We start from the raw sequence: 71,103 nt of genomic DNA, 5'->3' as shown, positions 1-71,103 counted from the left end.
TCAAGAGTAACAATGATCTTGCCTCCTAACACCCTAGATTATTTTGGTCTGTGGTTGAACTTTATAGACACGGAATGTAGGCTGTATTTGTTTGTGTCTGGCTTACTTTTGTGAGATTCATACATATTTTTTATAGCTAGAGTTCATTCATTCTCATTGCTGTATAGCACTCCATTGTATGAATATATCACAATTTTAAACAGCGATTTTTTAAAAGCAGCTCACTGGGGGGTTAGCAGGCAGGGACTGGGTTTGACTCACAGATAGGTTTTGTTTCACACACGTAGTATTTGTTTTGTTTTGTTTTCACTGAATTGGTTGCTGTTAAAGAGCAACGTCTGGCTTCTCTTGGAAGATCTGCCAATGCTGGACCCCTGGTCTCAAGGGCCTGGAGCTGAGTGCTGGCCGCCCCTTCTCAGCAATGCGTTCCATTCCGATTTTGCCATTGTTGCCACCACTCCCTGTTGCGCAGGCCCACCTCACTCACCAATATTGCCCACTTGGCCCTGTTAACATTTTTCTTTTTACTAGTTACACATGGCCTTTATTTATTTTTTAAATTTATTTTGTTGAAGTATAGTTGATTTACAATGTTGTGTTAATTTCTACTATACAGCAAAGTGATTTTTATATATATATATATATACATATATATTCTTTTCCATTATGGTTTATCACAAGATACTGAATATAGTTCCCTGTGCTATACAGTAGGACCTAGCTGTTTGGCCCTATAAACGTTTGCATCTTCCACTCCAGCTTTAATTCAGCAGAGATGGCCCCAAAGTGCTTTATTCTGTGGTCTACACCACAACAGATAGATCTGGAAACTCAAGTTAGAATATAAGTTGTATCCACTGGTTTAATTTTCGAATACATATTTGAATGCTCAAAAAATTTATTATTGGGACTTCCCTGGCAGTCCAGTGGTTAAGACTCTGTGTTTCCATTGCAGGGGGCGTGGGTTCAATCCCTGGTCCGGGAGCTAAGATCCTGCCTGCCACACGGCATGGCCCCCCACAAAAAAAGTTATTATCATTATTACTATATATTCAACATAACGTTAGCTATTTATTGTTTTTTAAATTTTGTGGGCAGGCTGATCATCTGACCTGCTAGGGTGACCAATCATCTCAGTTTGCCCAAAACTGAGAGGGTTTTTAGGACATGGGACTTTCACTGCTAAAACTGGAAAAGTCCTGGGCAAAATGGGATGAGCTGGTCACCCTCGGTTTGCCTGAGAGAGATCCCTCACTGTCAGTAACTTAACACACTGGGCTTCTTACTTTTATTAAATTATAGATTTGATTTTGAAAGCAGTATTTGAATCACACGTTGTGGAACCCCTAAAAGTATCCTTTATGGTATAGTTTCTGCAAAGCACTAATCTTGCCTACATTTTGCCCATTTTGTAGATGGGGAAACTGAGGCCCAGGGGTGCAAAGCAGCCCCTGTTCCTGGCAGAGCTGTTCCCCAGCCCCCACTTTTATGCTTCTCCTCCATCACTTCCTCCAGGTAGTAGATGGATACTCTTTCTTTTGTGCTAACCAGGTACTAGGTAACACACTGTGCTTTCCACTAATTTTATTCTCACAGTAATCTTAGAGTGGGTGGGACTTCCCTGGTGGCACAGTGGTTAAGAATCCCCCTCCCAATGCAGGGGACACAGGTTCGAGCCCTGGTCCGGGAAGATCCCACATGCCACGGAGCAAGTAAGCCCGTGCGTCACAATTCCTGAGCCTGCGCTCTAGAGCCCACAAGCCACAACTACTGAGCCCACGTGCTGCAACTACTGAAGCCTGCGTGCCTAGAGCCCGTGCAACAAGAGAAGCCACTGCAGTGAGGAGCCCGCGCACCGTATGAAGGCCCAACACAGCCAAAAATAAATAAACAAATTTATTAAAAAAATAATAATCTTAGGAGATGGGTTCTACTATGATACCCATTTGAAAGATGAGACACCTTCTTCTTGCCTTCTTTCCTTCTTGCCTTCTATCCTGCCCAGCCACTCTTATCCCAAGACTATCACTCATTCATTATTCATTCATTCTGTATATATTTGCCTAACGGTGGTTTCCTTGGAATTTATGTCACAGGGAAAATCACCCAGGTTCTCTGGGTCATGTTTAGCCACTGAGTCTAGTCCCGTATCGTCTGCAGCCTGTTTTAAAACATTGTTGAAGGATTTCGTGGCTCAGTCAGCAAACGTCTGCTGACCTCCTCCTCCTGGGGCTATGTGGTGAATGACACAGAGACCCTGCCCTCAGAGACTCAAGTCTGGTGGGGCACCCAACTCACCAGGGTCTCTCCCTACTGTACTGTGGTCTGGGTCTTTCCATCATTTTGCCATTAAGAGGAAACCAACAACAAGCACGTAAAGGAGTAGATCATACCACAGTACAGAGAAGGCAGCAGGTGTCCAGAACCCCCAGCCATGAACAGCCAGTGTCGAGGCAGGGAGCAGCTGGCATCTCAAATGTTTAAATAAGGGTTTCTCTAGGACTTCCCTGGCGGTCCAGCATTAGGACTCCGTGCTTCCACTGCTGGGGGCATGGGTTCCATCCCTGGTCCTAAGATCCTGCAAGCTGTGTGGCGCGGCCAGAAAAAGAAGAAAAAAAAATCAGGGTTTCTCCATTTCAGCACCATTAACGTTTGGGGCTGAATAATTCTCTGTTGGAGAGGGGAGGTGCCTCGTGCATTGTAGGATGTTAAGCAGCCTTCCTGGCCTCCTCCCACTAGGTGCCAGTAGCTCTCCCGTACCAGTCATGACAACGAAAAAGGTCTTCAGACGTTGCCAAATGTCCCGAGAAGCAAGATCTCCAGGTTGAGAACCATCGGCTTCACTGAAGCACATTTAATGGATGGAGTATTTACAGAGCTGTGGGCAGGCTAAGGGAATCTTCAAGGAATAGTGAGGTACCCAGGGACTAGAAATGTGGGGAGCCGTTATCACCCCCAGACCTAAAGGGGTGAGACAGGGAACGGTGTTACTGCTCCTGGAAATAGCTGGAACCGTGGAAGTGAGACCATGGAGAAATGCAGCCCCTGCTAAGAATAAAGCAAAACAGGCAGGAGGCGGATGACATAAACACCCCCACTTCTCCCTCATCCTGCCTTTGAATCTCCGGTTGATGCCTCTCTTTGGCGGAATCCAATGAGAAGTCAGGAGGCCTGGGTGCCTCCTGGGACACAGAGCAGGGCGGATGATGGTGTGTGGAGGTGGTGGATGAATGGAGAGTAACCATCACAGGGAGGCAGCAACAGGCCTCAGACACTGGACATTTGAATTCAGTCTTGTAACTTGCGTAGGAGTTTTCCAGGTAGAGCAAACTGGGAAAGGGTGTTTCATCCAGAGGGAACAGCGTGTACATAGGAATGGAGTTACAAAAGAGCCTGGCTCACTTAATTGTTTATTTAATCATGATTGTTTGTTTGATTGATTGACTCTGTTCTAAAACATTCGAAAGGTACAAAAGGGCATAAAATTAAAAGTAGGTCTTCCTCCCACCCCTGACCCCAGCTGCCCAACTCACCTCCCAGAGGCCACCTTTCTCTCCAGTCTCCTCTCACTTCTAGAAATAGCCAGTGCAAATGCTAGCAGGTAACGTATACGACGTGTGTCACTTAAACTCCTAATGTGACTTAATTTCACTGAAGTTGTGGAGCCCCTACTGTGTGCAGAGAAACAGGTGGAGAGCTCTGGCCTTGAACTCTAAGCCCAACCCTTCACTAAACACCGGGTAGTTTTAGGCACATCTCTGTCAGCTTCCCGTTTCCTCCTCCAAGAAAGGAGTGAGTCTCTAAGTGGCCTGCCCATTCTGCGGGGTTTGCCCACAGTTGTGTTGTTCAACTGATGTTTTGTGGATTAAATGGAATTAAAGCTGAACCACTGGCAAGAAGCAAATTGTAAAAAAGGAGGACACGTAAGCCTTGGGTCCCTCTCGGGCCCACGTATTGTCATTTGGGGGAGGTGAGTGAGGTTTCTGTCTCCAAAGACGTGCTCTGGTCTGAGCCAACAGAATCATTGTCTAAGAAGAGAGTGCCTATACTGTAACCTTGAGAGTGGACTGGCTTGGAAGCTGGCCGGCTCCAACCAACTGGGTGATACTTGGCGTGGCTCAGACCTGCCCAAGAAATACCAGGCCCTGCCTGGCTCCCCCCAACTGGTGTCTGCAGCCCTTGGGGGAGCTTAAGACCAGAAGGAAGAGCTGAGAGGGCCATCAAGCTACAGATAAAGGGAGCCCGATGGCCAGCTGGTAAACCTGCTGGTACCTGGAAGCAGACAAGCAAATCTGGCACCAGATGCCCATCTAGAAGCCCAGAAACCAGAGCAACCCAGGTCGCCAGGAGCAGATGAGAACAGGGCTATTCCTTACCTCTGCTCTTCCATTCTGATCTCTCTCGTCATCTTAAGACTCGGTTCTTTCCTGACAATGTCTGAATGTCCAGCACTTAGGGCAAAGATGCCTACCATGGATGGACCACCCACCTTGCTTTAGGTGCTGACCACACGGCAGCTCTCACCTCCTGGCTACTCTGCAAGGAAGGTATTGATGATTCCCACTTTGCAAACAAGGAAAACTGAGGCTCAGAAAGGAGAGATGCAGGGCCGTGTGAGGCTGGGGACTGTAAACATATACTGATATGAACAGGCATTTTGTGTTGAAGAATTATGGAGTTTTGAGCACAGAATCAGAGAATCTCAGAATCATGAAGTCCAGGAGTCCTGGATTCACAGGTTACCAGTATAATCCACACGCCCCACCTGTTCACCACTGCGCAGATGAAATGCTTCTCTTGGGCCCATCTCCCATGCATCCAGGCCTCTTCTTCTCTCAGCTGGGGTCTTGTTCGGCCTCTTCCTTGGTCTCTCCTCTTTCCAAACCTGCAACAGCAGCCAGAGGCATTTTTCTCTAAGCAGACTGTGTCACTCTTCCTCTTAAAATGCTTCATTGGCTCCCCTTTGCCCTCGGGATAAAATTCAAACTCCTTCACATGGTTTACTAGGTCCTCTGTCATCTGGCCATAGACTCTTGCCACTTTACCTCTCTCTGGCACGCCCCCAGCCCCTAACTCTACACCAACTCAGACGAACCTCGGTTTAATTTACTGGATATGCTGCATAGTCTCTCTCTCCCTAACCCCTGGACTTTTGCACTTGTTGTTTCCCTCATTTGGAACACAGTGTACACCAGTGCCCCCTTCCTCTGGTTGGAATGCTCTCTCTCTCTCTTCCTGGCTCCTCTGGGAAGCCATTTCTGCTCATACCCGTCCCCAGGAGGCTGGGTTGGTGCCTCCTTCCCCACCCCGACCTCCCACCCACAGTGCCTGTGCCTACCTGCATGACACTCACTGTGGGTCATATGTGCCCATGTGCTTGCCTGTGTCCCCCTCAGCTCATGAGCCACGGGAGGGCAGAAACAGGGCTCGTCTTTTCTCTACTGAGCCCCTAGCTCCTGACATTGTGCCTGGCAGAGAAGAGTTTCTGAACAAAAATATGTATTGATAAATGAATCACAATACGTCAGAATCACAGAATCACAAAATCATAGAATCATGGACTTGGTGAAACAGAAACCTAAAATCTCAGAGTCATATAATCATCAACTTAGAGAGTATTAGAAACACAGAAACTGAGAATTCTGGAAGCTTAGGCTCTCAAGATTGGAAGAATTCTTGCATAGGTACCTTGTCCAAGGACTGTTAGTGGATTAAGAAAGTCTCAATTGTGCCCTTCCATATTATTCAGTTTATATTTTTATGTATATTTATGTAGTATTACATTTATACCTTTCAAATATTTATTTCTATAATGTGTCCTTCTATAATATTTATTGAGCACCTAACGTATTTATTAACCAATATTTATTGAGCACGTACTATGTGCCAGACATTGTGCTGGGCAACTGTATTTTATCTATGGCTTCATAACAAATTATCCTAATTTGAAACAGCAAACATTTCTTGTGTCACAGTTTTTGTGTGATAGGACTTCAGGAGCGGCTTAGGGTCTCCCATGAGGTTGCAGTTAAAGTGTCAGCCAGGACTTGCCTGTGGCTGAAAGGTCCACTTCCAAGATGGCTCATTCACATGGCTAGCGGTTGACAGGAGGCCTCAGCTCCTCTCCATGTGGACCCCACCACAAGGCTCCTTGAGTGTCCTTACAACATGGCTGCTGGCTTCCTCAGAGCAAATGCTCCAACACAGCAAAATGAAAACCACAATGTCTTTTATAACCTAGCCTTGAAAGTCACACTTTTAAATTTCCACAATATCCTAGTGATCACACAGGACAGTCTTATCCGGTTTGGGAGAGGATGACACGATGGTGTGAATACCAGGAAGTGGGGCTCACTGGGGGCCTTCTTGGAGCCTGGCTACTACAACAGTGTGGGACAAGACTGATAGCAGGCTAGAGTTGACAGTCTAGGGGGGATGGGTAGGGGAAGACAATAAATCGATATTTAAAAAAATAGTTTCAGATAGTTGTAAGCACAATGATGAAAATCAAACAAGACAATAATTTAGAGCAAGGGTCAGCAAACTATGGTCATTGGCCAAATCTGGCCTCCTGCCTGCTTTTTTTTTTTTTCCTTCTGCCTGTTTTTATAAATAAAGTTTTATTGGAACTCAGCCATGCCATTCACTTATATATTGTTTATGGCTGCCTTTGTGCTATAACGGCAGATTTAAGTAGTTGCAGCAGAAACTATATAGCCTGCAAAGCCTCATCTATTTAGCTAAGTTGGTCAGGGAAGGCCACTCTAAGAGGCAACATTTGAGCAGAGACCTGAATGGTTAAAAGGAAGTGGCCATGGGAAGAGCCAGGAAAAGAATGTTCCAGAAAAAGGGAACATCAGGGTGAAGGCTGTGAGGCTGTGAAATGAGAACAGCTTTGGTGTGTTGAGGAACAGAGGGGAGGCCAAGGGGGCTGGAATGGAGTGAACAACAGGCAGAGTGGTAGGAGAGGACCTTGGAGAAGTGGTCAGGAGTCACTTTATATAGGCTCTTGGGGCCCTGGTGAGGGGATTGAATTTTGTTCTAGAAATGATGGGAAGCCATTAGAGGGTTTTAAGAGAGAGGTAGGATCCGACGTGGATGGGAAAGATGACAAGTGTAGTTTGGCCCCATCCTCTGAATAAGACAGCGCCTCTGCTTCCCCTGTAAGCGCAGCTGTCCCAGAACTTCTTGGTCTTAGATGACGCAGGTAAAGACTTTGGCATTACTGCCTGACTACATGTTCAGGACTCAGCAATCTCTCTGGCCAGAAAGTCCTTTCTTTTGACCCACTTGGAGTCCCTGCACTCTCATCCCAGCCTGTCTCTTCTGGATCTAGGAAATCTGTGAAGTTGGAAAGGGCATTGGATTTTGAGCCCTGGATTCCAGAGTCTTCCCTGACACTGACTCACCTGTGACCGTGAGAGAACCAGGCAACCTCTCTGGGCCTCAGTTTCCTCATCTGTAAAATAAGGTGAGAGTCCGGTCTGCTCAGGGCAAGACAGATGATTAAGGGTGGGGCTGTGTTGGACACATGCACCACAGTCTTAGGAAGAGCCCAAAGGACGTGTGATGGTCCAGACTGGGGTGGGCTTGGCCAGGCTGGGGTTGCTGACTTGGTGAGGGGTAATAGGGGCCGTAGGTCCATTGGGCAAAAGGCTTCCTGCAAGCCCTCTCCTGCTTAAATTTTGAACAGCAGGGAAGCTTGCTGCCTCCCAGAGACCCTTGGGATGGCAGACTTTGCCTGGGGGCAAGATCTCTGAGGGAGATGGGAAATCAGTGTCTGTGTACTAGTCAGCTTTGGGTGTTAGAAAGACAACAGGATCTGTTATCAGAGAGAACCCCGGCCCTACTGTTTATTAGCCCTGTGCCCTCTTGTGTCCTTAGTTTTCTCATCTATGAAATGGGTAGAATCCAACCTAAGATGTTTCAATTGTAAGAGGCACTAACATTTTGTGTTCCATTAAGAAAGAAAACACACTGACAATTAAGTTATGACATAATGCTTTCTTGTCACTTAGAATTTTTATTTTATTTTTATTAAAGAGCTCTGAGACGTATTTAGACCTTGTCTTTAAAATCATACAATCCCCTTGCACATAGATATAAAGGAAAATATAAGTGAAATAAATTAGTTAAGGAACTCCTCAAACTTCTGGCCAGTCAGCATCCGGATCATTTAGATAACTTTCCACGCAGAACCTTCCTCGTCCATATTTTTTCACGCAGTCTTGTCCTCCATTACTGTTAAAATATTTGGTCACCCACCGTTTCTTGAAAGAATGTTCCACTACAGTCTCCAGGACTTTCTTCCAAGCTGCTTACTCTGATTCTGCAGGTTTGACCCTGACGCTTTCTTGCTCTTATCAGGTGTCAACGGAAGGTTTTCAGGAAGCAACCAGGACTCGCGTCCCTCCCTCAGATCAATCATTTGTGAGGAAATACACAGGGGGTGCAGTTGACCAGTTAGGCCCCCGGAAATAATGACCAGAACCAACGAGGTCTGACCACCACCCGATTTAACCAACAGTGATTGTCGGCTGCGATTGATTTAAAGACACATACTAACGTCAGAAATGTAATGGGAAGAAAAGGTGAGTTGAAGAATTTTTTTTAAATATCACAGCCACTGCTGCCTCTTAGGGTTTATGCAGGGGTGAAGTGTGGGAAGTGTGCGATGGGCTCTGCAGGGGCCGCCCCTGGGCGGTGTTCAACTGTCCCCTGACTCTCCTGGCCCCAGGCATCGCCCTCCCTCTCAGGGCTGCTCAGGTTTATGGCGACAATCGCTGCCACTGCCAGACATGATCTCAAAGCCATAAAGGTTTTTACAGTTTCACTCTCCCCCTGAGATAAGCCCGGGGAGCCCTTCTCAAGGCCGGGGAGCAATTTCAGAGCCGAAGGGGGAGGGGCCGGCATTGAGCAAGTCAGGAAACAGAACAGGTTTTATGGCCCCGACTTCTCAAAGAAGACCATGTTCTCATATCCTCAGTTTGAACCTGCTGGCGACACCTCAGCACCTGGAGCACAGTGACATTCATTCATTCGTTCATTCATTTTTTCATTCATTCATTCAACAAACAAATAGAGTGCAGGGCACACCACCGTGATGGTCTGTGTGGACCAAGGGCAAGTCACTTCCTCTCGTCTGTGAAACAAGGACAGTTCATTTAACGTGCCACCCGGCTCACTGAGCCAGATACACGAGACAAGGAGTGTGGCAGTGCCCTTAGCACATAGTAGGCCCACAACCAACGTCGCCTGAATCCCTTTCCCTCACCTTTAACATCCATCTCTCCTGTTCTTAGTCCCTTTTCCTCTATCTGACCAGGATCGTGGAGGAACCCCGAGGGAAGTCTTCCCCTACAGCTCTCCGCTGCTTACACTCCCTTTTTGGAATGAGCTCAAGCAACTATTTGGCTTTTTTTCTTTCATTTAGAAAAAAGTTAAGGTATAATTTCCATATTCTAAAGCTCACCCTTTTTAATGTTACGGCTCTGCAAGTTTTAGCAAATGTATATGGTGATGTAACCCCTACCACAGTCAAGACACAGAACATTGCCATCACCCCAAGACCCCTCTATGCCCCTTTGTATTCAAACCCTCTACCCCATCCTTAGCCCCTGGCAACCACAGCATGTGTCCCTAGAGTGTTGCCTTTTCCAGAATATCCTATAGAGGAAGTCATATCGCATGTAGCTTTGGGGCTCTGACTTCTTTTCTTTTCTTTTTTTAAATATTTATTTATTTGGCTGTGCCAGGTCTTACTTGTGGCAAGAGGGATCTTCGTTGCCACATGCCGGATCTTTTAGTTGCGGCATGCGAACACTTAGTTGTGGCATGTGGGATCTAGTTCCCTGACCAGGGATTGAACCTGGACCCCCTGCATTGGGAGCGAGGAGTCTTAGCCGCTGGACCACCAGGGAAGTCCCGGGGGTCTGACTTCTTGCACTCAGAATGATGCATTTGAGACCCATCTTGCTTGATCAATAGTCCACTGCTTTCTCTTGCTGAGCAGTATTTTCATTTGGCTTTTAAATCAGATCTGTACTCGTGGCTTGGAGTTTTCCTCTGCAGCTCAACTTTTCCCTGAGCTCTAGGCTTGTATATCCAGTAATTCCTTGGATGTTTAATTGGCATCTCAAATTGGCATCCCCAACAGAACTCTGCTTTCCTAACCCAAATCTAGAGCTGCTCTAGCCTTCCTCATTTCAATAATCAGTGCCACCAGCCCCATGGTTACTTCTCCTCTTTCCTTCACACATCCAATCCATTAGCAAGGTCTTGGCAGTGTGGCTTCCAAAACATCCCAACCTGATCACCATTCCCCACCACCACCTGTGTTAGTTTTCAATGCTGTGTAACAAATTACCCCAAACTCAGTGGCTTAAAAAGATGCCCATTTGTTATCTCACAGTGTCTGGTCAGATGTCCAGGCATGGCGTAATGGGGTTCTCTGCCCAGGGTCTTACAGCTGAAGTCAAGGGCTGTATTCCTACCAGACGGCTCTGGGGAAAGAGCCACCTCCAGGCTCATTCAGGTTGTTGCCCGAATTCAGTTCCTCATTGTTGCAGGATTGAGGTCACCATTTCCCAGCTGGCTGTCCACTGGGGAGGGTCACTCTCAACTTCTAGAGACCACCCACATTCCTTGCCATGTGGCCACCTCCATCTTCAAAGCCAGCCACAGACAGCCTCCCTCACGTCGAATTCCTCTCCTGCTTCTAATTTTATATGCCAGAAAGAGCCCAGCCCCCCACCCCAAGGACTCAACTGATTAGGGAAGGCCCGTCAATGATAATCTCTAGATCACAAAATCACTGGTTTGGGACCTTCATTACATCTGCAGAATCCCTTCGCAGCAGCATCTGGATTTGTGTCTGATTGAATAATATAGAGAAGATGTGTCTAGACCAGGGGGCAGGAGTCTTGGGGTCACCCTAAAATTCTGCCTACCACACCACTCTAGTCCAAGCTGCCATTGTCTCTCCCCTGAACTACTGCACATACCGCCTCTGGGCTTTTCTGCTTTCACTCTGTTCCATGGAGTCCCTTCTCTTCACAGCAGAGTGACCTTTTTAGAACATGAATCAGATCACATCAGTTCCCTGTTGAAAAACCTCCAAGAGTTTCCCATTGCACCAAAAATGAAATCTACGACCTTTCTCATCGCCTAGAAGGCCCCGCCCCCCCGGTCCTGGCCCTGCCCACCTGCCAGACTCCATCTCCTCCCACATTGCTCCAGCCACACCGACCACTGTGTTCAGCCCCCAAGAGGCTCAGCTGGCTCCCACCACAGGGCTTTTACACTTGTGGTTCCTGCCTTTCCCCCAGAGCTCTGCGAGCCTGGCCCCTTCTCAACCTCCGGAGCTCAGCCCAGACTCACATCCTCAGGGAGGCCCTCCCTGACCCCACGATCTGATGTTATTCCATCCTCAACACTTTCAAATTAACCTATTTGCTTGTTTTTATTTCATATTCACAGTCACCATACCTTGCTTAACTGGCTTTCTTTCTTTTTTTAAAAAAAAATTATTTATTTTTGGCTGTGTTGGGTCTTCTTTGCTGCGCGTGGGATTTCTCTAGTTGTGGCGAGCGGGGGCTACTGTTCATTGCGGTACACGGGCTTCTCATTGTGGTGGCTTCTCTTGTTGCAGAGCACAGGCTCTAGGCGCGCGGGCCTCAGTAGTTGTGGCTCGCAGGCTTTAGAGCGCAGGCTCAGTAGTTGTGGCACATGGGCTTAGTTGTTCTGCGGCGTGTGGGATCTTCCCGGACCAGGGCTCGAACCCGTGTCCCCTGCATTGGCAGGCGGACTCTTAACCACTGCGCCACCAGGGAAGTCCCCTTGTTTTACTTTCAAAGAACTTGACCGTTTACAGTCTGACAGCACTTGACTATTTCACATTACCTTTTTAAATTTATTCCCTCAAACATTGTCTGAGTGCTTCCTCTAGGAGGTAAACCTCAGAAAGTCAGGGACTCTGTCTTGCTCACCTGTGTACCCTGGTGCCTAGACAAGGGCACAGCACATAATGGACGCCCAATAGACATTTGTTGAGTGAGTGAATGAATGAACATATGTCTCTTGAACTGGTCCTTCCTCTACATCTGTACTGCCTCCATTGGGCACAGGCCTCACCATCTCTCACCTGGCCCAGCATGTGAGCATCTTCAATGGTCTCCCTGTTTACAGTTGCACCCTGTCCAATCCATCCTCCACAAAGCTGCCAGAATGAGCCTTTAAAAACACAGATCTGGCCACAGCCTTCCCCTGATCTCCGATCTCCAGTGATTTCCTATTTCCCCCAAAGAAATTCCGGTTGCCCAGTGTTTGAGGCCCTCCCCCCTGGCCCAGACCAGCCGCCATGGTGTGCTTCCAGGTGTGGGTTGAGGACCTCAGTGGCATGCTGAGTGATTTTAGGGATACACAGAGATGGTATTCAGTGACATTGTCGCCAAAGCCTGTCTCTTTACAAGTCTTCCTTCCTTCTGAAAACTTTACGGAGAAAGTCTCCATTGGAAACATATGCCTTTCACATCTAAGTACTTGTCAATTTCCCGTTTGAAGAAGAAAGTGTAGAGCTTTCCCTGGGCAATCCTATCTGGCTCCACCTTAAAAATACTGTTTTCTTTTCACTCTAATTTTGCAATCACCTTCTATTTATGTGGCAAGTGATACCGGTTTTCCACTTACGTCAGTGATCAGTGGAAGGAGAATGCTTATGAATTGATTTAAAGAAAAATAGTAAGTAAGGGAAAGCACAGTGGTACTCGGGTGTGGAGAGGATCAGGTGGCATGTACAGTGACCGCTGGCTGGGAACGCTCGTCTCTATCCTCCCTCCCATCCATGGGCTGTGCTTCCTGCTGCCTGCCGTGACTGCTGCTCCATCTCTCTCAACCTTGAACTCACTTCTGTCTGTTCTATGTCCCATTGCCTCTGAATCCTCCAGCAAGTGAGACTTTCCCAGACTGCAGTCATCCCCCCATCAAACTACCATCTCCCAGCTGTCACTCTTACTCCTTTGGCTCTTAATATTCAACTGCCTGTAATTTTCCCCTCTACGAGTGAAAATTGTGAACTCTAAGAGGGAGGCACCTTGTGGTACCACTTCTCCATAACCCCCAGGATGCTCTGGCTCAGGGCTCCGCCCATCAATATTTGTCAAATTGAACTTTCCACTACTTCTGTGCTCACCACACAGTGACTGAGTCATCAGCATCCTCCCTGGTCCCATTATGGTGGCCCCTGGGGTCCGACAATGGGCGTTTGAACCTCAGCTCTTGGGTCAGCTCTGAACCTTGGACGAGTTCCTTCCTCGTTTGTAAAATACAACACGAATATCTGACTCAGGGCGTTGTCGTGGGGATTAAATTATGTCCAGCAATGTCTGGCAGAGAGGAAGAGGTCAGTAAATGTGGGCCTTGGAGACAGGATGTGGCTGTATGTCCTCCATCACCAAAGAGCTGCATGGGATCCTGCGACTCGTGTCTCTTAAATCATGCCTTGGAATTTACAGATGACACATGATTCGAGAAATGTAGATCAAAAGTGATCTGGGGGGACTTCCCTGGTGGCGCAGTGGTTGAGAGTCCGACTGCCAATGCAGGGGACACGGGTTCGTGCCCCAGCCCGGGAAGATCCCTCATGCCGCGGAGTAGCTGGGCCCATGAGCCATGGCCGCTGAGCCTGTGCTCCGCAACGGGAGAGGCCACGACAGTGAGAGGCCCGCGTACCGCAAAAAAAAGAAGTGATCTGGGTTCCACAAAAGGGGAAGTAGGGTGACCCCACCAATTTGTGATGATAGCGCATTCACGCTGCATGAAAATTCCTTTGGAGCTCACACAGCCTGTCACCCAGAGCCCCTCCCACTTCTCCTTCCCGTTTATTGAGCAAGGGGGGCTCCATTTGGGATAAAGGGATAAAAGCCTCTAGTGTCATGGCTGGGGAAGCAACCTTTGTAGGGGGGAGGCGAATTCCCAATTCTCGGGGGGGCCGCATGGGTTGGTAGAGGAAGCACGGGATTTGTGTCCTGGCTCAGCCGCTCACTGGCTTTGTGCCCTGGACAAGTTTCCTCACCTCTCTGAACCTCAGTTTCATGGTCTCTAAAATAGGGATAATGGGATGTGCTGTGTGTCATCTGAGCTGATGTTGTTCCGCAGCTAAATTGGAAAGCAGACTTGCAGCTCTGGCCGCCCACGCGGAGATCTGAGATTAACTGGGGCAAAGGGCTGGTGAGGTGGAGAGCCAAGGCCAGAGGAATTTATGGCAGCCCAAGGTTTATGGTTTTGATATGGATTTATTAAGCACACTCTAGGACTGCAATAGCCTCCTCTGGCCCCCACCCCGTGACCATACTGGCAGCGGCATGGACGAGGCTTCTGTTGCAATATTATAGAGATTATTTCCTGGTGCTCGGGAGTGGAGGGAAGGCACAGGGGATGGTGGGAGTGGCCCCCGGGATCAGGCAGGCAGCGAATGGGTGCCTCTGAGGCTGGAAATCTCAGTGGTTAGCTTCTCACTAGTCAGGGGGTGGTGAAGGGTCCACACTCACAAAGTCCCCTGGGGTGGGCACTCTCTGTGCACCTCATATACACGGCAGCTCTCGTAGCTGCTATGATCTCATTCAAGTCCATCCTGACAACACCCCTGGAGGGAGGGATCGGGGGCTTCCCTGGTGGCGCAGTGGTTAAGAAGCCACCTGCCAATGCAGGGGACACGGGTTCGAGCCCTGGTCCGGGGAGATCCCACATGCCACAGACCAACTAGGCCCGTGAGCCACAACTACTGAGCCCATGTGCCACAAGTACTGAAGCCTGCACGCCTAGAGCCCGTGCTCTGCAACAAGAGAAGCCACCGCAATGAGAAGCCCGCGCACCGCAACAAAGAGTAGCCCCTGCTCGCCGCAACTAGAGAAAGCCCGCGTGCAGCAACAAAGACCCAACACAGCCAGTAAATAAATTAATTTAAAAAAAAAGAACTACCCGACTATTCTCATTCTTATTTCTAACACCTGAAAGGAAGAAAAGACACCCATCCAAGGACTTAGAAAACATATGCGCCATTTATTTTTTTTTATAAACTTTTGTTAAAACACACAAGAGTAAGAAATCTTTTTTGCTTCTTTGCCCCATTGGGTGGCAGTGACAGGGGCTCAGGGGACAGCACAGGACCCAATGGCATCCACACCCACTGGAAGATGCTGACCAGTCTGGCGGGACACAGCCCACTTCCAGAAATGCTCGATGTCAATTTCAAAATGCGTCACAATCAAGGCAAATCACAGAGCGACTTGGCAAAAGTAATTGGCTTGGTCATCACAAGAAATCGAGGAGCGTCCATTTCCGACGGTCTGCTCCCCTTTGTCCACCCTCAGGAGAGCCATGTGGGTTCTCGAAGCTGCTGAGAGCTGCCTAGAGAAGGGATTGGCTCAGTGGAGGAATTACAGGGTCTGTGCCTGCCTTCCCAACCCTCTTTTAGTCCATTAGATCTTAAGTTTTAGGACCACGACTCAGGTAGTGAAGAAAAAAAAAGAGATCTTCCAACGTGGTGTCGTGTCCTCAGTCTAGAGTCAGAAAACTAAATTCTCTTTGTTTTGTGTTTCCTGCCTTGCAATAACATTATTAAAGTAGAATGGATTTCTCCTCCAGGGAGGTTGGTTTGGGACCGAGAAGTAGCCCCCGGCCCAGAAGATTGTTACTGTGAAAAGCCAATGCTACCCAACCCCACCCATGGGAAATTCTTATCTCAGCTTTGCTCCCATGACGGATAGAGGCCTGGGCAACATTGGGGTCGGCGGGGGTGGAGGGACAAAGAGGGGGAATGACAATTACCAAAAATGATTCCAGTTTCCCTACCTTGCCCCAGACTAGTCTGAGCACCCTGGCTGGGGTTTCTGGGGAAGCACCCCAGGAATAAGGGGTGGCTGAGGAAGCATGGAGCACCCCAAGCAGGAGACAACCTCTCGTGGGACTGGGGACTCGGCTTGGTGGAGCGGGAAAGCCAACCCTGATAGCACTGGAGACGCAGCAATTGCCCTTGGACACCTGCCCCAATACCCGTCATGCCTCTTTCACAAAAAGGAACAATGACTAATGGTGAAATCTGGGGGCACTGGGATGCTGCCTGCATCCACTCAGAAGGGTCAGCCCTGGGTAGAGGGTAGGTCGTCAGTCTGACTGTTCACTCTCCTCCCTAAGCACAGCTCCAATCCCAGGACACATCTCTTTAATGCCTACTGGCCAGCGGCACTTTTCAGAATTTTCCCAAAGCCTCTAAAATTCTGCATGGATGAGGTGCTGGCTCTTCCATCCCGGGGTTTAATGGTTCCAGAAGGTGCCCTGAGTGATGCTCCACAGAGCAGGTACCCTGAGTGATGCTCCACAGAGCAGGTCTCCAATCCAATCCTTCTTACCTCTCCTTTGCTCCCACCCAAACTATCCCACCTCTAGAATGCCGGCTCACATTGGTCTATCTCCCAATGCACTGCTGAATGCCCCTTCCCCAGACTTGGGGAGTGAAGACAAAAGGGATCCAGGAGCCATGAATTTTCCTTGTTTATCAGCACACAGGATTCTGGACCCGAAGTGGACTTTAGGGCAGCCTCAGGCCAATCTTAGTCCTGGGGGTGGGCAGGGCTCCTGGGAAGAATGACGCTTCGGCTTCTGAGGCTGCTGAAGGGGGCAGGAAGTCCCTCCACTCAATCCCAGTGAGGACAGAAGGGCCTTTTCACAGAAGATTTTCAGCCACCAAGGTTAAGAGCTCCTGATCCGGGCAGACCTGGGATCAAGTCTTCGCTTGGTCACATACTAGCTGTCTGAGTTTCAGAAACATGGCTTAACCTCTTAGATCTCAATTTCATCTTCACTAACGATCTCTGGGTAGGAGAGAGGATGACAGGAGATGGTGCAGGTCAAGTGCCTTAAGACAGTGCCGGGAGGAAGCACTTGAGACAGACCCTGTGGAATAATTCCTCCTTGCTGCCACTCTGACCTGAGGTTCACTCATCTGTCTTCTCCATCCCCAGCTTCATCCCTCTCACCTGGATGACATTATCAGGCCCCATGTGATGTCTCCGCTCCCTCCCAAACTTCCCACCTCTGTAGGACTGCGGTCTTCAGCGCCTGAAAGCTCAGCTCACTGCAAATCACTCCCCGGCTACTCACAGCCTGTGGACCCAAGTCGTCAAGTCTCGGTCTGGCATTCACGGTCCCCAGGCTGTCCAGCGTGCCCCCTCTGCTCCAGACCGCCCCGTCTTTCACCATCTCCCTCCACACCCTCCTTCTTACCTCCCTGCCTTGCCCAGACTGTTTGCTCTTCTTTGGAACGTCCTGTCTCATCTGCTCCACCAGCTGGAATCCAGCCCTTCCTTAAAGGCCTGGCGCACAGTCTACCCCCTGCTACCTTCTCTGACCACTCCAGCCCTCCCCCCAGCTCCTGGCTGCAGTGTCCACCCTGGACTGTTCTCTCATTTTTGGCCGCCTGTAGGGATCATCACTCTGACTCAAGGGCTCCACTCAAATCCCTGAAGAAGGAAAGAGCCAGGGGTTAGAGGAGAAATGGAGTCTCCCTTCTCGACAACCTCCTACACTGCGCCTAGCTCCAGTCAGTGCTTTTAAAATGCTCCCGGGATGACTGGGGGAGCTGTTTGCAAGTCTTCCTCAGCCTCTGGAGAGGTGGCTTTGGAGATATTAGGATGGCTGAGGAAGGTGACAGTGGCGGTTAGGACAGCAGAAGAGGGATGGGTAAGGTGCCACCGTCTGACCCAGCCTAGAAGGGCTCTGTGTCTGACAATGTGGCAGTACTATGGACGAAGTACCAATCTGAGTGGGGAGGGAGCCATGTGTAAGCAAGGTCTTGTGTCGTCTCCAGGCAGCAATCCTCTAGGGGTGAAGAAGTTGGGGTGAAGGATGAAGGGAAGGCAGTGGTGTCGGCAGGAGAAAAGTTGTCCGAGGCAGCGGAGGATGTTTCAACGGGGGTCTCCCCAAGTCACAGCCCCGTCACCAGAGCGGGTAGTGAAGGGTGGCAGTGGGACGTGGCCCGTAGCCCAAGTTCTAGGGCCCTCGCCCTTTCCATTACTGCTCTGGGACTGGCCCTGTTGTCACAGCTTTCTTCGCTGTGACCAAGTGACCATCAGGGGCTCTCTGAGGGGGCCGGGGGGCTGGCAGACCCCCTCCCCCTAGTGACTTGCTAGATGACTTCCTGCTTGGTGATGGTCGGCTGTGGGATTGCAGAGGGGGGCTTGACGATTGTGGCGATGGCTCCCGGCAGGAGCTTGTAGGGCTCAGACCCCGAGCCACCTGGCGGCGAGGGCTGTGGAGTCTCAGGGGTGGCTGGAGGGATAGAGAGACAGACAGGGGCTGCTCAGAATGCCAGCCCTTTGGGGAGTAAACGAAGAGTCCTGGGAAAGTTTGTCCCCCTCTCTGAGACTTAGTTTCCTCTACTACAAAATGAGAGAATTAGACTAGATTCTCTCTAAGGTCTCCTACGGCCCAAACCTTCTGAGTCCCAGATCACCAAGTCTAAGTTCCATGAGGTCTGGAAGCCTGTGGCTGGGTCAGGTTCTGTGGTCAGAACCTTTTGCCCAAGTCCCCATAGCCCCCATCTCTTCCACCATTTGACATGGAGACTTCAGCTGCTGCTCTCAAACCAGAGCCCAAGTTGACTCTCCCTATGGACAATGGGACATGTGACAGGAATATCCTTTCTTGGAGAAAAGGAACAGCAGTAGATGCGACCCAAGGGTCTGGTTAACTGGTTCAAAAAATACCATTTCTTTGATGTTGAGGCAGCTGAGTAACAGATACGAACGGCCCCAGCGCCATTACCAGTTCAGAAAATAATTTTGACTATGACCCACTTGGCCAACTTTATTCAATGGCCGGCTTCCCCAAAGAACAATCTCAGTGAAATGCAACCTCATCTTAGTGGGCCACCTCATCCCAACGATAATCTTACTCTTTGAAGAACTCTGCCCGAGGACAAACTCACTCTTGGGAGATATCACCTCAGAGGACAATCTAGCCCAGTGGAGGTTCTCATCCAATGAATGGTCTCACCCAACTGTCTAATGGACAGCCTTACCCAATTGGGCAGTCTTACTTCAATGAACAATTTTACCTAGTGGACAACATCACCTAATGGAATTCTCACCCAATGGGCAGCCTCACCCAGTGGATTGCCTTATCCCAAGGGCCGCTTCATTCAGTGGAGACCGTCCATCACCTCAGTGAATAAACAGCCTTCACAATGGATGTCTCACCTCTCATTCCCTACCCTGGAGCACAGAGAACTGTTTTATCCCATTTCCCATCTTCTAGACCCGACCTTCTCCAGATTCCCTCTTAGGCCCCAACCTCACCCCTTCCTGGGTAAAGCCCAATTGCCCACCTGCCTGCCCCCTGGGTCGGGGCCACTCACACATCTGTCCGTTGCTGAGGTGAGCAGGCATCGTGTTGGCAACAATGACGTTGGTGCCCATGTGTTCCTGCATCAGGTGAGGGTGCAGGGGGTGATGGGCATGAGGTGCATCACTGGAGGACCCTGCAGGTAGAAGGGGTACTCAGTGAGGATGAAAGAGTCTGGGATAAAGTCCATGGGCCTTGAGGCACCATCTTCCTCAAGTGTGGCCGATCAACCTGCCCATCCAATACTGACAGTGCCTACTGGGTTCCTATTTCCAGGTTAGTAAACTGGGGCTTCCATTCCTATCCACAGGCTTCATGAAGGTAAGGAGAGGACACAAAAACCAAGAGAATAAAGTGATTTGAAAGAAACAAGGAGCATCTAAAGAAGCTGTGAGATCATTTAAATATTGCAGCAAGCACTGTATTGATTACATGTTAATATAATGGATTCAATCAATGGCTCTCAAAGCTCCTTGGTGTGCAAGTCCTTCAACCATTTGGTCCCAACTCACCATTAAGCCTCATCCCCTATATCTGAAGCCCAAATGACCTACTTATAGCATCGATGTGTCCCCTGTACTGTCCTAGCTCTGTGCTTTTGCTCCTGTGTCACTTCCACTAAAGATGCCTTCTACCTCCCCTTCCCCCCGCTCCCCCAATATCCCTAAGTCCAAATTCCAGCTCACAAATTTCCTCCTTTGGGAAGCCTCTCCTGATTCTCCCCAGTCCAGTAGGAAGTAAACCTCTCCTTCCTTGGAATTCCCATCGTCATTTATCTGTAACCCATCTTTTGGGACCAATCACTTCTGTCTGTGAGCATTACAATTACAGGTGTATTTTTCTTCTCTCTTTGAGGTCCTAGCAAAGTGTCTGGAACACAGTAACTGCTTCAAAAAATGTGTCAGAGAATGACAGTACCATATATATAAGGTCTGGTAATAGGCTATGTTCACTAATATGACAATGATGGAATTTTAGGGCTTGCAAGGGGACTCTAAAGTGTACCTGTTGCAGTGATAGCTATCAATTATTGAGCACCTGTTATGTGCCAGGTACTGCTTTATAGCACTTTTCATGTTTGACATAATTTAATCCCCACAGCAATCCTGTACAGTGGGTATCATTATTAACCCATTCTACAGATGAGATTATAGGACCCGAAGAGATTAATTATCTTACTCATGTTTATCTGGCAACAGAACACAAGCTCCTTCCTGACCCTGATCTCAGTGACACCTGATTCATTATGACCCCATATTCACAGGGTCAAAGTGAGAATGAAATGAGTTACCATATGACAGTGGTTCTCAGCTGGGGGTGATTTTGGTCCCGCAAGGGACCTTTGAAAATATGTGAATATTTGTCACCACTGAAGGAGTGATACTGGCATATCTTGGGTAGAGGACAAGCATGTGGTTAAACAAGGTACAGAAGAGCCCCCTCAGCAAAGAACTGTCCAGTCCCAAGTATCCGCTGAGGTTGAGAAACCTTGTCCTTGGCCATCACCAGTAACTGTGTCGCCTCCAAAATCTTCAGTTCAATCATCTTCACTTAGACCCTGCCTCTTACCTTTCCAGCTCACTTCCTCTAGTACCACCACTGCAAAACTTCTTCAGCCCTATTGACGCTGTCATTTCACTGACCCCCACTTTTCACTCTTGTCACCCATCCACATTCCTCTTAGTTCAGCCAAGATTCCGTGGTACATTGTTATGATCACCGCCTTGCAATCATCCTCAGCTCTCTCCCAGGTCCCCTTCTTAGCAAAACATTGTCAAAGGGCGGTATACTCTTGCTATCTCCACTTCTCCACGTTCCAACTCACTCACTCTGTAATACCCGCTCCCCTGCCTCAAATCTGGTTTCCTTTCCCATGGTCTTCTGACACTGCTCTCAACACAATCGCCAAGAGCCTCCTTCTCCCTCCTGTGGAATTTAACACAATTAACTGTCTGTCCCCACTCAAACACACTCTCCTCTTGGATTCTGGGACTCTCCCTGGCTTTTCTCCTATCCCCCTGGCTAGTCTTCCTCTGTCTCCTTCTTTGGCACCTAGTTTCTGGGACACCACGAAGCTGCCCCTCATCCTCACCTTTGGGCTTGTTTGAGCAACAGAGTCAAACATGCATCTGCCTCCTGGATAACTCAACCCGGATATCTAACAGTCATCTCAAGCTTAACTAAAGTCTAACATGGATTCCTCACCACCACCATCATCCCCAGCCTCCAACTGTTTTTTCTCAGTCTTCCCCATCTCAGTAAATTACTCCACCACCATTCCCGTTCCTCAAAGCAAACATGTAGGTTTCATCCCTGACGCTTCGCCTTCCCCTCACCGCCCCATCTGATCAATCAGCAGATCCCGTGGGTTCTTCCTCCAAATAGATGTTCAAGTTCATCTATGCTGATCAATTTCCAGTCATGCCTTAGTCCTAGCCTCCTTGTCCTTCCCCTGATTGGAGACAGTGACATGTCTCAGGGGTCTCCTGTCTCCACTTTGCTCCCCTGAAATTCACTTTCTACCCAACAATCAGGGTAGTTTGTTTAAAACATTAGTCTGATTTTTCAGTCTTTTTATAAGAGTAGTGATGAGAATACCATGCAAATTTCTGACCATAGCCTTTAAGACAATGTTTATGAGTTGGTTTCTGCTCAATCTCTACCTTTATCTCATGTAACTCCTCCCGTCTCACAACCTTATCTTTCTTGAAGACACAAGCCTCCCCTGCTTCAGGACCTTTTGCACTACATCTCTTGGAATGTTTCTCTCTTGGCTTTTAAATGTTCTCTTTCCTTCCATCAGGTCCGTGGCATAAAAGTCACCACTTCAGTGAAGTCTCCCTTGGCCAACCTATCTAAAGAGGCTCCTTTTCAGTTATACTCTATCATATTACCTGGTTATTTCAAAATCTGTAGTTGCCCTCTTTATTATATACTTGATAATCATCTGTTTCCACGAGCCTTTATACACAGTGGCAGGCGCACGCACACTCATACACACACACTCATACACAACCTCCAGGAGGACAGAATCTTGTTCTCTGTTGAAACTCCAGCACTTAGAACAGTGACTGGAACATGCTAGCTTCTCAGCACCCGAATTAACAGACCATTATCCCCATTTTCCTGATGAGGAAACTGAGGCTCAGGTAGGTAAAAGGATTTGCCGAAAGCTACAGAGTGAGGAAGTGATGGAGCTGAGAGGTGAACTCAGGTCTGCCTAGGGCTTGTGTCTTGAGGAGAGGCCGCCCACCCCAGCCCCGCCCACCTCTCATCCCTTCCTGGGCCGGACACGGACCTCCCAGCAGCATCTCCTGCAGCAGGTTGTCGATCTTGGCCATGCCAAAGAGCTTGATGAACTGGATCTGCTCGATCATCTGCCAGGTGATGCTCTGTAGGGTGGGCAGCAGCAGCAGCAGCTCGCCGAAGCGGCCGCGTGAGTCGTACTGGCGGTCGTTGATGTAGTCCTCCAGGCTCACCTGCACCTGGGAACGCAGCCTCTTGATCTTGCCCGGGTCGCTCAGCCCCTTGGCATCTGCAACGGGAGAGCTTGTGCAAGGGAGGCAGTGGGGGCCACCTGGAGCATCTGGGGAGGTGGGACCCAGATGTCCCCTTACTCCTGAGGCCCTGATAGGGGGACCTCGTGGCCCAGGTTCACATAGGGAGTCCCCAGCAGCGCTGGGGCAAGGATTCACGGTCCTCAAGAATCAGAGTGCGCTAATGCAAGCTGTAGCTTCCCGGACTCAGGCAGAAAAAGGTTTCTGTCACATTTCCTAAGATGCAGAACTGGGAGAAAGAAGTGGAAGATGGGGGGCAGGACTTCAGGAACACACCCAAGAGGGTACCTTGCAACCGTCTCATCTTAAAGATGGGGAAATCGAGGCACGGAACAAGGAAAGGACTTGGCCCAAGCCACACAGCCATTTGTTGGCAGACCCTTGATGTGAATTAGGGCTCCTGACTCCCAGGTAACGTCCCGCCATCCAGACCTCAGCACACACTGCTTCTGCTGCCTTACAGTAGCCTCCCCTCTTCTCTGCTCCCTTGCCTGTGTCATCTTGGGGTCTCAGCGTAATTTACACTTCCTTCAGGAAGCTGTCTCCATTCCACCCTCCAAAGTCTGCACTCTCAGTGTCCATGGTGTCCCCAAATTTCTGTGGCTCTTCCATCACTACTGAGCACACAGGATGTAATTGTCTCTTCCACTAGCACAGGCTCCAGACACGCAGGCTCAGCGGCCATGGCTCACGGGCCCAGCCGCTCCGCGGCATGTGGGATCCTCCCGGACCGGGGCACGAACCCGCGTCCCCTGCATCGGCAGGCGGACTCTCAACCACTGCGCCACCAGGGAAGCCCTCTTTTGTCTTTTTAAACCCACTACTTAGCACCATGTGTTGTCAATATTTGTTGAATAGATAATTAGATGAGAGGATGGGTACATGGATGGAAGGATGAATGAATGAATGAAAAAAAAATCAATGGATACATTCTAGATCCTTAACTAAGAAGGTGATTCAAGTGGTCATCCAATAGTTAATCTCAGCCGTCATGGAGGTAATACATTTATTTCCTCTTTTATTTCCTCTTTTATGGATAAAGTAAGCAGCAGAAAGAGAACTTCACCCACATTTCCAGTCCAGGGCTTTCTCTTCTGGGCCACGTTTGTGCATTCTTTCATTCAGTCAATAAATATTTATTGAGCACCACCCACGTGCCCGGCCCTGTCCTAGTTCACCTGCCCGTCCAAGCCAGGTTGCTGACCCTGACTCAGCATCAGTAATCCTGCACATTTTACTGAGCAGTTACTATCCATCTAGCTCCGTGCCAAGCACCACAGGGGATGCAGCCTGGGCCAGGTTCTCGAAGAAACTAGAACTAGAAATCTTACCCCCTCAAGAAACGGGGACTAGTGTGTGGTAGGTAGGAACATGGGCTTAAGAGCTGGATAGTCTGAAGTTCAAATCCAAGCTCTGCCATTTCCTGGTTGCGTGACCTTGGGCAAGTTAATCGATCTCCCTGTGCCTCAATTTTCTTATCTGCAAAATAGTGATCATGACAATTCCTACCTCACAAGTAAGAAAGCGCTTAGAATGGAGCCTCAGTGAGCACTCCATAAACAGTGCTCATTTCCTCTGTGTCACTATTTTTACTAGAGGCGATCTCCATGCAAGGAGGGCCTGGCGCTAAGAACAGCGTCTGGCACACAGTAGGTCCTCTCTCACATGGAAGGAGGGAAGGAAGCCAGCAGGCTTTTGCAGCCCGGGCAACCATCGTGACATTGTGAAATGAAATCACACTTTGCACAAAGACACAACTACAACAACGTTGTGTAAAAGTGCAGGTGGGGGCTTCCCTGGTGGCGCAGTGGTTGAGAGTCCGCCTGCCGATTCAGGGGACACAGGTTCGTGCCCCAGTCCGGGAAGATCCCCACATGCCGCGGAGCGGCTAGGCCCGTGAGCCATGGCCGCTGAGCCTGCGCATCCGGAGCCTGTGCTCCGCAGCGGGAGAGGCCACAACAGTGAGAGGCCCACGTACGGCAAAAAAAAAAAAAAAAGTACAGGTGGAAAGTCAGTAGGTGGAATGGGGAGAGTGGGGTGCATAATCTTTATCCTGCTAATGAAAGGTCAGGAGATACTGCCTACAGGTAATGGGACGAGAAATAATAGCATAAGCGCAGGACATTATAAAGGCGAACAGTAGAGACGCTGAAATAGCAAGAAAAATAGATTAGGAGGAGGGGGGAGAAAAGATGGGAGTGGTGATAGAGAAAAGTGCAATCCTCAGCTATCACAAGAGGGAAAATATGTTCTAAAATGGATAAACCAAGGAATAGAAGGGTTAGCATTTTATTTAGAGCTGGAGAGGTAACTGCCAGAAGAAACAGTAAAAAGAATTGGAAACGGTTCCCCCATGGGGAGTAGGCTTTGGACAGGAAAAGTGTGGTGGGGAAGACTACTTCCATTTTAAGTGTGTGTAAATAGTATTTCGATAAAAAATTTTTTGAGGTAAAGAAAAAAGGATGGTAGGAGGTAAGGAGCAGAAAGCAGGGAGGAAGGGAAAGAAGGGTAAAGTGGTAAAGAAAAAAACCAAGCCTCTGGAGTCAGTGTACCCTATCAAGTCATTTCAGCCCTTTGAGCCTTGATTTTCCTCATCTGTTAAATGGAGCTAATAGAAATGGCCTCTCCTGGTTGATGTACTAAAGAGAGGAGGTGGTAAACTCAGGGTACATAACCCAGTAGGAGAAGTTCGGCAGAGGGCCTGGAGCATCAGGGGAGGGTGGGAGGTCTGGGCTGTACCTGGGTCAAAGAAGATGATGGCTTTGAGGCAGGCATACTCATTGTCATCGATCTGCAGCTCCTGAAAGGGCAGCACCAGCTCATCCAGGATGCGGATGGACACACGGCTCATCTCTGCCAGCTCTGGGCAGTGCCGAGGGACGATGTAGTCATTGCCTGGATGGGTTGGGAAGGAGAGGGGATGGGGAAGCCACCTGGGTGTACCCCTCTCCCCTAGCTTTGGACAAGCCCTGCCACTGGCAGTTATAATGCAGCTGGTGCCCATGGGAGGAGGGGCCTGTGGGAATTGTCACGCCCATTTTACAGATGAGGAAGCTGAGGCCCAGATTAAAGGAATGAGTTGCTTGCAGTCACTGGACTGGGCCTGGAGCCTGACTTCCTAGGACCCCTTTCACATCACCCAAGCTCCATTCTTCAACATGACAACAGACCCACAACACTGATGACACTAAAGGGCCACTTGGGAGGCATAAAAGCACCAAGGATAAGGGCTCAGTTTCTGGAACTAGACTGCCTGGGTTGAGTCCTGCTTCTACCACTGACTAGCCAGATATATTTGGGTAAGTCGTTTTCTGTGCCTCAGTTTTTCCATCTATAGAATGGGAATAAATTACAGAGCTTACCTCATATGGTCGTCATATTAAAGGAGTTAGTGTTTGTAAAGTACTCAGACTAGGGCTCACGGTGCGCCCGATGTAAGTATTTAAAATAATAAACAAACATGCTATGAAGGCATAGGTGACATAGGCTGGGGGTTTGTGCCATTCCTGGATGTCTTTCGCTCCTACTCCAGAAAGTACACCAGAATGCACAGGTTACTCCAGGGCTAACCCTGACCGTGCTCTAACCTGCATGCTGGGGAATTGAGTTCTTCGAGTCCACATTTCTTTGCATCTGAGTGGGGTATCCAGGTGAGAATACTGAGGACAGGACCATTCCTGATCTTTCTCCCTCACTCCTGCACACTACCATGGAAATCTCCCATGCCCGGGTGTGCTCCATGCTGGGCACACCCTCTGCAGAGCCCTGGCTGGGCAGGCAGTATCCTCACCTAGAAGCAGAACGTCCTTGAACACCATGGAGCGCTTGGTGGCTCCGAGCAGCAGGTGCTCGCCAGCATGGGCTCTGAGCAGGGCCACCTGGAAGAGAGAAGGGATGGCGTCCGGTGTCCACACCCCCGGGAAGGTGTCCACACCCCCGGGAAGGCTGCTCCCGGCCAAGTCAATGACCCTGGGCAAGTCAGCTTAATGCTCTCCTTGCCTTTACCTGCCTGAATTATAAAATGGGTATCAGAAAACTGCTGCCTTGGAACTTCCCTGGTGGTCCAGTGGTTAAGACTCTGCATTTCCACTGCAGGGGATATGGGTTCAATCCCTGGTCAGGGAACTAAGATCCCACACGCTGTGCAGTGCGGCCAAAAAAAAAACAAAAAAAGAAAAAAAGACAAGAAAGAAAAAGAAAAGAAAACTGCTGCCTTCCTCCCATAACGGATAAAACTGCCTGGAAGGGTAAAGAACATGTGCTCAGAGCCGGGAGACCAAATGCTGAGCCTGTCCTTGAATTGCTGTGTCCAGGGTAGCTGCTGCTCCCCTCTGGGCCTCATCTGCATGGCTGGTAAAACTAACAACTGGGTATGTGGTTTTTTTTTTAGCAGAAACTTAAAGGCTTTCATCAGACTCTCAAGAGGGTCTACAAACCCAAAAAGTTCTAAAACTTTTAGAGCTTTTTCCTGAATTCCTACCCATGGATAAGCTATGAAAGATTATGAAGACTGTTTTGTAAAAACGCAGATTCTCAGGCCCTACTACCAGAAAGGCTGATTCTGTATGTCTGGGGTGGGCCCAAGAATCTGAAATTAACAAGCTCCTTGGTTGATTCTGATGCACGGTTGTGTTTGGGAAATCATTACTCCGGGAGATCTCCAGGGCATCCACCCACTTGACGCCGGAAGATTCTAGATTCTGAGAAAGCGTTATAAAAATCTGGACATGGATGTTGCTTCCCGAGGCAAAGGTGTGAGCACTGGTCCTTGGCAGGAGATCTGCTTGACCGACCCCTTCCCTACAGAGAGGACAGGGAGGCCTTGGAAGAAGCCTGAAGTCTGAGGTGGGAGCCCTGCCAGCGCACAGGAGGACATCGCTTGCCCTTTCAGAACCACCTGCTTCAGTGCTTGCATGAGGACCAAAGGATGGGACTGGTCAAACAGTAGCAGGCTGGTAGCCTCAAGGATCTTATCTGCAAGGTTGGGTTGGGGAGTTTGGAAGTGTTTTAGCAGGCTAAGCTAGGAGGCAAAGATGCTTTTATTCATTAATTCATTGGATTGCTCATTCTTGTAGTCGTCAAATGTTGAGTATCTACTAAGTGCCAGACACTTGTTTGGGGACACAATGGTGAAAGGAAAGCAAAGGAGGGAGGGAGGAGGAGAAAGGAAGAAGGAAGCAAGGAAGGGAGGGAGGGAGGGAAGAAGGAAGGAAGGAAGGAAGGAAGGAAGGAAGGAAGGGAGGGAGAGAGAGAAGGAAAAAATAGATTGATGGAGGGAGGGAGGGAAGGAGAAAGGAACGTGAGGGTCATGTGATAAAGAGCAATGAGGCAAGAGCAACTACATTCGATGAGGAGATCATAAAAGGCCTCTCCAAGGAGGTGAAGTTGTTCTAAGGCACGGAGGACACCTGGCACATAGTAAGCATTCGATAAACATTTGTTTGAATGAAGCAGGAAGGAATAGGTGAATGGATGAGCCAACTACTTAACATCCTCTCCAGATCGAGCCCCTCCTACCGCCATGCCCTTACCTCATCTGTTCCCCCATGGTTAAGCCTGGTGAGGGTGACAGGAAAAGAGGAGAAACGGCAAACAGCCTCGGAGGCGAGAGCTCCCTCTCCATGACCAGGGCAAAAGGAAGCCACAAGATGCTGATTACTGAGCACTTCCTATACGCCAGGCGCCATGCAGGACTTCCGTCACTTACCCCAGTGCCTCTGCCATCAAGAGGCAGAAGACCTGGATTCACACCCTGTGGCTGCCTTGTTCTGTGACCTTGGGAATATGGCTCTTTCTCTCCAAGCCTTAGTCCCCTTATCCAATGCTACCCAGCCTTCTAGGTTCAATGGGTTGATGTCCAAGACAAACCAAGAAGCAAACAAACTTGGAAGGTGGTTCCTGGGGCAACGTCGACAGACAGTGCCCCCAATTCTCCCAGGTGTGCCTCATTCATCTTGGGCAAGATGAGCTCCTTATACGCCATGAATGGGGAGCTGGGAACCCTCCTGGCCCTGGGTCTAGCCCCCTAACATGGTGGCTGTTCTGGGGGCGGGCAGGCAGGGGGGTGGTGATGTTAATGATTATTCTGTGTTACTGGCCACCCATCACTGCTCTCTGAGAATGCTCTGAGCCCCAGCCAGGAAGGTTTGGGTGGGAAATCGAGGTTAACAATTGCTTAGCTTGGGGGGGATCTTGTTGCCCTGTTGAGCCCCTGGGAAGGAACAGGAGGGATTAAACATTAATGCAGACTCTCCAGCAGAGGGGACCAGGGCCAGAACATGAGGAGCAGGGGAAAAGGCAGGGGCCGCTCGGCCGAGATCCCTGCCTTGTCATCCCTTCCAAAGCAGAGAGGAATCCAGGCAAGAGGGCGTCTGATCTAGCCCCCCCATGAGGGTGAGGGCCAGCCAAGCCAGGGTTTTCACAGCGTGTCCCACCAGGTGATACTAACGTACTCCAGGAGAGCCTGGGCATCAGAAGCCTTCGAGAAGCCCTAGGCTTCCCAAAGTTCCATAGCTGCCTTGCCTGAGGACTTCTCAGAAACTTTAATAGACCGACACGTGCTGCCAATCTTTTGTGCAAATGTGCAAAACAGAGAAGCAAATGCACCAGGAGCCGGTACCTGGAACACTACCCATTGGTGTCCCTCAGCTTCCCTTGGAGCTGAGAAGGTGACCCAGCCCAACTCCTCTTTCCCAAACAGGGAAAGTGTCTGCAGAGGCCTCGGGGGTGCCCTGGGCAGGCACTACCATTTACAGTATCTCAGAAACTCAACTGTCCTCAGCCCCTGCCCCTTCGGCCCCCTTTTTCCCCTGGGACATTTTTTGGTATTCCAAAGGAGGTGCTTTGGGAAATAAAATGCTGAGTTAAGCCATCTTGGTGGGATACAAGGAAGAAACTGACAGTTAGGGAGGTCCGCTGTGGCCTGGGACTGTGTAGGTGCCCCGTTACATGATTCACGCTTCTCAAATGGTAAGTGGGAGATTGGGACGGACGTGTACACACTACTATATACAAAATAGATAACTAATAAGGACCTACTGTATAGCACAGGGAACTCTACTCAGTACTCTGTAATGGTCTATACGGGAAAAGAATCTAAAAAAAAAAAAGTGCATATATGTGTATGTATAACTGATTCACTTTGCTGTACACCGAACTAAATCAACCATGCTCCAATAAAAGCTTTTTAAAAATGGCAATGTCCCTCAATCCTCCCAACAGCTTTCTGAAGTGGATATTACAATTCCTACTTTACAGATGAGAAAATGGAGGCTCAGAGAGAGAAAGTAATTTGTCCGGGATCACACAGAGAACCTATCTTAGAGCAAGGGCTCAAGCCCAAACCTCCTGATCCCTGCCCCTGACCCCCTACCAACATCCTCCCCAGGAGAGCTGCCTGGGGCAGTGGTGCAGTGGCTACTAGCCTGGACTTTGAAGCTTGTCTGCCTGTTCTATTACCAGCTGTGTTGGATACTAGCTGTGTGATCTTGAGTAAGTTACTTAACCTCTCTGTGCCCCAGTTTCCTCACCTATAAGATGGTCATAATAGCACTGATCCCCTAGGGTTGTTGGAAGGATTAAATGAGCTAATATTTATAAAGTGATTTAAACAGCTCCAGGCACACATGAGCACTGTGTATGTTTGTTAAATAAAATCAAACCAGTCCAAGGCTATATCCCAGGTGGGCCAGCAGGACCCACCTGCCCAGGGCCCGCACTGCCCGCAGACCATGTTCACCCTCACCTGGTCGTCCAGGGGGAGCTCGCAGAAAGCTGGGATGTACTTGGCCCACTCGACGAGCACCAGCAGCTGCTCTTTCATGGACTCACACACATCCGCGATGCTGGCGATCTTCTTTGCCCGAATGTCACCATTGATTCCAGAGACAGGGGAGGTGATCTGGGGGAGATGAAGGAAAATGCTGGGGATGGCCGGGCCCTCCTTACATCCTCTGTCCCCTGCACAGAGCCCCCGCCCCGGAGAGTTCTCCTGTCTGGAAAAGGGCAGCTGGACTGTGGGTGCCTTCTCCGCTCTGAAGGAAGCTCAGGGAAAACCGGAAAGGGAGGATGCTGAGGAGGCAGTTATGGGGGAAGAAGCTCTCTCTGGGTCTTTATCTGCTGCCTGCCCCGTGTGCCCTCCTCCACCAGCTCCTTTGAACCCCAAGGAACCCCTCAGCCCTAGAGGAGAAGCAGAGCAAAAATCCTCATCCTCATCGGATAAGTGGAGAAACCACTGCCCAGAGAAGTGCTGTGACTTGCCCAAGGTCACACAGCAAGGGGTTGGCTGAGTCCCATGTGCTACTCTGTCCACTTGTCCACTCCTCTTTTCTCTCGGGGCTAAGCTGATCTCAGGCCCTCAGCGAGAGAGAAAACTGCTTGGCTTGCAGAATGCAGGCCCCACAGGGCCCCTGAGCGCCGGCTGTGGGTCTTTGCTACTAAACCGGCTGAGCGACCCTGGTCTCAGTTTCCCTTCTGTGATAGCTGAGGGCCCTCCCATCTGCTGCTCCAGGGCCTGGCTGGGGAGGTCAGGGGTAGAGTTGAGATTCCTCTTTGGGGTGAGGGATCCCCAGGTGGGTGGATCCTGGTGGATCCCCAGTACCTGCTGGGACAGGACCTCGGCCTGCAGGAGCGCGTTGATGGAGGGCAGGCTGCTGTCCTCGTAGCTCGACCTGCGAGTGCTGATCCGGTCCCGTTCGTTCTGGACGGCTGTGAGGAGGCAGAGAGAGGTGGGGGTGGGGGGCTCCCGTGACATGAGGGGTGGCTGAGGAGCAAGGGGAGGTGGCTGAACCCAGAGGGAAGGACTGCAAGGCTGGCCTGGAACAAAGGAAACAGGGTTGGAGGTGGGAGTTGGGGGGCGCTGGGGAGCGTCCAGAGGGCAGAGCCCAGATCAGCGTGTGGGAATGGGGGGAGATGGGTCCTGGCCCAGCTGTGGGAGAACTTGCCAAGCGCCACAACTGCCCCGCACACAGCTGGGTGGCTGTAGGAGTGACCCAGCCATCACTGGAGGCATGTAAGGTCGTGATGACTTGGCAGAGGGCTGAAGGTGGGTCTTGAACTTTGAAGAGGGGATCTGTCTAGATGACAGGCTTTCAAGCTCTGTTTTGAAAAAGGGTCCCTTTCTTTCCAGATGAAAGTGTATAAAACAAGCAAAATGAATTGCTCTGGGTGACAGAGATGGTCAGGGATTCCTGAATGTGGAGGCAAAAGGCCCCACCTGCCCTCAGCCATCAGCAGGAAGTGCATGTGCTCTAGACAAACCTCTCAGGAGCAGCTCAGGAAAGCTTTGGCTCCCTCCTGACCGACTGCGGGGCCCCCTGCCAGGAACTCAGAGACCCAGGGCCTCCATCCACCAGGGCCTCACCCGCCCCCCGGCCATCCCCATCCTGGCCTAAGATGTAAGGTGGTCCTTCTGCTGCCCTGGCCTGGCCCTCGGAGTCCGGGAGGCCTCACGGTGGAATGTTTTTGAAGCTGGAAGGAGGGAGGACGAGGCGGCAGGAGACCTGGGTTCCTGTCGGGATTCATCCCTCACTCTCCATGTGCTGGTGGGGGTCACATCCTCTCTCTGGGCCTCGGTCTCCCCATCTATAAGCTTTTCCCTCCAAACCTGCTCCTCGGGGTCTTTCCCACCCCAGGAACAGGCAGGTTCTTGCTTCCTCCCAGCCTGGGAGTCTCACTATGTGCCTTTTTTCTCACACTCCAAATTCCATCAGAAAGCTTTGCAAGCTCCATCTGCGGCTCCCGCTCCGGGCTGCGCCCTGGGGCAGTTCAGACCCTCCTCACCGGTCACTGTGCTTCTGGCCTCGCCCCTGCCGTCTGTGCACCTCTCGAAAGACAAAGGGATCCCCCAAAACCCAACTCAGGTCATATCCCTCCACTGCTCAAAACCAGGACCTCCCCATCATACCCGGAGTAAAGAGACAATTCCTCGCGATGGTCCTGTCTCTCCCATCTCGCTTTTATCCTCTCTGCCTGTCAAACCTGCCTCCCCGCTGTTCTGGGACTCACTCGGCCACTCTCCCTCAAAGCCTTCCCGCGGCTGTTCCCACTGCCTGGAATTCTCTTCCCCCTGCAGCTAAGCTGCTGCTTCTTCATTTACTCACGTCTTTGTGCAAATATCACCGTCTCAGAGACACCCGCTCTGACCATCCTGTCTGATGTGGTATCCCTCCCACAGGCTCTGCCCTTTCTCCAGCCTTAATTTTATTTTTTTGCTGTACGCGGGCCTCTCACTGTCGTGGCCTCTCCCGTTGCGGAGCACAGGCTCCGGACGCGCAGGCTCAGCGGCCATGGCTCACGGGCCCAGCCGCTCCACGGCATGTGGGATCTTCCCGGACCGGGGCACGAACCCGTGTCCCCTGCATCGGCAGGCGGACTCTCAACCACTGTGCCACCAGGGAAGCCCCTTCTCCAGCTTTATTTTTCTTCTTGGTACTTACTCTCTGTTTCCTTCTTCACTCTCTGTCTGTCTAAGAGAAGAAAAGCTCCAGAAAGCCAGAACATCATCCCTATTGTCCGCTGCTGTAGCCCCAACAAGTAGAACAGAGCCTGGCGCACAGTAGGTGCTCAATAAATATCTGTTGAGTGGCTGAAAAAAGGCGCAGGATGAGACAAGCTCTGATTCTTGGGCACATCCTATGCCCCGTTTCTCAATGGAACGTTGACATTCCCGCTATTCAACTCTCTCCTGATTTCACACATTGTTGAAATCAGAGAATGAAAGTCAGATAGTGTACAGGGAGCCCGGGAATTTAGTGGGATATGATAGAGGTCCCAAGGTAAGAAATCTCCTCTCCCCAGACCCACCGTCCTGGACGGATGCCAGCTCCCAGCACCGCTCCCCTGCCCGAGTCCTGCCCCGCCCGCAACACCCCTCCCATGGCTACCAGCCCGCACCCACCAGGGCGCCAAGTGGCGGCCTAAGAAAAGGGCTGCTGTCAGCAGCTGGGGATTGGGCTCCTCAAGGTTAGGCCGGTGTTATCAGTGCCCGGCGCGAGCTCAGTCACGGAATGATGTTTTCCACATGTTTGCTCAGTATTAGCAGGGTCGGGGACCTAAGGTAACTTCTATTGAATATTAACCGGCCCGGGCAGAGGCGGAGAGGAGGACCAGCCTGTCTTCCGAGAGAACCCCTGAGTCGGGGCGTAGGGGAGTGCTGGACCGGGGTTCCCAGGAAGGGCCTCTCAGACGGCCCCTGGCCTACCGCCAGCTTGCACCTCCTGCACCCCTGGCTCTGCGTCCTGGGCTGGTTTCCGACGCCAGGAGTCAGACATTTGTCCTGGGTCTACCAGCAGGGGCCCAGGAAGGTGTAGGTTTAGAGGAAGAAATTTGAGACCGGCTGTTGAGCCCATTGATTCCCCAGATTTCTTCCCAGAGTCTTTGTTCTTTCAGGGAACCCACTTCTGACCACCGTGGAATAGCCTCTGGCCAAACTTATAAGACTTTGAGGTCGAGAGGAAGTTTCAGGAATCTCGACCGAGAAGGTGCCTCCCAAGGCCGTCACTACTAGATTTCATCCAGGGACCTTGGTGTCTGCTCAGCTCTGGGGAGGCTGAGCTCTAGTCCTGCCTTCCCCCACCCCGACCCAATCACATCACCTCTCTGGCCTCAACTTCTGCATCTGTAAAATGGGGAGGGGGTAGATCTGATGACCTCGTATACAACTGACTGGTCTATAAATGCTATGTTTGCGGCCCATACCTTCCTGTCCTGGCAACTTTTGAGTTTTAATCCCTGGATCTTCCTAAGGCCATCGAGGAAGGGAAATAAAAACTGGTCCCAACTCTCCTGGTCACTGGGGCTTCCACCGAGAATCTCTCTTGACCTCCCACCAGGCCGAGGAGGGGTGTTGGGACTGTAAGACTTAGGTAGAGCTAGTAATGTCCTGACTCCCCAGAACTTGACCACAGTGGCAATGGAACACGTTGTTACCCTGGCCTGTTCTCAAAGCAACCAAGCAACTGCATGTGTCATGATCTCCTGGTTAACCCAAGCATGTAAATAAGCACCAACCTTTACTAGCCCACACTCACTTGCCATCGGTCAATTCTCCTATCCTCCTGGAGTAACGCCACCTTCTCCAAGACGAGAAGCCATTGGCTATTCTCAAGCCTAAGCTAAGGCAGAATGGCCGGGGGCTCTCCCTCCCCTTCCAGGAGCCAGGATCTGGGCCCGCTGCCTCTGTGGCAGCCCAGTGGGAGGATCAGGGAACAACTACACATGTCCTGGTGGGCAGTATGTACTTGTACGGGTAGATCAGTGGGCGTAAAGGTAGACTCAGAGCTGGAAGGGTTCGTTATCCACCCCTGTCCTTTTATAGATGTGAACACTGGAGCCCAGATGGGGCAGAAACTTCCTCGAAATGACACGTGAAAGTGACTCTGAATATTTAACAAGAGACATCTATAAAGACCATCCAGATGCAGGACCAGGCTACCTACAGCCTAGGAAGGTAGCCATCTGCTCAGGTGAGCTGCCAACCTTTCTCCCACCTGCCTGTCACAAGGCCTGGAATTTTAACATGAGAGATTCATTCTCTCAAACCTAAAATCTTAGGCTGTCGGGGTGATTGATAGAATCACTGGCTCTTAGACTATAGCTCTCAATCTTTTTCTTGCCTCCAGCCGTTCATGCATGCCTCATATTCCCATTCATAACATTTCTTTCTTTTTTTTTTTTTTTGGCCATGCTGCGCAGCATGTGGGATCTTAGTTCCCCGACCAGGGATCGAACCTGCGCCCCTGCACTGGAAGCATGGAGTCTTAACCACTAGACCACCAGGGCAGTCCCCCATTCATAACATTTCTCATTCCACAAAGTCGTTCTCAAGTTCAAGGTGAGACTGGCTCAATCCCATTGATAACTGGGTAGGGGAGAGCAGTGGGGCATCTGCCTTTTGAAAAAGGCCCTCCCCGACTTTGAGGATAACTGAGGTCTGGATGAGAGAATTGTGTTGCTGCGAGCCAGAAGGGGCCTTGGAGACCACGCACTCCTTCGTGAGGATCACAGGCCCAGGTTTCCCAGCAGGGCTAGTGAACTCTAAGGGCTCTGTAGGGATGAGACCCAGAAGCTGTTTCCCAGGGAGGGAGAAGAGAAAACAGGGGCTCAGAGGTAGAGTCGGGGAGGGGAGACAAGCAAAGCCAAGTTCCCGTCCTTCTCAGTCTGCCCGGGGAAGGCTGGGTCCCAGGATCCTGCTGCCGCATAGGGTGGGGTGGGGTGTGTGTGTTTGTACAGAACTAGACCAAGGGTTTTGGCTGCTGTGCCACAGCTGCGGGCTGGAAGTGAAGGTCTGGGAGCCAGTCCCAGGGCTGGGAAAAGTGAGTTGAGCAGAGAAGGAGACAGAGATTTGAAAATGAGCTCAAGTTACCCAGAGAAGCGGTTAAAAGATGTTTGCCTCCTGAGCTTAGGCTGAAAAACTTTTAAACATTCCTGGGGTCCGGAGGGCACAGTAGGCAGCACTGAGGTATCGTCTAAACAGCAATAAACTCGGGTCCAAAGCTCTGGGTTCAAACCTCAGAGCTTGTCTGACCAGCTGTGGGGCCTTGGGCAAGTTGCTGAACCATCCTGGGTTCCCTCGTCCATGAAAAGCAGGAAGGATAACAGTGCCACACAGGGCTGTCATGAGAATGAAAGGAACTATCAACTGTGGAAATGCCCAGCCAGGGGATTGGTATCTGCTGGTGGCAGGAGGCCAGGGAGACCCGAATAAACATTGTGTCCCAGCGTTCCCATCCTCCTCCACCCAGGATGAGTCTGGGGCCTTGTTCCCTCTTCCTAGAACGGGAGAACGCTGGGTCACCCGATGCCCAAGAAGGAAGATTAAGAAACTGCTTGCGGGGGCTTCCCTGGTGGCGCAGTGGTTGAGAGTCCGCCTGCTGATGCAGGGGACACAGGTTTGTGCCCCGGTCCAGGAAGATCCCACATGCCGCGGAGCGGCTGGGCCCGTGAGCCATGGCGGCTGAGCCGGCGCATCCGGAGCCTGTGCTCCGCAATGGGAGAGGCCACAGCAGTGAGAGGCCCGCGTACCGCGGGGGGAAAAAAATAAAAAAACTGCTTGGGGAGGAAGCTCAGCTACAGAACTCTCGCACCCCCGCCCCCACTCCCATTTGCTGAGTCTGGGTGGTGGGTCCTGGATGTTCGTAGTGCCGTTCTCTACACGCTTCCTAATGTTTGAAATAGTATATTAAGAAAAAGCACCCAACTCGGCTGCCTCGTGTTGGTAAAGGCAGGCAGGGGTGGTGGCGCTGGGAACCTGAGTAGCTGAAAGTGGGAGCTTATCTCTTGGAATCTTTCTCAAGACCAAGCCCAGCCCCTCCCTATGGTCAGATTTTCAGGCCCTCCTTCCTCTCAGCCGTTAGCCAGTCACCCTGGGGCCTGTCACCAAGTCATAAAGTTGTGGCCGCAGTTGTAAATGGCTGCCGGGAGCTTGCGGGTGCAGGTGGGACAGTGGGGTGGCAGGGGGAGGGTCGAGGCTCACCTTCCTTCTTCATGCCAGCCCGGAAGCACTTCTTGAGCCTGCAGTAGCGGCACTGGTTCCTCTTGTCCTTGTCCACCACGCACTGCCGGCTAAATCTGGGGAGGGCTTTGGATGGTTGGGTAGAGAAGAGACAGCCTTCCCCCTCTCAGGTCTGAACCAGGATCCTGGCCATCTGGTTGACCTCCAGCCTCTTTGTTCAAACCTTTCATCCCAGGAGTTCTTCTGCTAACCAACCAGGAGCTGGAAAGGCCCTATGGACTCTCTGAGAGCCCAACCCTGTCCCGCTAAACATGGGGAAACTGAGGCTCAGAGAGGCGACACGTGGCCTCAGACCACTCAGCTGCAAGTACAAGGCACTGCTATTTCCAGCATATCCTATAAAATCCCAGAGCCCAGAGTGGGCTCTTGATTGTGGATCAGTGTCAATACTTGGTCCACATAAGCCACATTCTTGGCGGGGGGGATATGGAATAGAGGCAGTACCCACAGTGGTTATGGGTGGGACCCTGAGTGTCAATCTGGGCTCTGACATTGATTCAAGCTGGGTGACCTTGGGCAAATTCCTAGTCCTCTCCAAGCCACAGCTTCCTCATCTATAAAATGAGAATAATAATAGTAACGACCACAGCGGGGTGTTGACAGGTGACAATGAGATAATTACCTTAATGGGGCTCAGCACACAATCTGTTCATAGTAAGGGCTCGTAACTGACAGCTACCATTATTTTATTATTGCTGTTACCCAGAACGTGAGATGCTTTGAAGGAGGGATCTCCAAGGCCTTGAGAGAGGTGGAAAGGCCGGGGCCAATCCCCTATTTGCCCCAGAAAAAGCACCAGGTTGGGGGATGGTCCTCATCCTCTGAGGCTTCAGAGATGGCTTGATCCTAAACCACATGGGTCCCCATTTGCTAAATGGGAAAAATAACAATGAGCTTCTGGGAACGGTTAATACAGGCAAAGACTTAGTATGGTGCCTGGCACATGGTAAGTACTCAATAAATGTCAGTCTATGGCTTTATGATCAATAAATGAAGTTTCTAGAATAGATGTTCCCATCTGGATCTGCAAGGACTAAGAAATCAGAGGAGGCTTGAAGGGCTTGAAGGGCAGATGCCTCTGGGACCTATTCAGAGAGAGGACAGACCCGGGGGGACATTAGCCCAAGTGCACCCATTTCCCAGCTGGAGAAATCAACGTTCCTCACCTGCAGGAGTACATGTGGTTCTTCCTCACACTCCTCCGGAAGAAGCCCTTGCAGCCGTCACAGCTTGAGGCACCATAGTGTTTGCCTGTGGCCCGGTCCCCACAGATGGCACACAGGGCGCTGACACCCAGGCTGTTGGGTGCGTTGAGGTTGGTACCTTCTGATGGGGACGTGTCTGCACCACAAAAGAAAAGTGAGGACACAGCGGGGGCAGAAAGTCACCTCCCGGAGGCCCTGCTCTCCTGGTGGTTTAGATTCAGAAACTGAGATGAGCATTGTGGGGACCTCCCCAGGGCTTCAGCCTCAGCTACGCCCAGGTGCTGTCATACTCCCTCCAAGAACTTGGGCAAGTTCCTCGCCATTTTGGAACCCCCATTTTGCATCTGTAACTTAGGGACGGTTGTGGCACTGACTTCACAGAGTTGTTTGCAAAGGTCTGTTCCTTCCCATCGTGGAGACCGCTAGCCCCAGCTTTTCTCTGGGAAGGAACGAAAACCTGGCTGTCTCCTAGGATGCATCGGACCCTTGTAGACCCTGATTGGCTGGGTGGAGGGGACTGTGGGAGGGGCAAATATTCCCCCAGCATCTGCCCAGAACCAGGTCCTGTTCCTCACTCCTCACTGAGTGAACAGGTCTGGGTGGCTCTCAGCTTGGTACCCAGGGGCCCTGAAACTCTCCCAGGGAACAGGAAGACATACATCAAGGACAGTGGCTCGTTTGCCCTCCTGGGAGGATCATGGCAAGGATCTGAGCACCTCATAGCAAAAGCTACTGCATCTATGTAAATGTGAAGAGGGGAATAAGAGGCAGGCGGCTGGGGTCCTGGGTACTAGTACTGCTACCAACTTGCTTGTGGCCTTGGGACAAGCTCCTTTTCCTTGCTTCAATTTCCCCTGGGCCTCAGTTTCCCTAACTGTAGAGAGGGGCAGTTTGACTGGTCCAGTTGTTTTCCATTTTTTTTAAGTTTCAGCAGCTGAACCCTCTTTTTTGTAAGCAAATCTTCCACCAAGGATAGACCTCTTAGAGAAGTTGACAAGCACTATCGACCATCTCCCCAGAAAAATGCCTACATACGCACATCTCACAAAGTCACACACACACGTGTTTTCATAGAAACCCTGAATCCAATCTTGAATTCCTAGGGAACATCTAGCTAAGAACTGGAGAGGGATATAGTGCTGTAGTTAAGAGCACAACCTCTATAGCCCTTCTGCCAAGTTTAAATCGTAGCTTGCCCACCTCTTAGCTGTGTGACCTTGGTTGCATTAATTTACTTCTCTGTGCCTTCATTTCCTCACGTGTAAAATGGGGAACATGATAATCCCCAGGTCTGTTATGAAGATTCAGTGAATCAATATATGTGAAGTGCTTGGCACATAACAAGCACTATATCAGTGTTTGTGAAATGAAAACTTTTCTGCAGAAGAAAACTCTGGGAGCAGATGACTTCCAGCCTCCAAGCACGAGTGGACATCTCATTGCTGCTGTGGCCTAGCTGAACATCACCTAGACTCCCGAGGGTGCCCAGGAGTGCGGCCCCCTCCACTTGGTGAATTATTCCTGGAGATGGGGATAATTGTTAAACTGCGTTGGTGCCCTTTCTCCCTCAGCCTTGCCTCCTCCAACCCCCAGGAGAGCTGACCCCACAACTCAGGCGGAGGCTGGGGGAAGGGGCTCCCATATCCTGGGCAGGATAGGATGGGCGATGCCAAGTGTATCACCCCACTCCCGGGGTCAGCTGATGCTGGGTCAGCTCCCATTCTCCAGGTGAGAACATCAAGGCTCGGAGAGGACAGGACTTGCCCAGAGTCATCACATTGCTGTTAAGTAGAGGAACCAGATTTATGGTCCAGGTGTGAGGGCCAGTGCTGGCCTCTGGCCAGTGCTGTCCTTATTGGGGTGTCTGCTGGGGCCTCTGATAAACAAGGACTTCTGCCACTTCTGAATCAAGAGTGGCAGGCAGGTAGGGAGCTATCTTTGGAGCCTTCAAGCCTCCAGCCCAGGATGTATGCAAAAGATAACCCCAACTCTCAACCCATTTCAAACTCCAAGGGAGAACGTAGACTCTTCTTAGAGATGCTCAGAGTTCCTGAGACGACTCATGCGGGGCCAGGACCGGTTACCAGCGCTAAGCACTCAGGTGCCTTATCGTTTTTTTTTTTTTTTTTTGCGTTACGCGGGCCTCTCCCATTGCGGAGCACAGGCTCCGGACGCACAGGCTCAGCGGCCATGGCTCACGGGCCCAGCCGCTCTGCGGCATGTGGGATCTTCCTGGACCGGGGCACGAACCCACGTCCCCTGCATCGGCAGGCGGACTCTCAACCACTGCGCCACCACGGAAGCCCCAAGTGCCTTATCTTATTGGATCTTCTGGTTAGCCCTGGGAGGCAGGCGCTATGATTTACTCCCACTTTACAGATGAGAAAACTGAGGCTCAGAGAGGAAAATGGCTTGGCAAGTTCACACAGGTAGGAAGGATTTATGCCAGAATTTGAGCCCCGATCTTTCTGGCTCCAGAGCTGGAGGCTGTCCTGTCTTCAGAACAGCCGGTAAGGAGCCTGGCCTCTGTCTCAGGAACACACAGTTCTCGGGAGCTGGAGATATGCGCTTTGAAGGGGTGATGGGGGCAGCCCAGGGCTGGGCGGTGACCAGGTGTGGCAGCACACACTATCCCTCTGGGGTCACACAGACCCTGCCTAGTGCAGCAGCTTCTTGTTTACCATTTCCTGTGTGTTTTCCCCTCAGTTCCCTCACGTGATACCCGGACACTCCTAAAAGCCGGCCGGCCAGCAGGCCTCAGGTGACTAAGCCCATTTTGTAGAATATACAGAGGCCAGGAGAGGGGAGGTGACATGCCCAAGGTCACAGTGAGTGAATGGCAGGGGGAGGCGAGCAGCTGGTAAGACTGACCACGGGCAGTGCCCACTGACCACGGGCAGGGCAGATACCTCTCTCTGGCTGAGCTGAGCTGACCCAAGTTCTACAGACCTCAGCTGAAGCCGCGGAGCCATGGAAGGAAGGCAGGTGGAAGGCCAGCCTCGGCCAGCTGCCCTCTCTCCTGGGAGGCTGGCCTTCGACCAGTCAGGTCCCGGCATCCTGGCTTCCAGGCCTCCTCCCTTCCCCCATCTCTTTGTACAGGAGACCCCCCCCCCCACCTTCAAATGTGCTCTAGGTGATATGGGAGCGTATGTATAAACCTGGGGAGAGACACACAGGCAACACGATCTGCTCTAAGACAAACGGACCTGTTGCTGATGTGAATCGCATTTGTTGAATGGCAACCCTACACATCACGTGTACGCAATCACATCACGTGTACACAATCACATGTGCTCTGGACCCCCGAGGGCAGGGATACGCACACACACACAAGCAGGTATAAACAGGATGCCCAAACGGGACATACACCCAGGAAGCTCGGGGCACACAAACCAATCCACATCCACAGACACACGTACACACACTCATCACCGCTCACGGACATAAGCAAGGCAAACGCAGGCATTCCCTAGAGACACCAACAAACACAGACCCACTCAGTGAACAAATGCAACTAGAAATAAGACACAGAACACGCACACACAGACGGGCGAACACAAACATGCAAGTGGATTCCCGGAAACACACGTTTGCAACACACTGCCACCTGCCCACACGCGTACACGGAAACTCACGCATGCACGCCAAGAGGCGGTCACGATCGCACACCAGCGCGCACGCACGTGGCACACGCACTACTGATCCGCGTCTCATTTAGCAAAAGCTCCCTGAGAACTCCATTTTCTCTGAGTGGGGCGTTCACCCCAGGAAAGTCCCAAAGATGCCCTGAAACACAGCTGTACCTCCATCCACCGTCCCCAGGGACAGGACGTACCTTTCCATCTCTCTGGACCTAGAAGGGACCACGTGGACCAGTTACTGGAGCTGGACACCAAGAGGAAGCTCCCATGAAGTCCCCGCTCCCAGTGACACGCTGAGCGGGGACAGCTTTGGTAATGGGGACCACAGGGACCTGGCAGGAATACCTGGGACCTACTTTTGCTGAAGATTTGCCCTTGCAGCACGCCCCCAACCCAGAATACCTCTGGTCACTGTACCTGGGCACATCTGCTTCACCTGGCAACACCTGTGCTCTCACCTATGGGACCAACGTGCTAATCTATCATTCTCCCAGTCCCAAATTGAGTGCTGAAGACTCGCTCCTGTACCTGGGCACACCTGCCCCCAACTGGCACACCTGGGCACACCTGCCCCCACCTACCATTGCCCATCGTCAACACCTGCACATTCTCAAACTCCAGGGTGGTGTAGGCTGGGTCCAGCGCAGCACTGTAGTCGGCCATGTCCATGTCGACAAGGGTTTTGGAGAGGCGCATCCTCCCCTCTTCACACCTCGGCCACCTGCCCTGCCCAGGATGCCCACCCCGAAAGCTCTGGGCCGAGCCCCAGCCCCCGCCCTCCGCCCTCCCACCGCCTCCTCCCAGGTGCCCTCTCTGCCTTCCTGCGTTTCAAACCGTCCTCTGGGAGGATCTGCCGGGAGTCTTGGCCTAGCCCCTGCGAAGGGGTGGAGGCTCTGCCAGGGAGGGCTGGGGGTTAATGGTTAATCGGCTCCCCCACTGGTGGACCGGCTGGGCGGGGCCACAGGGATTTGGCTGTTTGCTGGTTTCTGGCTGACCCCCCGGGGTGCTGTTACAACGGATGGGGCCCCAGCTCCCCAGTATTGTGTTAGCAATTCTGTAAGATGGGCACACTAATTCACCAGCCTCCATCTGACCCTGACTCAGCCACTCTCCAAGTCACTGTCACCCCGAGTCAGGCTGAGACGCTCACATATACCCTGGGACACTGACAGCCTACCTCCAAGATGCCCTAATGCAGTAACTTCCCCAATCATTGACTTCGACCCTCAATGCTCTCGCAGAGATAAAGCCGCCTCAATGGCTCACGAATCAGAAACACAAATCCCAGGCCCCAGATACCAATCTTCTAGATCCTCGTTCTGGGAGCACCCTTCCAGGTTCCTGCCTCTCCTGGGAGCGGGAAGGACTGAGAGGCCCACGCTGCTGTCTGGGTCCCCCGCCCTGCTCCCCAGGACCCCTCATAGGGGGCTGCTCAGTCTGTCACAGCTGCTCAGGCCCAGACAGACTCCATCTCCCAGGTCCCCGTCACCTGCTCCTGTCGCCCTCCCTCGTGCCTCCCCCTCCCCTTGGGGAACAGGCGGAGACAAGGCTTACAGCCCCGAAGACCTGGATTAACATTCAGGCGCCTACCACCTACTAATCGTGACTTTGGGTAAATGATTCTCCTCTCTGAGCCTCAGTTTCCTCTTCTAGAAAATACACGATCAACTTCAAAGGGTGGTCTGCGTATTAAATGAGATGGCATTAGGAAAACACCAAGTGGTGCCCAGCAAGCGTCCATCCCCTCTCCTCCTGCCCCCCTTGGCCTCCCTTTCGTATCTCCTTTGTTTCTCTCCACCCACCTCCTCCCTCTAGAGTGGGCTTCACGGGTGAGCCACCTGAGCCGTGCACAGAGCTCCACTCTCGGGCTCCCGCGTTTGGTTTAATGCTCGGCTGTTCTGAACAAGGGGCCCCCCATTTTCGTTTGGGACCGAGCCTGCCTGCCTTCAATTCATGGCTTACTCTTTTCTTCTGCACCCTCCAGCCCTCATTGCCCACCGTGCAGACACTTTCATGAGCTCCCAGACTACCTGGGGTGGTGGAGCTGGAAAGTGCAGGCCGACGTAGAAAGATCTGGGACTCTGGAGGCATGGGAACCTGTCCTCCTTTGCTGGCGGGAAGGGCCGGGCACAGGGATTTGGTAACAAGAGCGAGAGTGGGTGAACTAGTGAGAGAGTGCCTGGATGAGTGAGTGGGCGGGTGAGTTAATGAATGAGTGAACTAGACAGTGGGTGAATTAGAGACAGGGTGAATTAATATGGGAGTGGGTGAATTACTGAAAGAGTGAATGAATAAGTGAGTGAATGGGTGAGTGAATGAGTGGGTGAATCAGTGGGAGAAGCAGCAGGTGCTTGAGGGGTGTGTGGAGGCACCCTGCTCATATTCTTCCAACTATTAGAAGCCCTTTCTCTGCCCCGTGTAGCTGTGTTCTCCTCCCTCCATCTTCCCCCTGGAGCTGAGATAACTGGGGTGGGAGTTGAAGGGGCGGGTAATTGTTCTGGAGGAGAAGAGAAGCTGGATTTGGTGTCAGGAGACCTGGGTTTAGGAACTAGCTCTGTCACTATTTGGATAACTTTCCTTAAATCACATCTCTCTAAGGACCTCAACTTTCCCATCTGTAAAATGGGGTGAAGATACTGGCCCAGTTGTTTATTGATCAGGACAAGACCACAAGGGAGGGAGGGAGGAAGAGAAATTCCATTAGGGCTGATGGAGAAGACTTCAACTCCCGGTGGGTTCCTCCCATGCTCTGCCAGGAACATCTGAGCCTGGCTCCAACAGCCTTGGGGCCAAGGCTGAGCCGGGCAGGAGACCCAACTAAGGCATAAACACAGAGGAGAAGGAGGGGCAGCTCTGGGAGGGGCCTTCAAGGGCTGACTCCGGGTCCTGCCACCTGTCTGGCACCTGTGACAGGCCACACACCGCTAGTCCTCTCACAAGCCTAAACGTATGGCATCTCATCGAGTCTAAGAGGCGCAGTTCCCTATTTCTAAAAGTGGGCTGGGATCGCTGGCATGTCAAAGTGTAACGGTAACAAAAATAACAATTTTCAACCTCTACAGATGGCATCTTAGATTGAATTGAATAAGGTCTATGATCAACTAAGGTCAACCATGCCACACACATGCCTGTTACATGCAAGAACTATCAGGTGGGCAGCCTGCACATGACAAGCTACTCTGTACACAAACAGTGGCATATGTGCTTTACCAAAAGCACAACACGGGTGACCCACTGCCCGTGAGGCACATTCCAGAAACCTATTTCACATCCCATGTCCCACCAATCACAACCCACCCCATAAGTAAATCTACCCACCCATGAACTAGGACTTGCATAATCTGTTACATACACAAATCACCCCACCGTTAGCTGACCCCAAACAATACCTTCTAGATACACGTCCCTCATATAAATGACTGGCCACCTCTAAGACCTACTGGCTCTGTGGTCTCAGGCAAGTTATTATTTCAAAGCCTCAGTTTCCCCTTCTGTAAAATGGGCCTAACTTGAAGTTTGTTGTGAAGATGACACACATCCACCCCCACACCTACCCCCACCCCACCCTTAAAGGATAAACCATGGACCTTGAAATCAGAAAGACCTGGGTCAAAAGTCAGGCACTGCCAACTTCCCAAACGCTGTGACCTCAGGTTCCAGCTTTCTCAGCCCTCATTTTGGCATCAGACAGCTTGATACCTTTTCCGCGGGGACAGTACGAGCGTTAGATGACCGAGCGTAAGCACAGAGTGCAACAGCAGTGATTACTGTCATCAGTGGCTGACTCCTTGACCTTGGCCACATAATCAGTTGGAATCGGGACCCCCTGCACAGGAGAACTCCAGGGACGGCTTGCCCAGGCCTGAACAAACCCTGGCCTCTACGCCATCAACTCAGCAGTCCTTCTTTATCTCTGGCCCGGCCCCTGGGGCAGTCAGACCCCAGTTCAACATGCCCCAGTTCCCAGGGGACAACAGAGAGGTCTCAGAGCTCAGCTGGAGGTCCCAATCCTTTTCGTTGTAGATGGAGAAACAGGGGCCTAGGAAGGGAAGGAGGGGTGTTTTGAGACCACTGTCCTGGGCAGCCGGGGGTCGGGGAGGGGCGGCAGTGGGCAGGGTGCTGAGGCCTCTGGCGCGGATAGTGGTTAAGGGAGCCGCCGCTCTGGCCCACAATATTTTTCTTTTAAATGACAATAATGGCTAATGTTTCTGGAGAGAATCTGTGCTAGGCCCAGTGCTAAGAACCTTTCACTCTTCTCTGTTTATCTGTCCCACTTTGTAGGTGACAAAACTGAGGCTCAAAGAGGGGAAGTCACTTGCCTAAGGCCATAATGATGTAACAGGAGGGGCTGTAATTGGAACCCGAGTCTGACTCCAGAGCTTGAGGGCTTTACCCCCTCCACGCTGCCTCCCTCCTGGATCCCTGGAAAGAACCCTGGAATTCTGGAGCACTGGTGGCTAGTGATTCCATTGTCACGTTACTGCCAGGGAGCTCAGGGATCTGAGAAGTGAAGGAGCTTGGCCCGGGGCACGTGCAGGTGCAGAGGCATCCTCCAGACACCAGCCACCACGGGCCGCCTGGCGTCTTCATGTCCCCTGGGCGCTCAAGTCCCCACTATCTCCTGTCTCCCCTCCCCCGCCCACAACCCAGGGAGTGGTGCAGGGAACCCGGGACTTATCAAGACAGAGAACAAAAGTCGTGGGGGAAAGAAGCCAAGAGCCATCTCCACTCCTGGGTAGGGCCCTTCAGTTTTGCCCCTTTGAAATTTCAAATTCCAGTTTGTGGACAAAGTCCTAACTTTCTCACAATATAGGTCCCCAACAACTGACCAAACTCCAGTCCAGGCAGCCGGCAGGCCTAGGGCTGGTGTGGCCTTGCTGCTTCCTTTGGCAGCTCTCGAGGTCTAGGGGGAGGGGTCCTGGACCAGCTGGGGTCTGTCAGGTCATCCCTGCAGCCACAGCCCACCCCACAGGGACCCCTGCCTTCCACCAGAGAGGACAGCCCTCTTCCTGGAGCTGGGATCTGACACTGGCTGGTGCCGACAGCACGTACCAGGTAGGCCCCCTCCCTCCTCCGGGCATCTCTTCTCCCTCCTAGCACTCCTAAAACATGGCTCATCCCACCCTCCTCGTCCTGGGTACAGGCCCTGTTGGCTTAATCCAATCACAGAACTTCAAGACTGGACAGGGTGTCCCAGCCAATCCACCCATTTGGCGGATGGAGACACCGAGGCCCCCAGGAGAGTGGCAGCCGGCTGTAGGCTGAACCTGGGACATAGACCCAGGGCCCCTCACAGAGCCCTGAGGAGGGAGGACACATGCTCCAGGCCATGCAGAGGCAGCAGGGGGAGCTTGGCCTTAACAAGAAGACCAGGAGCTTGGTGAGGCCCCCTTTGCTTCATCCCAGGCCTCGAGGGCCCTGGCAGTGCCTCCTACAGACCCCAGAGGGTGGAGTGTCTGTTCACTCAGTGACTGATGGCCACTCGCTGGGGTGCCACGGAAGTACTTCCGAGAGGAAGAGGAGGAAGCTCGGGGCTGAAGGCCAGTGGGTTTGGTAGGAAACATTTATGTGGTTAACTGATAACTCAGCCCCATCCTTGGGCCCCTGGAAGCCTCCTTCCTCCCTCTCCTCAGCATGATTAAGACGAACTTACCTGCCTGCTAATCATTGCTGAGCCTGTTGATTTTGCCTTAAAAAATTAACTGGGCATGAGTTTGCGGTTTGCCTCACCCCTAACCCTGCAAAGCAAAGGCCTGGGTGGGCAGGAGGCCGCCGGGTTATGCAAGAGGCCTTCAGCCACCCCACGCACAGCGAGCGCCTCCTCTGCTGCTCTCCAAAGGGTAGGTTTTGCTCAAGAGTCAACAGTCTGCTTGTTTCCCCTGCTCTGGGTCCTGAGCAAATTTGCTGTGTTACCAAAGAGAGATAAAAGCAGCTGGGGGGTGGGGTGGGGGCGGGGAGAGCTTTCCAAACAGGGATGCGAAGCGGCCGCTTTGAGCTGGGGATTCTAGAATCCTGCGGTGTCAGACCAAGAGAGCCCTTAGGAGGATGCGGCCTAAGCCCTTTCAAACTGGGTTCTCAGGTCCCAGGAGCCAAGGGAGTGTAGGCAGAGGCCCCACTTCACCCAGTGCCTGCCTCTTAGGGACACTGTCCCTCAATATTTCATTTGAGAGTGGAGCCAGCTGTTGTTAATGAGAATCAGAAAACTACTGGTCCAGCCTCATCCCCTCACTCATCGTACAGATGGGGAGACGGAGGCCAGAGGGGGGAAGTGACTCGTCCAGGGACAGAAGGTCACCCGGATGTCCTGAGTCTCCAGCTAGGCTGGGGCAGACAGGAGCTCTCTCTGGTACTCAGTGATGTATTCTGGATGGTAGTGAACATCCCTGATGTTCAGCCCTGAAAGGCCCTTCTGAAAGGCCCTCCCTGAAAGGGCCTCCCTGAAAGGCCCTTCTTTGCTTTTTACCCTCCCTCCTGGGGCTGGCTGGAAGCAGAGTGGTGCCTGAGAGCCACCGGAGGCCCAAGTCAGGGGGATCTCACCTGGCCCTGTGTCCTGCGGGCCCTCTGAGAAGCAGCCATGAGCTGCAAATCAGAGGCTCAAAGTTATAACCCATCTCAGCCACATCCTCTCTCTGGAGGCATCAGGCCACAGAAAAGGATGCAGAGCCCTGCCCTGACTCTCAAGACCTCTCTGAGTCTCAGTTTTCTCACCTGTAAATTGGGAATAATAATACCTAACTCATAGGGTTGTTGTGAGATGAAATGGAGTGGGATATATGCAATGATAACCATGGCCAATGTTTATAAAGCTGTTTTGAGGGTTTTCCATGTATTAACTCATTAATCCTCACAACCACTCTGTGAAGTAAGGCAATGTTTTTATCACTATCTTATAAACCTGGAGCACAGAGAGGTTGAATCATATGCTGCAGCTCACACAGCTTATAAGAAGCTGAGATTCCAACCTGAGCAGAATCTGTGCTCCAGAGTCTGTGCTCCTAACCTCCAGGCCACCCTGCCCTTCCAGGGCTGGCACATAGTAAGTAGTCAATGAAAAGTGGCCAGTATGATGATAAAATAAGCTCCATCCCAAGGCACAATTGGGCTGTGTGTATGGACTGTGAGGGCTGGAAGGTGGCAGAAAGAAGACATATCTCTGGGTTGGAGTGGTCAGGGAGGGTTTCCTGGAGGAGGTGGCATCCTGGGCAGAGGGAACATCCAGAAGTGGAGAACATGGTGGGTGAGGGTGAAAGGGCATGGAAGCTACTCTGGCTGGAAAGCAGGGTATTATGGGAGATGCTGACTGCAAGGCTCAATAGGTAGTGTAGAGAGTGTGGTCGAAAGAATGATCAGGAAGGAAGCCAGGAGGACTTGGGTCTGTGTGGGCGGGGCCTCCCCATAGGCTGCCTTCTGCCAGGTGGCTTGTGACTTCTGGGCTGAGGCTGTTGCTGTCCTCCTGCGTGTATGTTCCTCCCTCCTGGTATGTTCCTGACTTTATCTGCTGGATGTGACTTTGGGAGTTAGATGGGTCCTTGCCCAGACCCTCTCGGGTCTGAAGGGTGCAGGCCCTGGTCTTCAGGTGAGGAATGAACCCACATCCCAGGAACCACCCTGGGGCTCCCCACATCCTTGTTCTGAAGGGTTCTAGGGATCTGCCTGGAGGTCACTGAGATGAAGTGTTTGGGATCCCGAGACTCAGGCCACGGTCACCTCATACAGTTGTACAGGTTGCTCACTGCACAAAGGTTCTCTGGCTAAGGGGGCAAGTGGAGGTGGAAATCCAGCCCTTGTTCCACTTACCAAGCCAACTGCCCATGGAGATTTGCCCGCTCAGAGGGGGGCACCATTCACTTATTTTCACAAAGGCTCCATGTGAGCCCTGTTCCAGCTCTGCTTCCAGCCACTGTGTGACCTTGGGCAAGGTCATTTCCCTCCTGGGCCTTGGTTTCCCATCTGAAAAGTTGTCTAGCATAAAGCAGAAATTCAACCCTGATGGTGAATTAGAATCACCTGGGACCTTTAAAACCTACTGATGCCCAGGCCCCACCACAGTACAATGATCAAATCTTGGGGTGGGGGTGAGTGGGTGCTGGCTATGAGTATTTTTTAAAGTTCTCTGGTGATCCTGATATGCAACTAAGATTGAGACCTACCACAGGAGGGCTTAAAATTTTGGAGCTGGAAAGGCCTAGATGTGCATCCAAGTTCTCCAATTTCCTAGTTGCAACTTCAATGAGGCTCCGTTTCCCCATCTGTAGAATGGGAACATAATAGCTTCCTCATAAAGTCAGAATGCTAATTCAACGAGATGCTACTCAGACAGTGCTGGGCACTGTGGTGGGCATGTAGGGAGCTCCTGATTCTTGGTACCGATGACTATCATTTTGCTATTGGCAAAATGAAATCGGCTTAAAATAAAGGGCCCTTCCAGGTCAAGGATGCAGAGACTCGGGGTCAGGCTTTCTCGGTTCCTGAGTCAAGTCCTAGTACGTGGGTCGCCATCTAGGCTGCACACCTGTCACATTATTGAGGTCTGAGTGATTATTCTGATGGTTTGATATCTTACCCAATCTATTAAAACACTTAAATTTCCTTTGGAATCGGTACTACGTGCACATGATTCAAAAGTCAAAACAATATAAAAGGTGCACTTTGAGAAGTCTGGCTTCCACCCCCAATTCCTGTCCACCAGTCCACTGCCCTCTTCACTGTAGCTAATCACTTCCCTTAACTTTCCCTGTACAGACCAGGCAGCGTATGAGATCGTACGATATCATCCCCCATCTCTTAAACTGTTCTGCATCTCACTTTGTTCATTTAATAGCCTAACCTGGAGATTTTTCCATAGAAAATGAGAACAAGCTTTGAGGAAGGAAGGGTTATTGCCCCCCTTCACAGGTGAGGAAACTGAGGCTCACACTGCTGAGTCAAGAGCATTTGAACTATCGCTACTTGGCTCCAGAGCCAGTGTTTGCTCCCCTGCCCCAGTGTGGCCTTCCAGGAAGCCTGACCCAGGAGTGCTTTGGAACTGGGCCTAAATCTCTCCAATGCAGGCCTGGCAGGAAGAGGTGGGGTGGGGATGGGTTCTCAGGGCCCCCACCATATCCAGGCCCTGAAGTCACAGAGGGGCTGAAGCGTGGAACAAAAAATGTCCAAAGTCATCCTGATAGTGACCCAGTGAGGGGATGTCCCCTGGATGGGACAGTTAGGGCCCGGTGGCCATGCCCTCCAGTGGACTGGAGCCTGCCAGGGACATTCTGGCAGGCTCAGACTATGCAGGTAGCAGGGGAGGGCAGGAGGAGGGGGAGAGGTGGGGAGGGAAGGGAAGCATAGCTGATGGGACAGGCCCAGGGGAGAGAAGGCTGAGGGGACCCCATTCTTGGAGGTCAGGAAGGAGGATGTGGGATTCATGGCAGAGGGGGCAATGACATTTTAACCAAACATTTTCTGCTCAGGCAACCCCAGGGCTCCCTCTGGATTCCTGACCTGCTTCAGTTCACTGTCTCACTGACTGGGGACAAGTCACTTTCCTGTTCTGTGCCTCAGTTTCCCCAAAGCAAAATGAAGCAGATTAGGAAGCTGGTCTTTAGGTAGCTTTGAAACACCCCTAAAAGACTCTGTGAGGCTCCCCTCGCCTTGTTGACAGAATCTGAATCTTGCCTTGATCAGAATGGGGTCCCGCCATCAAGACCCTGGGCCTTCCTGGGTTGGGGGCTGGGGTGACAACATCTCTATACTGATCCAAAATCTGGACTCCTCCCCTAGGTCCTGTGTCTCTCTCCCACCACCTCGTCCTCCTTTCCAGGTAGATGTGGAGTCAGGATCATACCTGGGGTGTCCCGGGGGAAGCCCTGGCCCCAGTCTGACATCCTCCTCCTGGTGTTATGGGGTCTCACACAGTGGGCAACTTCTTCATCCTTAAGGGAGCTCCCACAGCCACTCTGGCACCCAAGACCCTGCGAGGGCTGCCGGGCAGAGTTAATCTCTTAATACTAGTCACAATGAGATTTCAGGGATGGAGGGAGGCGGTCTCCATGGAAACTGCAGACCAGCCCAAGACCCATGCAAGGAATTAGCCTCAGGGCTCAGTAAGGGACTCCTAGAGACCCAACCCAAACAGGAACAGGAGACACAACGGCCTGAACTCCTGTGTCCTGCTCCAGGCCTCCTGCTGTCTCTCTGGAGGGCCCGAGACAACCCGTAACCCTCGTACTGCCTCAGTGTTCTCCTGTTAAACTGGACGGAGCCTCCTTCACAGGGAGAGCCTTGTCACCTTTCTGGGCCTCAGTTTCTTCATTCTCCAGTTGGGGGTTATAATCCTTAACCCAGAGCCTTTTCAGAAGAGTTCACGTTCAGAATCTGCTTCAGCTAGGCCTTTTCCACTCAGACTGTCAACCTAGGCCAGGCATTTCACTTCTCCCAGCCTCAGTTTCCTCATCTATACAATGGGCACAATCACTATGGCACCTGACTGGTGGGTACTGATGCTCAGCGACGGAGTCTCCTTCTCACCTCTTTCTGACTGCCCCATCCACACTGTACATCTGCCCTCCACCCCAACCCCTTGCAGCTTTCAGAATCCCGTAGCCCCAGCCTTGTCTCTGGCCTTTGCACATGCCATACCTTCTGCCCAGAGCAGCTGTCACACCTCTCTCTTTGCCTCCTCATCCTCCAAGTCTCATCTTCATCTTCCTCCAGGCAGTCCTGCTGGCTTGGACAGGTCAGGGCTCCCCCTCAGTGCTCCCACAGCCCCTAATACTTTATATCATCAAAGTTTAATCACATGGTGGTTACTGGTTGTCTGCCTCTTCCATTGGACTATGTCTCATTTTACCCTTATAGCCCCACGACCCAGCTGGCAGGTAATATAATGGGTTGGATGAATAAATGAGCGAAGGAATGAAGGAATTTGCCCAGCCAGTCATTCGACATTTATTCAGCACATGCCATGCGCACTACTCTGGGTGCTGGAGATAAAGCAGTAAATAGGTAAGATCCCTCCCCAACAGGGTTGCTGTTTTAGCAAATAAAAACACAGGATGCCCAATTACATCTGAATTTCAGATAAACAATGAATAATTCTTTTAGTACAAGTATGTACAAAAAAACACATGGGACATCACTTATATCTTTTAGAACTTCTGTTGTTTATCTCAAATTCAAATGTAACTGGGCATTCTGTATTGGATCTGGCCACGCTCTTCTCTCCCTCACAGAGCTTACATCCTGGTGGAGAGGTGCGGTGGTGACAGGAGGAAGTAAATAAATAAAAAAGAAGAGAATTTCAAATAGTGGTTAAGTGCAGGGAAGACAATGAAACAGTACAATGTGATAGCGCCTTGGGATGGTAGGGGGTAACTGTGGATATGGTGATATCACTCCGAGCTAGTGACCTTGACCTTCATGAGACAATTCTAAGCTCCAGTGAGATGCTGCTTTGGAAGAGTTCTTTGAAGATCTTAAAGGGAGTGTAGGCTGTAAACACTGGCGGCTGTTAGTTGAGAGGAGGGCTACGAGGCGAGCAGAGGGCGCAGCCGGGGGTCGCTGCTGAGTCTCACCTGACAGACTCCACAATTTTGCAATTTGGATCTGGGCCTTCACAAACCTTCGCGAACCCGCAGCCGTCGGTCAGCCAACGCCGTCTTCGGGGGCTGAGAGACAAAGGACGGGGCCCAAAGGGCTGTGCAGAGAAGCGTGGCCACCTGGGCCGGAGCTGTGAGCTCTGACGCCGTCCCCCCCACGCCCAACCGTCCCTCGGTGGCCCTAGGACGCAGGGGGAGGAAGCGGCCCAGATGCGCCCCAGAGACGTGTTTTGCGTGTCCTGGGCTCCGCCTAGTGGCCAAAGCAGGAACTGGCGTACAGAAACCTTTAAACAACCGAGCGGGCTTCACCAATCACAGCGGAGGTCGTATTACAATCCCACCAATCACAGGCCCAGACGGACTACGACTCTCCAAACTCAGCAGAAGACGGCTCGAAATGTCTTCTGGGTTTAGTTACGGGGCATGCTAACTTTCCTCCTATCACACATCACCACGTGGTCACTGCACCAATCAGAACGCAATGTTTTAAAACTGGTTTCCTAAGGGGGGCACCGCGCTGCCATTACACCATCTAGGGAATTTATATTCCGAACTTTCGGTCCCAATGTACAATCGCCTTTAATGAGGGTCCCAGGTTTTGTGCGGGTTCTATGTGGAAGCCCATGGTTGGATTCAGGGGCATTCATATATCAATATTTAATGATATATCATTAAATATCCTCCCCCACTATAAAAATTAATGTGTGGGTCCAGGAGAGTGGGTAAAGCATGACCTTTGGAGTTAAACACAGCTGAATTGGAGTCCATTTACTAACTTTGTGAAGTAGGACAATTCACTTCCCCTTCCTCAGTTTTAAAAAAGAACAATAATAATAACGTTAATTGTCACGGTCCATCACCCCACCCCCAACTCAGTTATTCAGGCCAAAATCCTGGCAGTCATTATCTTTGTGTCCTTCCTCCCACCCCTGCCAGCTCTTCATAAAATCTAGTTCTTGCTACCTCCGACAGTATCTCAAATTTTCATCATCTTTTCATCTCCACCACAGCCAACCGTGTCCCCATCCCCCATCATCTCTCCAGGTCTGCAAAAGCTCTTTTCACTTCTCTTGTTTATCCGCTCTGGGTCTTCTACCACCCACTCTATACCCAGGGGCCAGGGATGATTTTCTACAAGCAGATTGGAACAGGTTCCTCCCTTAAACAGTTAAAACTTTTAATGTATTTATACTAAAACTCATCGAATTCAAAACTCCCATGAACTGTGAGGCCTGCATGACCTTGCTTCTATAGCCCTGCATTCATACGCCATTCAATCCCATCCCAGTGGCAGCAGCCACACTGGCCTGAAAAAAAAAAGGTCTTTCAGATCCTGATTTAATTGTTGCCTTGTCTGGGAGGGCTCTCCTACATATTTATGTAGGTTCTTCCCATCCTTCACCCTTTATTCTCTGTCCCTGTACCTGATTTTTCTTCATACCGCCTATCACAATCTAGAATTACACATATGTTGTGTTACTTGTATATCTATTTCTATCTCTTCCAGCCCCATGAAGGAGATGAACCTTGTCTGATGTGTTCCCTAGGGTACACCCCACATCTTGTACAGTTTAAAATTAAACACATAATAAGCACTTAATAGATATTTGTTGGATAAATGACTGAAAAGACTTGGGGGGGAGAAACTGATACAATGTACATGAAGTGCTTAGTACTTAGTATGTATTCAATGAAAAGGATTCCATGTTTTCAGGGAAGTAAAATTTTAAAAAGAGATTAAACATCATATGTGCTCCTATGTTTGTAAGGGTTTAAACTCTTGTTTACCAGAATCTCTTGACCTCAGCGCTGCTGACATTTTGGGCTGGATAACTGTAATGGGTGGCTGTTCTATGTACTGTAGGATGCTTGACAGCAACTCTGACCTCTACCCACCAGATACCAGTAGCACATGCCCCCCTCCCAACCTATGACAGTGAAAAATATCTCCAGACATTGCCAAATGCCCCTTTGGGGGTCTCAAATCACCCCCAATTGAGAACCACTGTGTTAGTCCTCTAGACTTATAGGAAATTTTCTCCCTATAATTCAGTGTTTCTCAAATCTCAGTGTCCATAAGAATCATCTGGGGTCATTAACAAAAATTCAGATGACTCAGGTCCCACCTCCAGGTTCCAGGGTCAACAGCTGGCCCAGGTATCACATGTTTAATGAGTTTCCAGGTGCTTCTGATTCAGGGACCCTGCAGGAAAACTCCTCCAGGAAGCCTCCCTGATAACCTGATAACCAAACACCGTGTGAGGCTCCCTATCCACTTGGACCCTGTCCTTGAATTCCTTTCCTTTCTGATTACACTTCCCTGGATATATTTTCAAAGTAGTGACAGAACCAAATCCTAGCTCAGGCAAAGCCCAAACTGCCACATCTAACTTCAGGGAATAAACAAAAGCTGACCACAGGGTTCAGCGAAAACCGCTTACGAAATGAAGGCACCCCCAACCAAAGGAATCGTGGGTCGCTGCTTGGGAGAAGTATCAGTGTAACAGAATGGTACTGTCAGACTGTCTTCTCCCTGGTGGACCACTGTCCCTTCTCTGAGAACAGGTGTTGAAGACCACTTGGTGGGGCTGGTCTTAGTGGTCTAAGACGGGTCATAACTCAGTCTGCCTTTCCAGAGCCATCTTTCAGGCTCCTTTACTCATAGCCTACCTGTGGGTTGACTATTCCACGTCCCTCTTCTGAGGCACGTGGCAAAATCACACTTTCTTGCTGCCTTTAAAGTTAGACGTGCCCACGTGACTGGTCTTAGCCAATGAAATGTGAGCAGAAACAATCTGCGTCACACCTGGGCGGGAGCTTTAAAGAGTCAGTGCTGTGGTCGTTCGGAAGCGAGGGTACATATGGAGTCACCAGGACGAGGAGAGCGACCCGCCGACTCATGGCAGACAGTGCAGTACGCGAGCGGTAACTATCCAAAGAGTTAAGCCAGTGAGACCTGAGGCTTTCTTTCTTTCATTATCGCAGCGTAACCTCATCTAACGTGACTGAGTGAGGTCTTTTCAAAGCTTCACTGATTTTCCTATGACCATTATGATGTTTATCATATCTGAAAACCACCTATGCTATTACTTAACATTTGGCATACATCAACTCACTTATTTTTACTTACATTTATTTTAGAAGGAAACGTTATTACTTCCAAATCAAACACCAATATCATAGGTAGAAAGCAATGGGAAAATAAGCAGAATAAAATATTACGTCCTGAATTAATACTGTTGCCTTTCAAAGCCTCTGGGCCCTGGGTCTGTTCTCTCTTTGTTAAAAAAAAAAAAAAAAAGGACAGTCACTGTGTGTCAATCTTTTGGCCTTAAAAAGCTGGCCGAGAGGGACTTCCCTGGTGGCGCAGTGGTTGGAAATCCGCCTGGGAGTGCAGGGGACGCAGGTTCGAGCCCTGGTCTGGGAAGATCCCATATGCCGCGGAGCAATTGAACCCGTGTGCCACAGCTACTGAGCCTGTGCTCTAGAGCCTGTGCTCCGCAGCATGGGAGGCCACCTCAGTGAGGGGCCCGCGCACAGCAAAGAGGAGTGGCCCCGGCTCTCTGCAACTAGAGAGGGCCCGCGCTCTGCAATGGGGACTGAACGCAGCCAAAAATAAATAAAATGTAAAAATTAAAAAAAAAAAAAACTGGCTGAGATTGTCAGATGTTTGGAGGAAGCCCAGTATGGAGGCTGTAGCCTGACTTTCTGGGCTTGAATTCTGGTTCTGCCCTGGACTAGCTGTGTGATCTTCACCGAGCTCCTTAACTGTTCTGTGACTGTTTTCTCATTTGCAAAACAGGGGGGATAATGATGTGTGTGTCATTGGGTTGCTGTGGGGATTATTTGTGTTAATGTAGAGAAAAGACTTAGAACTGTGCCTGGCACGCAGTACTTACACAGGTGTTAGCAATAAAATAACGGCAGGAGCAAGGTCAGGTGGGTTTGGAGAAATGTTTGAACTCAAGGAAGAGGAAAGAAAAATCCTCCACACTGGCCAAAAATAAATCACCTGGACACTGTGGATGGGGGGCGGGGGGGAAGCTGCCTTAGCAGCAGGCGACGTGACCAAGTTCTAGAGGTTTTACTTCGCAGCGGCTACCCAAACCTCTAACCTTGGTCTCAGGTGTCATTAGTGAAGATGTAGTGCTCGGGGACTTCCCTGGTGGTCCAGCCGGTAAGGCTCGGCGCTCCCAGTGCAGGGGGCCCGGGGTCGATCCCTGGTCAGGGAACTAGATCCTGCATGCATGCCACAACTAAGACCCAGTGCAACCTAAATAAATAGATATATCTATTTTTTTTAAAAAGATGTAGTGCTCAGGTCAAAGGAGCTAAGGAGCCCTCTGTATACATGGACCATACACAAAAAACTGTGTTTGATTTCAATTTTAATAGAAACACTTAAAATTTTCCTAGGATGGGACAGGGTGAGAAAACCATACCCTTTAGAGAATAACTGAAGATCCAAAAGGGTTCTGGGCTGACTGTTGGGGAAGGGGAGAGGGGCAGTGTAGCAGAGCGGTCAAGGCCACTGCCTTTGAAATATCAGTGGTACCATTTATATAATTGTTCAACCTTGTGAAAATGATAAGTTCTTCAAGCCTTATTTGTTTCATCTGAGAAACAGGAATCAATAATAGGACCTCTTCACAAATTGCTTTGTGGAATAAATAAACCTTATAAACCCAGCACATAGTTGCCCACCATGCAGTTGTGTTATTTACTGAATTCAACGTACTTTCCTTTGGAAAAGGGTGTTCACCTATTCTCAGAGCCCCAGAGGACAAATTAGGACCAACAGATGGATCGTATAGGGAGGAAGATTTGTGCTGAAAATGAAGAAGATTTTTCTACTGGATACAATGATACTACCAGGGAAACAGCTGCTTTATTAAGTAGTGAGTGTCCTGTCACTAGAAGTATCAAACCCAAGCTAAATGACCACCTGTCAGGGAGGACGGTGAGAGGTTTCTAGCAATGGATCAAAGATTGAATCGAAGTAGCATTTCTCAGCTGTAAAAGTCTTAAATAAAATGTGATCCAAACCAAATTCACGTTGGAAAAACTGGATATTCACATGTGAAAGAGTGAAGCTGGACTCTTAGCTGACATATAGAAAAGAATTAGCACAAAATGGGTTAAAGACATAAGTGTAAGAGTTAAAACTATAAAACTTTTAGAGGAAAACATGAGGGAAATATTCATGATGCTGGATTTAGCAATGATTTCTTGGAGATGACACCCAAAGCACAGGTAACAAAAGAAAAAATAGATAAATTGGACTACATTGAAATGAAAAATTTTGTGCACCAAAGGACATTATTAACAGAGTGAAAAGGCAACCCATGGAATGGGAGAAAATATTTGCAAATCATGTCTGATACGGGGTTAATATTCAGAATATATAAAGAATTCCTACAACGCAACAACAAAAACCCTGATTTTAAAATGGGCGATGGATTTGAATAGACATTACTCCAGAGAAGATATAGAAACGACCGAGAAACACATGAAAATATGCTCAACGTCAGTAATCAGTAGTGAAATGCACATTGAGACCAGAATGAGATAACCACTTCACCCTATTAGGATGGATAATTAAAAAAAAAAAAAAAAAAGATAATAAGCGTCGGTAAGGATGTGGAGAAATTGGAACACTTTCTCACTGCTGGTAAGAATGTAAAATAATGCAGCCACTATGGAAAGCAGTATAACACTTCCTTAAAAAATAAAAAATAGAATTACCATATGATGCAGCGATACAACTTCTGGGTATATATACCCAAAATAATTGAAAGCAGTCTGTAAGAGATATTTTTACACCATTTCATAGCAACATTATTCACGATAGCCCAAAGGCAGAAGCAAGTGTCAATTAAGAGATGAACCGAAAAACAAAATGTTATGTATACATACAACAGAGTAATATACAAATGTTATGTATACATACAACAGCCTTAAAGATGAAGGAAATTCTGATACATGCTGCAACGTGAATGAACCCCGAGGACTCTTTGCTAAGTGAAGTAACCCAATCACAAAAGGACAAATGCTGTATAATCCCATTTATAGTGGTACTTTGAGTAGTCAAATTCGTAGAATAGAATGGCGGTTGCTGGGGGCTGGGGGCAGAGAAGCTTGGAGAGTTATTTTCTAATGGAAACAGATAAAAAATTTCAGGAGTTGGGAGGTGGTGGAGGTTGTATAACAATGTGAATGTACTTGATGCCTCTGAATAATACATTTTAAAATGGCTAAAATGGTAAATTTTATGTATATTTTACCACAATTTTTAAAAATTTCATCAATGTATAAAATATATGTATTTCATCCTGACAAATTTAGGTTTAATTCCAAGAATGCAAGGATGGTTTAACATTAGAATATTACTAAATTAGCAGACTAAAAGAGAAAAAAATGTGATTATCTTAGTAGATGCACAAAAAGCAATTAAGACAATTCAACACTGTGATTAAAAAGCAAACAAGCAAAACTTCTGGCTTCCTTAGAAGAAACTTTTAAAAACCCAGTAAAAGTTACCTACCAAAAACCTAAAGCAGATATCTTACTTAAAAAGGCCAAAGTCCCTTTAAAGTCAAGAATAAAACAAGGCTGCCCACTGTGGCAGAGGCTGCAAGTTGTCTGTTCTGTATTATATAGTCTCCTTGTCTTCCTTTGTAATAGAACCTCCAGTTTTCATTTGAACACATGAATGCCCCCTCAAAAAACTTATCTCAAGCATTCCTTAAAGCTAGGGGAGACCATGTGAATATGTTCTGGCCAATGAAGTATAATCAGAAATGTAATGTGGCAGCTTCCAGGAACTTTTTAAAAAAGACAGCTGGAACATGACTTTTACTCCTTTTTCTTCTTTGTCTCTTGCTCCTTCTTTCTGCCTGCAACATGGCTGTATGGTTGGAGCTCTGGCAGCCATCTTGGACCATGAGGATGAAGACCTCATGGGGATGAAAGGAACCTGGGTTCCTGAGGACTGTTATGGGGAAGAACCACCATACTAACCTTAGATTGCCTCCCTCTGGACTTCTATAATCTGAGGAGTTATCTTCTATTTTGTATAAACTACTGCTATTTTGTGTCTCAGCTACTCATAGACAAACAAAGCCCTATTTGAAATACCCATTATTACTGCTTCTCTTTGATATTTTACTAGAGACCCAAGCGATACAATAAGATAGGAAATTAAAAACAGATCTAGTAAGAGAATTTAACAAAATTGCTGGGTACATTTTCAGTATGTCAAAAGCAGTTGGTTTCTATACACTAATATCAACAAATGAGAAGATGCAATTTAAAAAATTATTTATGATAGCAATAGCGATTATTGCTAGGATTAATATAACAGAAGACCTTTATGTATTAAAATTATTGAACTTTATTTAAAAAACATAAAAGCAAACCTATATAAATGTATCACGGTCAGAAGGATTTTTGAAAATTATAAAGGGAAACCTCATTAAAACGAAGTCAGAAGGCCAGAAGGGGGAGCTCTCATGCACATACTACTTAATCTCAATACAGATCCCAACAGGAAGAGATGTACCTTACATCTCTGGAAGAAAGTGACACTACTTTACTACTGGCAGCAGGAGGAAGAAAGATTTTCTCTTGGCCTGGCAACAGCTCCGTCAATGAGAGACTGTCACAACTCAGCCAATGAAAAGCCACTATACTTCCAACTCCCAGTTGCCTCTAATGGACTGTTTGTTTATACCAGCCCATCCCAACTTCGTCTTTTCCTCTGTAGAAGAGTTTCCTCTCCCTTAGTTTACCAAACTTGCATATAGTTCACCATAGTTGCACGTCCCAAATTGCATTTCTTTGCTGCTCCCAAATAAACCCATTTTGCTGGTAAAAATAACTGGCTCTTTTATTGTCTTAGGTTAACAGCTTCATTATGCAAAGATGTCAATTCTTCCCAAATTAGTCAATAAATTCAATGTAATTTCAATTAGAAGCCCAACAGGACAAAGCTACTTAGCACGGTAGTTGGCAAATTGCAAGCACTCAAAATATGTTAGTTGCCTTTATTGAAATCCAGTGGAGACAAATAGGCTGTTGGTCTCCAAACTTTGTTCTGTCCTGTTTAGTCTCATCTTAAAATTTACGTGAATGAGCAAAGAGAATAAAGATAATTTTTAAAAAAACAACTGTAGGGGCTTCCCTGGTGGCGCAGTGGTTGAGAGTCCGCCTGCCGATGCAGGGGACACGGGTTCGTGTCCTGGTCTGGGAAGATCCCACATGTCGCGGAGCGGCTGGGCCCGTGAGCCATGGCCGCCGAGCCTGCGCGTCCCGAGCCTGTGCTCCGCAACGGGAGAGGCCACAACAGTGAGAGGCCCGCGTACCGCAAAAAACAACAACAACAACTGTAATATGAGGAGGACATGCTCTATGATACATAAAGCTATAGTTTCACTCTCCAATATGGTAAACACTAGCCACATGTGGCCATTGAGCATTTGAAATGTGGCTAGTTCAAACTGGGATGTGCTGTAAGTGTAAAATACACATTGTATTTTGAAGCCCTAGTATATAAAGGAAGAAAAATATCTCATTAATTATTTTTGATTGATTAAATGTTGAAACAATATTTTAGCTATTTCGGGTTGAATAAAATAGAAAATAATTTTAACTTTCTTTTTTGAACTTAAAAAAATTAAATGTTTTATTTTTGTATAATTGTATCAATAGATTCACTTACCTGGGTTTTTTTTTATTTCATTGTTTAAATGTGGCTACTAGAGATAAGTGGAACAGTATAGAGAGCCTAGAAACAGATCTACACATGTCTGAAAATGAGGGACAAAAGCAATGGCATTGCATATCAGTCAAGAAAGGACATCCTAGTCAATAATTGTCCGGGTCAATTGGTTATCCATATGAAGAAAAATATAATGGCATCTCTATTTCATATCGCACACAAAAATCAGTTCCTATGGAATAAAGACCTATGTATGAGAAATAAAACTTTAAAATATAGGAAACGTTTAGCATAATATCTTAATGATTTCAGGGCACTGCAAAAAACAAAAAGCACACACTATAAAGGAAAAGATTATTAAATTTAATGATCTTATTTATAATTTAACCAAAACTTAACTACATTACAATTGTAAACTTCTGTACAACAGAATATCTTCTCTAAAGAGAGCGAAAAGACGAGTTACAGACTGATTAAAGGTATTTTCCACTAATACAACTGAAAAAAGGATCTGTACTGAGAATAAATAATTCCTTCAAATTGTTAAGAAAAGATAAATAAGGCAATAGAAAAATGTGCAAAGGCTACGAACACACACACTCACAGAGGAAATTCAAATGGCAAAAGGAACCTTTCCCTCCCTAGAAATATGGGAAATGCAAATTCTCATTTTACATTCATCATCCTTCAGAGTCAAGTGTGGAGGAAGGTGTGCAGCAACCAGAGCTCCTAGATGCTACTGACCAAAGTGACAGTTGGTGGACAAGATTGATCAACTTGCCAACATCTCATCAAAGTGAAGATGCCCACTGCCTGAAATCCAGAAAGTCCACTCCTCCACATTATCCTCGAGAAACTCTCACCCACAGGTATAAGAATGTTCTTTGTAGCATTGTTTTAAATAGTGAAAAGCTGGAAACAACTCCATTGTCAAAAACTGGAATAAATATACTTTGGGATGTTCATTCACAGCATTTTCAATGAGTGCCCTAGTGCTACTTGTAGCTGTATGGGAAGCGCCAAAAATAAAAGGAAGTTGCTGAAGGATACATACAACATTTGAATACGTTTTCCAGATATGAAAAACAATGTTATATATAGTTTCTGTAGCCATGTAGAGTGAAAGTATAAAAACATGTCTAGCAATGATGAACAGCAAATATTGACAGGGGTCACCTCTGAGAAGGGTGGCAAAGCAAGGGATTGAGGAGGAGTACAAGGTGGGGCTTCAAGTCTAAGTGGAATGTTTCATTTGTCATTAAAACAAACAAAACATGAATCAAATGAAAATATGGTCATGCATGTAGGGCTCGACAAAACTGAGTGATGGGTACATCAGTGTTCACAATATTATTCTCTCTACTTTTCTGCAATATTAGGGAATAATTACAAATTTTTAGAAAGGTGAAAGATAGTGAAAAAAATTAACTCTCTTTCTACATACCAGCAACAATCTGTAATGTAACTGTTAAATCATACTATTTAAAATATCTCTACAATTTTTTTTTTTCTTAAATCTAGGAATGTATTAAACTAGAGAATTTCTCTGTTGGGAGGCAGGGAGAGCTTTCACGTGTGTTGATGTTTTCAAGGGCCTCTGGGATGAGCTAATGTGAACACACTGGAGGCTTCTCTTGGAGTGCCCGAGGCATTCATTGTCCTGTGTTAAGGTCTCTGAGAAGTTCTCTGATAATGAAATTTGTACAGCTTTCTTTAATCCAACATTTTTCAGACATCTCAGGATAGAATCCTCCTTGTCTGAGCCGTCTCGCCTTGGGAAAGGCTGACCTAGTCACCTCCAAGTTTCCTTCCAGTCCTCACCATCAGCGTTCTAGTTTTGGCTCTGCCACTAACATGCTGTATGACTTTGGCCAAATCATCTTTCTTCTTGGGGCCTCAGCTTATTAAGATGTTAAATGGGTGTGTGAAGTTTAGACTCTAAGGTTCTCTTACCTGTTTCCAGCTCTAAAACCCCATGTTGGAGCCCAGCCTTAGGATGACATTTCCACTCAATTTTATTCCTCTTCACGCAACTAACTTTTTATGATTTAACTGAAGCAGGTTCATGGTAAAAGAATTACAAAAATGCACAGAAGTGAAATAAAAAAGAATTAAATTGACTCCACATGCCAGTGTATGCCTTTTTCGAAAGGTATGATGATTGCTAGCATTTATAGAATTGTGGGACTCGAGGGACATTGTTCCAGCTAATGATTAAGAACTCTCCAGACAATAGGGGCTTCTTAGACAATGGGTGAATTTCCGGCCCCCTTCCGAGAAGGAGGGAGATAAACAAAATGTAAAAAAGGTATCTGTCAAAGACCAATCAGGAAGCTGGGGACAAGTTCCCTCTCTGGTCCGAGCCTAAGCCGGGACCAATCAGCAGGAAAACACAACCAAGTCTATAATTTACATACGGGGAAGTGGGAACCTATAAAACTGACATATTCGCGCCCAAAAGGGGTTCCTTCTTCGACCTCCTGCGTGAGGACCAAGGAACCCCGGTGCACCGGCCTTCAATAAACCTCTTGCGTTTTTCATCGGCTTCCGACTCTTGTTGTTTCCTGGGCGAGTCGAAACTCCTAGGAGACCGCGAAGGTCTAACAGAATACTTATGTCCCAAGCACTGTGCTAGAATAGAACTATTTTTATCCTCATTTTATAGATGAGGAGACTGAGGGTCAGAGAGGTAAAGTCACCTGTCCAAGGTTATACAGCTTGCAAGGCTCTAACCCAAGTCTGCCTAACTCTGCACCACAAATTCTCAGCCACTACCATATAAGGCCTCCCCATCTGAAGGGGGTCTTCATCACTGTGAGATTCCTTTTCCTCCCAGCACCCTAAGTCCTTCAGGATTCTCTCATCTCAGAGGAGCTGTGGGTGGATACTACTACCTCCTCCGAAAACAAAGCCAGCACCTTCACTGTGGGAGGATCCGTGTCCCTCCCCCATACTCCGTCCACCTTATCTCTAGAAAAACTATGACTTGCCCTGGAGAAGGGGGAAAAAAATAATCCTCTCCCCTCCCCAACTCCACCCCCCAAATCACAGGATTTGGGGGTAAATTCACAGGCTGGAGACAGAAGAATGGGTGTGTAATTAAGATTCAGATTGACTATTGTTCTATGTGAATGTCTGATAAAGAGAAAACAATGGCTGCCGTGGGGGCTGGGAGGTGAGATTTCCCAAGTGTAGAATTCTAGAAGACAAGCCTTGAGTTCTAGAGCCTGGGTCGTCACCCTGCCCCACCCCCCCAAACCAGGCAAGCAACAAGGGTGAGGACACCAGAGAGAACTGTGGGCTGGGGAGAAGACCCAGCCAGGGATACCTGCCCAAGACGTTTGGCTAGAGCTGGTCTATTCAGAATGGGAAATGGAGACAGGATGAGTTAGCTGCTATAGAATCCTAGGTGCTAGAGCAGCTGTGTCCGACAGAAATATAACATGGACCACATATATAATTTACAATGTTCTAGTAGTCACATCAAAAAATAGTAAGTCTATGAAATAGGAAATTGCGCTCACAAATAATGAGCTTCCCCTTGGTCTTAGCAATCAGGGATCTGACACTCAAGTGCCCTCGGTGCCCAGATAGAGATATATGGATGGAGCAGATAGAGTATAAGCAGCTTTCACACTTTCCTATAAGAAAACACAGCAAATATAATGGTTTATGTTTATTAATATAACTTTAGTGTAGAGACACTAAGGAATGGTGGGGACTGTGGCAAATTAGAGAAAGCACGCCCAGCCTAAATAAGCTCCAGTGGGCTTTTGTCTCATGGTTATGGGGAATCAGTGTTGCTAGAGCTTCCAGTTTTTTGAAAGAGGCTGGAAGTTGGGGTTTTGAAAGGTTAGAAGTCAATTGAAGTTTTATTTAAAAACAAAACTGGGTGGCCTGGATCTCAACCTCTCATCTCCTTTGAACCCTTGGCCATATTTTACAGAGGAGGAAACTGAGGTTCAGAGTGGTTAAATATTTTCCCCACTCACAGTAAAGGCAAAGAACTGGCCCTTTGGGTCATTTCTGCTGCTTCCGCTAATAACCAACATTGATTTTTCACTATTCTTATTGAGAATTTCCTAGGTCCCAGGTTCTGGGCTGAACATTTGACACTGTGAAGGAGGTACTGTTTACAATGCCAGATTTAGAGAGGGAAACCAAGGCTCAGAAAGGTGGAGTCGATTACCTAAGATCCCACTGTGAGGCTTGGACCTGGGTCTAGGTTTAATTACAAGACTCTTGGTGAAGAACCTCGGAGACCAAGGAGCCTGGTGGTTTTCACCCTGGGGCTACTTTGAAGGGCCAGGGGCTACAGGGTGGGCAGCATCCTGCACCCCGACACTTCCTTTAACCCAGGTGCCTCTTTTGTATCATTCCCGCAAACTGGTTTCCGGTAAGATTTTGTTTGAAGAAAGAATACCACTGCCATTTTTTTTTTTTTAAGTTTGAAACCACTGATCAGCCCACGGTCTCTTGATTTACCGAAGAGGAAACTGAGGCCCAGAGGCGGCAAGTGTCTGAAGTCCCTCTGCAAGTCGGGACCAGAGCCAGGACCAGAACTGGGCACTGGAGGCCAGGCCCTGTCTGGGAAGCTGCCCACTGGGTGTGCTCCTCTGGGCTCTGCCCAGGGAAGGGCCAACTGCTCTCTCTGTGTCTCAGCACCTCCTCTGCCTTTCCTCATGCCTGTTTGGATAACTTTTTGACCTGTTCCTTCACAAGCTCTCCCTGAGGTGTGGCTGCCTCCGTTGCTTGTCCCAGGGAATCCTGGGGCCTTGGCTGTGTGACGGCCCAGGCTTGGCCAGTCCCGTGGCAGACAGTTGTTAAATAGTGGCTGTCTGGGCAGAGGGAGGACTATTTACCCAGGGCAGGGCCCAGGCAGAGGCTGCAGCTTCCTCCTCACGTCACCGGCCCATCCAGCCATTCAGCATACTGACTCAGCTGTCCCCTTCGGCATTTGCTCATTCCACAAATATTTGTGGAGCGCCTACTGTGTGCCAAGCGCTGTTCTACATGCTGAGGATATAGCAAGACGGCCTGATTCCCCACTCTCATGGAACTGACATTGTAGTGGAGGAAACAGATGATAAACAGATCAGCGAATTCACGATTCCAGAGCTGTAGAGGATAAAGGGATTGATAGTGATGGCTGGAGGAGAGACAGTCTTAGATGGGGTGGTCAAGGAAGGCTGCTCTGAGTGGGGACATTTGAGCTAAGAACCAAACTAGGAGAAGAAATCCGTTATGGGAAGATCTGGGTAAAGGGTGGTCCTGGCAAAAGGAACCCCAAGTACAAAGGCCCTAGGGCAGGAATGTGCTTGGCGTGATTGAAGGACAGTAGAAAGGCCCAAGTGGCTGAAGTGGAGTGAGCAAAAGGGAGAAAGACAGGAGAGGCCAACAGAAGGGCAGACAAGAGTCAGACCCCAGGGGTCCTTTTAGGTCAGGGAAAAGAGCTTAGCTTTTCTTTTCAGTGTGACACAAAGCAATTAGAAGGTATTCAGCAGGGATTTTAAATGCAATTGTATCTTGAATTTCTAACTTTAACTCTGCCCTTTCCCTTTGTGGCTTTCTGTCCCAGGACTCTAAGTACTGTTGAGGGTGTCTGAAGTAGTGTTTATTCCCTTTTCCTTTTTAATTTAAAAATTGTTTCAAAAATTTTATGAAAGCTCTATAGGTATACAATTTGAAAAAATCAAATACTTCTACAAAGCTGATAATAAATTGCAGTAGGGCTTGCCTGGTGGCGCAGTGGTTGAGAATCCACCTGCCAATGCATGGGACACTGGTTCAAGCCCTGGTCCGGGAAGATCCCACATGCCGGGGAGCAACTAAGCCGGTGTGCCACGACTACTGAGTCTGTGCTCTAGAGCCCATGAGCCATAACTACTGAGCCCACGTGCTGCAACTACTGAAGTCTGCGTGCCTAGAGCCCATGCTCCACAACAAGAGAAGCCACCACGAGAAGCCCGAGCACCGCAACGAAGTGTAGCCCCCGCTCGCCGCAACTAGAGAAAGCCCGTGCGCAGCAATGAAGACCCAACGCAGCCAAAAATAAATAAATAAAATAAACAAATACAAAATAAATTTAAATAAATAAATAAATTGCAGTAGTTGCCCACCCACTCTTTCTTTTTTTTTAAAATTAATTTATTTTTTGGTGGTACATTACAATACCAGCTAGTATTGTCTTTTTATTTTTTTCCACCATCCTTATTGTGGTATAATTGACAAATAAAATTGTAATGCACTTAAAGTGGTGATTAGGTATATATGTATATATATATATATATATATATATATATAAATGATTCCTGCAACCAAGTTAATTAACACATCCATTGCCTCACATAGTTACTTTTTTTTTTTTGGTGAGAATGCCTACGATCTACTCTTAACGACTTTCAAGTAGACAAGTATTATGAACCATAGTCACCATGCTGTCCATTATATACTCAGAACTTACTTAATCTTATAACTGAAAGTTTGTATCTTTTAACCAACATTTCCCCATTTCCCCCACCCCTAGCCCTGTCAACCACCACTCTACTGTTTGTGTTTTTGTTAACATCTTTGTCCTTACTAATACAATGCCTGGGTTTGAATCCTAGCTCTGCCTCTTGTAGTCTGTGTGGGTAGGTTATTTAACCTCTCTGAGCCTTGTTACCTCTACTGAGAAATGGGTATGGTGACAGTACCTACTCAATGGGCAGTTGTAAGGATTAAAAGAAGTAATTTTTTTTAATTGAAGTATAGTTGATTTACAATGTTGTGTTAGTTTCTGGTGTACAGCAAAGTGATTCGGAAATATATACATATATATATTCTTTTTCATTATAGGGTATTACAAGATATTGAATATAGTTCCCTGTGCTATACAGTAGGACCTTGTCATTCATCTATTTTATATATAGTAGTTTATGTCCACTAATCCCAAACGCCTAATTTATCCCTCCTCCCTTTTCCCATTTGGTAACCATAAGTTTGTTTTCTGTGTCTTTGAGACTGCTTCTGTTTTGTATGTTCATTTGTATCATAGTTTAGATTCCACATATAAGTGATATCATTATGATATTTGTATTTGTCTGACTTCACTTAGTATGGTTATCTCTAGGTCCATCTGTGTTGCTGCAAATAGCATTATTTCATTCTTTTTTATGGCTGAGTAGTATTTCATTGTATATATATACCACATCTTTATCCATTCATCTGTTGATGGACATTTAGGTTACTTTAAAAGGAGGTAATTTTTATGAAGTGTTTAGAACAGTGCTTGGTCCATTGTAAGTACTATATAAGAGATAAAATAGGCTTCCCTCGTGGCACAGTGGTTAAGAAACTGCCTGCCAATGCAGGGGACGTGGGTTTGAGCCCTGGTCCAGGAAGATCACACATGCCACGGAGCAACTAAGCCCATGTGCCACAACTACTGAGCCTGCGCTCTAGAACCAATGAACCACAACTACTGAGCCTGTGCACCACAACTGCTGAAGCCCACGTGCCTAGAGCCTGTGCTCCGCAACAAGAGAAGCCACTGCAATGAGAAGCCTGCGCACTGCAACGAAGAGTAGCCCCCGCTCACCGCAACTAGAGAAAGCCCACATGCAGCAACAAAGACCCAATGCAGCCAAAAATAAAATAAATAAATAAATAACTTAATTTTTTTAAAAAGAGATAAAATAATCAACAAGGACCTACTGTATAGCACAGGGAACTCTACTCAATACTCTGTGATAACCTAAAATGGAAAAGAATCTGAAAAAGAATAGATATATGTATATGTATAACTGAATCACTTTGCTGTATACCTGAAACTAACACTTATTATAAATCAACTATATACATGTAGCTGATTCACTTTGTTGTACAGGAGAAACTAACACAACGTTGTGAAGCAATTATACTCCAATAAAGATATAAAAAAATAAACAAAAATAGTAAAAAAAATAAATAAATCAACTATATTCCAATATAAAATAAAAAATTTTTTAAAGAGAGATAAAATAAACCAGAGCTAGAGAATGAATAGGCCAGGACCCAGATGTGGGCCTTCTGATGCCAAGTTCAGTATTTGACCCCAAAGCCCCAGACATTTGCATCCCTCTTAATGATTTTTACCATATTTGCCCAGCACCTGTATTTTGTTTAGCTGTAATTATTTACTTGATAATTTTCTTTCTTTTGAGGACATACATTAATCTTTTAAAGGATATTTTATATTAGTGCTTCAATATGCTAGTTATACATTTTTCTAACACAGAGTAAAATAAATTCAGTAAGATTTAAAAGCGTTTGTCGATGTATTACCGAAAATCAGCCCCTGTTCCCTGTGGGTACACTTAAGGAAAAGTATGCTATTTTTAGATCTATAAGGAACCTTTGGGAACATTCTGTCCAGTGACGTTTAAATCCTTTTGACTATGACCCTCAGTAAGTAACACATTTACATCCCATACTTTATATGCAGTGGCTATAAAGGTGGTAGTCAAAACCCA

The 71,103-nt window shown here is 49.0% G+C and overlaps 1 protein-coding gene and 1 long non-coding RNA gene across 4 annotated transcripts; one reads left to right on the top strand and one right to left on the bottom strand.

Moving 5' to 3' along the window:
* Nucleotides 1–15,047: 15,047 nt before the first annotated feature.
* On the bottom strand, nucleotides 15,048–54,121 carry HNF4A (hepatocyte nuclear factor 4 alpha). Of its 3 annotated transcripts, none has more exons than XM_067708210.1 (10): nucleotides 53,869–54,121; nucleotides 38,634–38,808; nucleotides 37,429–37,523; nucleotides 31,555–31,661; nucleotides 30,700–30,855; nucleotides 26,746–26,833; nucleotides 25,695–25,850; nucleotides 22,697–22,933; nucleotides 19,382–19,534; nucleotides 15,048–18,324 (listed from the first exon to the last, which is right to left on the bottom strand). In XM_067708210.1, the coding sequence occupies exons 2-10, from the start codon at nucleotides 38,645–38,647 to the stop codon at nucleotides 18,182–18,184; spliced, it is 1,149 nt and encodes a 382-aa protein (XP_067564311.1). In that variant the 5' UTR covers nucleotides 38,648–38,808; nucleotides 53,869–54,121; the 3' UTR covers nucleotides 15,048–18,181. The 3 variants fall into 3 exon arrangements, with proteins under 3 accessions (XP_067564311.1, XP_067564309.1, XP_067564310.1); XM_067708208.1 differs by lacking the exon at nucleotides 53,869–54,121 and adding an exon at nucleotides 42,895–43,053; XM_067708209.1 differs by lacking the exon at nucleotides 53,869–54,121 and adding an exon at nucleotides 42,895–43,053 and having other exon boundaries at nucleotides 19,412–19,534.
* On the top strand, nucleotides 47,138–63,576 carry LOC137207870 (uncharacterized). Its single transcript, XR_010935341.1, has 2 exons — nucleotides 47,138–47,368; nucleotides 63,303–63,576. It is a non-coding gene; the product is annotated as an uncharacterized lncRNA (long non-coding RNA).
* Nucleotides 63,577–71,103: the final 7,527 nt, after the last annotated feature.

This window comes from Pseudorca crassidens, chromosome 15 (genome assembly GCF_039906515.1).
Source record: "Pseudorca crassidens isolate mPseCra1 chromosome 15, mPseCra1.hap1, whole genome shotgun sequence".
Classification (NCBI taxonomy): domain Eukaryota; kingdom Metazoa; phylum Chordata; class Mammalia; order Artiodactyla; family Delphinidae; genus Pseudorca; species Pseudorca crassidens.
The sequence above is the reverse complement of the archived record's forward strand: the minus strand, read 5'-3'. Positions and strand labels throughout refer to the sequence as shown.

Bases quoted from the DNA above. Each gene is read 5' to 3' on its own strand.
- HNF4A (XM_067708208.1), bottom strand. From the start codon at position 43,009: ATGCGCCTCTCCAAAACCCTTGTCGACATGGACATGGCCGACTACAGT. The intron at 26,834-30,699 runs GTGAGGGTGAAC...TCTCTCTTCCAG, and splicing joins AGCTCCCCCTGGACGACCAG to GTGGCCCTGCTCAGAGCCCA. The intron at 25,851-26,745 runs GTGAGGATACTG...CAACCCATCCAG, and splicing joins CAAGGACGTTCTGCTTCTAG to GCAATGACTACATCGTCCCT.